The sequence below is a fragment of the Globicephala melas genome, chromosome 4 (genome assembly GCF_963455315.2).
Source record: "Globicephala melas chromosome 4, mGloMel1.2, whole genome shotgun sequence".
Lineage (NCBI taxonomy): Eukaryota > Metazoa > Chordata > Mammalia > Artiodactyla > Delphinidae > Globicephala > Globicephala melas.
Window position 1 is genome coordinate 114,509,412 of NC_083317.1, and position 72,089 is coordinate 114,581,500.

At 39.5% G+C, this 72,089-nt stretch overlaps 1 protein-coding gene and 1 pseudogene across 1 annotated transcript; both read right to left on the bottom strand.

Moving 5' to 3' along the window:
* Positions 1 to 20,113: 20,113 nt before the first annotated feature.
* Positions 20,114 to 20,724, bottom strand: LOC115846148 (rRNA-processing protein FCF1 homolog pseudogene; annotated as a pseudogene).
* Positions 20,725 to 47,659: 26,935 nt separating this feature from the next.
* SUCNR1 (succinate receptor 1) lies at positions 47,660 to 50,933 on the bottom strand. Its single transcript, XM_060297520.1, has 2 exons — positions 50,874 to 50,933; positions 47,660 to 48,613 (listed from the first exon to the last, which is right to left on the bottom strand). Exons 1-2 carry the CDS (start codon positions 50,931 to 50,933, stop codon positions 47,660 to 47,662), a joined length of 1,014 nt encoding a protein of 337 aa, XP_060153503.1.
* Between the last annotated feature and the right edge of the window lie 21,156 nt (positions 50,934 to 72,089).

A 72,089-nucleotide genomic window follows, 5' to 3' on the forward strand; every position in this document is an offset into this window, starting at 1 on the left:
AAATTTTAACTTATATTTTCCTTATTATACAAAATTAGGTTAGAAGAAACACTTAACATCAGTTAAGTACCTCAATTACTTAAATACTAATGCTGCATAACTACTGCTTACTTGGATTTATCTCCACCCCCATTTACTACTGTTAGATTTGAAGAGAACGCAACTCCTGCATGCCTTCAGCCATGTGGTAGCCCTCCTTGGTCCCTTCATTCTTCACCAAGTTCCCTGACTCTACTTCCAAAATACACTTCAAATTCTCTCACATTCCTTCATCTTTGCTGCCACTGCCCTTGTCTAAGCTTCCATCATCTTGTACCTAGACTAATGCCAAAGTCTCCCGACTAGTCTCCTTGTCCATTTAAAACTGCCTCTCCATTCAACAGTCAAAAATGGCTGTTATCCATGGTTTGTGACCACCTAGAGGGGTGGGATAGGGAGGGTGGGAGGGAGGGAGACGCAAGAGGGAAGAGATATGGGAACATATGTATATGTATAACTGATTCACTTTGTTATACAGCAGAAACTAACACACCATTGTAAAGCAATTATACTCCAATAAAGATGTTAAAAAAATGGCTGTTAATAAATGACTGGATTGATTGATTTAATCATTCATAGCTTTGAACCTACTTTGAGGCTGGTACCCTTCTAGGCACTGGGGATAAATCAGTGAACAAAACGAAGTTCCTTTTCTCATGCCACGACTTATAGGTTCTGGAATTCCTATGCTTTCTCAGGCTCCATGTTCTAGCTCAGGGCACTCATTCTGCCTGGAATGCCTTTTTCCTCACATCCCTGCTTAGTTTACTTGCACCAGTTCTTCAAGAGTCAGCAAAATGGTCACCTCTTTGAGGAAGACTTCTGTGTCCCACACCCCACCAGGCTGGGTTAGTGTACCTATTTGTACTTTCAAGGTTTTCTGTGCATTCCTGTCTCTCAGCTCATAGCTGCACTGTATTGTCATAGCTAATTACCTTGCTGCCTCCCTGCATTAGACTGTGAAATGCTCCTAAGAGCGGACTCTGTGTTTCCACTCTTGTTTATTAGATCACATCATGACCCCATGATCTAACTATGTTATTGGAAGACTGTTGAGACAAAAGACCCTGAGAATTTAATTTCAGCATCATACAGATATGAGGCAGCAAATAAAAAATCTAGTGAAGGGTCTCAAGTTTAGAAGTCCATTCTGGGCGTTTTCTTTTATACCTTCTGCACAAGTTTTAGAATCTGGTTGGTTGGGAACGCCCCTAATTAAGGTAGAGATTGCATAAACAGAAACGGGTTTGTGGAGTCTGAAAACAAACACAGTCAATATCAAACCCATTTTTAACCTTCCTGCTGGGTGATTCTCTGCAAATTATATGTGTGAGATTCACTTTTCTCATTTACATCCCGATAATATCTAGGTCATGAAATATCTAGCTGGTTTTCCTCCAGGCAAATGAAAATGTTGAAGCTAATGGTGAGATATCCATGCAATGTGAGTTTTTATTTATTTCAATCACTGGTAATTTTCTGACTGTTCTGCTTGAAGTGTGGACCTATCTTTTAAGCCTATTTATCTCCATCCCTCTTATTTTCCCAGGCACAGGAATGTGGTAGGGTGTGTTAGACAGTGGTTTACAGTCAAACATAATTGGTCGGCTCTCTCAGAGAATATGTTTTTCTGAGATCCTGTCTGTGGAAAGAACATTGAATCCACATGTGCTGTTTTCTCTTGTTGCCATTGACATCCAGAAGTCAACATCTGGTCTGTTTTTAGCCTTTTAAAAACGTTTCTTTCTTTTTGTTTTAATGTGGCTTTCCTATTTTTCTAAACTTACCCCAGATGCCAAGATTGTTTAAATTCTAACGTTTCTCCAGCGCTTTATTTTGTATGGATAATAGATCAGTGAATGATTATTATCACTTTCCTCCATGAGATGACGGATGATAATCCTTATTTATGTTCTCCCAGGCTTTTCTAAAGATGAATTGGCCGTTTAAAACAAACTGTTTTAAAGTTGAATTGTATGCTTTTCTAATTAAAGGAGTATTTTAAAAATAATTGAAAAAAACTGACTCAATACATCAGAACAAAACTATCTTCTTCTTCTTGGCTCAGGATGAACTGGCTTGATTTTGCAAAGGCCAAAGGACTCATTTTGTTAGTGCTGAATTTATTCACCTTCTTAATCTTAGTTTAGAGTATGTAATATTGGGGGGGGGGTAGAGATTGGAGAACTAAGGGCAATTCCTTTAATAGGAAGGAATAAAGACTCATACTAAGACCTGCCTTAGATTTAACAGTGATCACTCTCCAGAATAACACGGCCCTATGTTTAGAGGGAAAAAATGATGAGAGGCTCTGACCAGCCCAAATTTCAATTCTAAAAGAATAAAAATTCTCCATTTAACCTTAACCCATGTGAATTTCTTGAATCTCAGCCGAGTTTATTTTACAACTGGAAAGTACCACGACCACCCTGAAAAAACAGATGATAATTTTGCCTTAAAAATATCATTAAATAAATATTGATTCCTCAGGAGAAAAGCTCCAGCCGCAGACCTCCACACCCAATAATTAGCTAATCTACTCTAAATGCCAAAGATGAATAGAAAAAAAATCTTAAAAGAAACTAAAGCCTTTCTTCATAGTTTAACAGGTGTACGAAATACTATAACCAAGTTTCTGTTGCCTAGAGTTGGATTGCCAAATACTTCTTTGGTTTTAAATATGTAATGGATTTTTGTAATTAAAATGTTTTAATATAAACTGCTGTTTAAATAATTCTCCTAATGTTCTTATTCCCCTTTCCCTATGACTAATGCTTGAGAAATCATAGTCATTTTTGCTCAAAAATTATCTGAAGCTATTTAACTTCTTTTCCTCAAATATTAGCATAAATATTGCTGACCAATCACATTTCTTACTTATTCCCTTCCCTTAAGATCATTTACCATGAGAAGGTATAAAAGGGAATATAAGGTGGTCCATAGAGTGTTCATACTTCAAGTTGATGTTATCCTTTCAAATGTTTTAATGTAAATATGTCTATTAGTTATTCTCTGCATACATTTTCTAATTTGTCACCATATTCCAGGATTTTCTTCTAGAAAGCTGATTTGTATATGCAGGATTATGAAATTTATTATTAATACACTAATGCATGATCTTGGGCACATCATAAGAGTATGTATTGACTGCTCCAATTTGTAAATTTCACATTTGGAGAAAATAGATTCATGGTGAAATATGCTTTGATGATAAGTATGAGAGTTTTTCTCAGAAAATCAAAAGTAGAACACTGTCCAAGGATTGTTTAAAAACACATCATTTTCCAGAAGTCCTCTGGCTTCCTAATAATGAAGGACCCTGAAGTAACTTCGAGGTTGGTGGTCTAAATAAGAATTGAGTGGCAAGGACTGTCACTACAGGTTCTCACATTATTTTACCCACAGAAGTTTCCTTTTAAAGCAAACTCTACTAAGGATTTCAGAATTTGGGCAGAGATGAAATTAGAGTCCAGTCTTCCAATTCACGTTCTTTCTATAAAAATACAGTCACACGATTCTCATACCTGTGTTCTCATGTGAGTCACAGGATTCCTATTGTAAACGATGAAACATGAATAGAGATAAGATTTGAGAAAGATAAAAAGACCCCCTTCAATATTATGTCCTAACCAGGCTTCTGTTATACCTTATTACTCTGAAAGTAAATTCAGGATATTTAATACTTTCTCAAGAAATTTTAACTTTGCCTCATTTTCAGAGCTTCTTGAGAATTTTTTTCTTAAAGCTTCGTCGGGCATTAGAAATCAAAGACTGTCAGTTGATGCCAATGATGATCATTGAAAACGACAACACTGAAAATGGTGATACTGATGATGCAGAAATAAATACCGTCCTGCTCTACCAAGTGCTCTTGTATCCTCTTCACTTTACCAGCACAAATTCTCACCAACAAATCTGAATTAGCTACTCCCATTGCCTTTCCAGCATATGATTTCCTGCCTCCTATCTGGTGACAGAAATATTTTACCCCTTGAGAAATTTTTAAAATCATTTCTTTATCTGAATCAGAGCATGGGTGATGAAATTTTTTTAAAAAACAATTAACTTTAGACTTCTTTCTTGTCTGTCTGCACACACCTGCTTTCAACTTCATGATTGTTTCTTCCATTTGAGATCTGGTTTACCAGGCCACAAGACTAAGCCACCCACTCTCTTCTGATACTATCAGGTTTGAGTTAGGGACTGTCACCACAAGAAGAGACCTTAAGGTTATTTTGTTGAACTCTCTCATTCAGAAGATGATGAAACAGAACCAGAGATGCGAAGGGACCTATTCAAGGTCATGCAGCTAGGTAGTGTTAGACTTGGTTTAGATTTTGGAGGTGGGGGGAGGATTCTTTGTTATACATTCACTGGGTTATGCACCTCCTTTTTTTTATAATTGTAATTGTTTATTGTGTAGATGTTGTTGAAAATGGCCATTTTTTCCCTCTTAATTGAATAATATGCACGTGATTTGCTCTGGATATCTGTGAGGCTGATGTCTTTGGTGGTATTGGTTACCTGTCTTGTGTACGCCTTTCCTTCTTGGGTAAGGAGTGAGGTAAGGAATTACCCATTACTCTTGATGTCCACAAAAATAAGAAATGGCAGGTGCTTGCTTTTACAGCTTTTGCAGCCCCTAGGATAAAGGCATATAACCTTGACACTATCTGACACTATCAGACACTCTCAGCCAATAAATCCACCCTAAGGCAAGTGATGTGAAGATACAGGGACAAAGATTTTGTCCTGGTGCAGGCAGCAGAGACAACAGTTCCAGGGTGAGCATTGGCAATGATGTCAGTAACAATGTCCAAGACTGGCAGGGGCAACATCTGACATCCTGCAGGTATGGCCATCATGTCCAACCTGATGTTTAGCTGTGTTCCTGGTGCTCAGGCTTTCTTGGTTCCTGCTTGTTTTCTGTGCCTAACATTCCAGCTTTTCTGGAAATTTTGTGAGTATCCAATAACCTTTTTTTAAATTTATTTATTTATTTATTTATTTTTTTGTAGTACGCGGGCCTCTCACTGTTGTGACCTCTCCCGTTGCGGAGCACAGGCTCCAGATGCGCAGGCTCAGCGGCCATGGCTCACGGGCCCAGCCGCACCGCGGCATATGGGATCTTCCCGGACCAGGGCACAAACCCGTGTCCCCTGCATCGGCAGGCGGACTCTCAACCACTGCGCCTGCAGGGAAGCCCTCCAATAACCTTTTTGAGAAATTCTTTTCGGATTTAGCTCATCTGGAGTTAGTTTTGTTTACTTCCAAGAGGAATTCTGACAGTTACATGGCTTGAATAGAGAAGTTTTGCTTTCTGGATCGATCTTGCAATACCGAACGAATATGCTTGCTTTGGTATAGATTTGACTAGCAGAGAGATGTATCAAGGGCCAACTTAATTTCTCAACTGTCAATAAGTGGTGGCTGTCCATTCTAGCCTCTCCAGAATATTCAAGTGAAGTATGGTTCGCTCTCTTTTTTTCCACAGGTGGGCTCAGTTATTCCATTTTTATGTACGTTTTCCAAAGGCTTTGCTATAAAAACTGTATGCATCATGCACAGATCTAAAGAAATTTACTAAATTTGTGTTATATTCATAAAAGTCTCCCTCCTACTATTTCTCTTTCTAAGTGGTAAGAACACTGGACCAGAAATCTGGAGAATGTAGATCACAGTTCTTGTCCTTTTCCCAACTGATTTCTCACCTTTGTAAATGACTTCATCTTTCTGGGCATAAATTTCCTCTGTGTAAAATGTGGGAGAGGAAAACCTGAGGAAGGTGGGCTGTATCACTTCTTGTATTCGTTTTTGCTTCACAGACTCTGATTTTACATGAAAATGCGGGAACAGGGGAAAATTTGTCCTGTTCCTTTCTCCCCAACTCCTCCAAATAAGTATCATTATCCATCCTTCAATAAACCACAAGGAGCAATAAAAGCAGAAAAAGGGAAAAAAAAACCACCTTGTCGGGCTTCCCTGGTGGCGCAGTGGTTGAGAGTCCGCCTGCCGATGCAGGGGACACGGGTTCGTGCCCCGGTCCGGGAGGATCGCACGTGCCGCGGAGCAGCTGGGCCCGTGGGCCATGGCCGCTGAGCCTGCGCGTCTGGAGCCTGTGCTCCGCAATGGGAGAGGCCACAGCAGTGAGAGGCCCGCGTACCGCAAAAAAAAAAAAAAAAAAAAAAAAAAAACCACACCTTGTTTTCTTTTGATAGAAGCTCATGAAATATAGCAAGTCAGTTTCAATTTTCTGGAGCTCTGTATAATAATTAATCTTAATTATTGCCTAGAGTAACCAAACACGCACAATTCCAAGCTTTTAAAGAATTCCATTCATTAAAATAAGGAGCCAGGCATAGGTAGAGTGATATTTTTTATGAAGCACTTCACTTGAAATTTTCCAACATCTGGAGAGAGTTAAAAAACAATCACTATGATCATTACAGTTACACTGAAGCCAGCAATATATGAGTAATCCTTAGGCACTTTATGGGTCCTACAAAATCATCAAATAGATCTTCAAAAGTGTTTGCAGTAAGAACCACACCTCTTTTTTTCTGGGCACGGAAAAACCATGTAAAATAGACTCTCAATGAAGCCAGCATTATAAGTAACAGACACAGTTTATTTTTAGAGGCTGAATTGCTATTAGTATGTAGTTGGACACTTTTTAGTCTGACTTAAACACACAAGAAACATCTTCCTGATCATTTATAAAGTCTTGTCTCCACCCTACACAGAATATAAAATGTAAAGTTTCCAATAATAGGGACACAGTTAAATGCATTCACGGGTGCTTTCTCTTTCAACACAATTAATTTGCCCTAAGCAGTACCTAGTTGATGAGGCCTTAAATTGTCAGGAATGAATAGGTATGTTCTCTGCCCTAACTTCAACATGAGGCAATGGCAGACACTGCTCTTTCCAACTTATTTAAGTTGACTTTGGACCCTTTTCCTATATTCAGTGTCCCCTTAGTGAGAATGGTCATGAACTTCGAGCTGTCTGTCTCCTCCCTAAAAGACTGGCTTCGCTGCCACATGAGTCCTCCCCTTATTGGAAGCTGACACTGCACTAATAAAGAACTGCTGGCAAACAACTGTAATTAGGAAATTTAAACTTGGGAGTCTTAGGAAAAGGCAGATTAGTTCTGCATTACCCCTGAGCATTTTTAGAAGGCACAGAGTACTGTTTGCTTCTAATTAAAACCAGAGGAAATACTGAATGAAGGCCAGCTTTACATGTAATGAAGAAGGTGTGTATGTGGACAGGCTTTCTCCCTGCTATTGCTTCATTGAAAACCCAACTTCTCAAATTTCTTTAGCAGGGGAAAGCCACTTTCATTCAATTTTTCACACTAGGAAGGAAGATGGCCATGTCCCTAAGGAGAGGTTGTACAATGATTCAAATTCATATTAAAGTACACATGGCTGACATTAGAGTATTTTCTGAAGGCTGGTTAGGATAAGAAGAAAAGAACATTAAGACAGTAAGAGTCTTTAAAAACAAAAAGATCTTGGAAATTGGACAGGAAGCATAATTCATCCACAAAGAAACACTGGGCAAGCAGGTATTTAGGAGGAAGTTGTGAGCTAGCTTTGATGCTTACTCACTAGGCTTACTGAGAGGTTGCTAGGTGAGTTCCGTCTTAATGGGGGCTCCTTGGTCAGGTGTGGCTTGATGTCCAAAGAATACATCAAGCAAATGTTGGCAATAGAAATCTCAGTAGGACTTTTTATTTCTTGCCTATCTTCACCTCTGGTATGTGAAATCCTTGGGGTAAGGAGTATTACTGTTTTATTCACCATTAGATCTCCAACACCTGATAAGGACTCAATAAATATTTGATATAGGTAGAAAGAAGGAAAGGAAGGAGGGAAGGAAGGGAGGAAGGAAGGAAGAAAGAATGGAAGGAGCAGAGGCCCACTGAGACCACCTCATGGCAGGAAATCTGGGGCCTGTGTTTTTCGGTTGTCCAATGAGTGTGTAGCTACCTTTAAGAAGTCTTGTGTATGATGTGTGCAAATAGATTCCCAACAACCCCAAGCAAATGTGGTTATAAGACAGCTGACACAACAGCCTCTTGGCTGAGTTTGTCCCACTGTGTTCATTCTCCCCAGAGTTCCCTCTGGCTTCTGACTTACCTCCCACTACTTAGCTCCTCCCTCTTGGAGCACCTAGATGTGTCTGCATCACCCATCATGCTGCCCTTTGACTTGTATTTGACGGCTGGCCCTCAACTGAGGTCCTACTTTTTCTTGGAATTGACCACAGAGTCTGTGACTGGCTTTCTAGACACAAAGTCTGCAGAACCTGTGACTATCCAGGTGTTTTAGATTGAGTAGCAATCTAAAACCGGTCTGGCCACTGCCCAACCTTGTCAAGTCCCATGTTCGCAATGTGGTCTAAATCATAGGGGTGAGATTGAGTCTTCAGAGGAGGGAACTAAAGGGTTTACCTCTGAGGAGCCAGCAACAGCAGAGACTGAGGAAAGGGGAAGAAAGAAGAAAGAAAGGAGTTCCATGGGATCAGGGAGTACAGAAAGGGGGTGGGACTGCAAGAGCTCTATGTACTTTAAAATCTGGCCTGGGATTTGTCCTGTCTCAAATGCTGACTGTACCAGCCCATAAAACGTTTAGAGAGATGCACAACTGTGCAAACAAAGCAAATTGCAAACCAGTTTCAGTAATTTCTCAATGAAGGGATTACCTTGTAATTCTCTGTGAACCTCCTATTTTGCAAGCCCAAAGGGAAAATGGTTTGTTCTAGACACGTCTATTATTGCTTGTCCCCCCTCAGCTGGCTGGAAGGGAACCTGCCCTTGCCTTCAAGTCTCTGCTGAGCACAGACAACCATGCTCACTGGTCTCATCCATAAAATACGGTCAAAATAGCGTCTGCCTCCCAAGTTGTTATTGGGATTAAATGAATCATGTCTAGAGGGTTTAGGAGGTCGTCTGGCACATAGTAAGTATCCATTAAACGTTAGCAGTGGTATTGACTGTGATGATACGAGATGACAATGATGATTATGATGATGTTAACATATCATTGGCTGTGACTGATTGGACAAGGCATGTTATTAGTCCAAAGCTACCAATCCAGAAGCTGCACACTGCTTTATGATTTCTGTGGTTGGTTTCAAAAGATGAGCTAGACCAATCAGAGCCCTTTCTCAGAGACCAATGGAGACTGACAAAGGCCACGGGCTGAGGTGGACACAGTCTGGCAATGTGAAGATTAAGGTTGGGAGGGGAAACTAATTGAAATAAGGGTGGGTGAGTGGGGGAAGAAGAGGCATCGTAAGAAATGCACTCAGAAGCAGGGACACTTTGGGACTTCCCTGGTGGCGCAGTGGTTAAGAATCTGCCTGCCAATGCAGGGGACACGGGTTCAATCCCTTGTCCAGGCAGATCCCACGTGCCGTGGAGCAACGCAGCCCATGCGCCACAACTACTGAGCCTGTGATCTAGAGCCTGCGAGCCATAACTACTGAGCCCACGTGCCACAATTACTGAAGCTTGCGCTCCCTAAAGCCTGCATGCTGCAACTACTGAGCCCGCACGCTGCAACTACTGAAGCCCGTGCGCCTAGAGCCCATGCTCCGCAACAAGAGAAGCCATCGCAATGAGAAGCCCGTGCACTGCGATGAAAAGTAGTCCCCGCTCGCCACAACTAGAGAAAGCCCACACGCTGCAACGAAGACCCAATGCAGCCAAAAATAGAGTAAAAAATAAATAAAGAAATAAAGAAATAAAAGAAGCAGGAACACTTTGCAGGAGACTGAGAGAAAGAGAGCCAAGAGTGCTCAGTTCTCAGTCTGCTACTCTCACTACTGTTTTCTTAAATATCTCCTACATTCCAACCTTCACTCCTGGCTTTTAGTTTTAAACCCATTTGGGTTTGAGTGTTTACGAGTCCAAAGAATCCTGACTGGATTTTAAAAATACTTTTTATAGTATAATTAATCATACTACAAAAAAAAGGGGCAGATATTATCTGGCTACAAGACTTCCTTTCAACTGCAGTTTACAAATTTTAGAGCATACCAATGATTACAAACACTGATGAACAGATTCAGCTGCTTATGGGAATTAGAATTTCTATGGCTAGGCTCTTCTATGTAATTTCATCCTCGTGTCCACTATAAATTTAGAGATTGCCAGATGTCTGTGAACTCACCAACGACTGACATGGCAAAGGAAAGTGTCTGGGGTGCAAACTCCAATGCCTACGGGGGCATTAACGCATAGAATGGATGTAATACAGTAGAGAATGGTAGGAACACTGCCAACCAAAGAGGCATTCCCTCCTGTGCCTTCCAGGCCCCTCCCCAAGAAGGGACTTTCTTCTCATATCAGTCTTCCGTTAATTATGGAAATATGTTCCCAATGTAAAAGCTAAAAATCCAAAATTTTAAAATTTCAGTCTTCTGTCTGTTAAATACTGGGAACTAATTTAATATTTTTTTAAAAAAAAGAAATAGCCCAAAGAAAGGTGTCTGCAGACCAAACTTTACCTGAGGCTAACAGTTTTCACCCTCTGATACAATATATAGGATGTGAAATATACTCTGGTAAAGAGAAGGATGCTTCACAATTTACCACGTTTCCTAAATCCCTAGCCAACTATGTGGTTATACTTTAGAAAGACAAGAGAGGGAAGGCTTTGCGACTTTCTGCCAGAAGTAAATGGAAAATGTATATCAACACTTGTCTAAACATTTCAAAACAGTGTTAACATAATTATCATCAAATTATGGATCCTGGTGATTAATAACGCATACATAATAATGCAATAATGCCCTTCATATTGCAACGAAATCATGTGAAGTCCACTAGCACCCCTGCACACCTGCATGTCATTTTGCAATTGTTTTCTCCATTATATACATTTCAGCAACATTGCAGTACATGGGTAACTTTCAAACCTTTTCCCCTGTTTCTAACAGATCACTATTAAATGCTTAGCTTTAGAAGTTGTATTTAAATGTACTCTTTGACTATGATTAGAAAGTAGTTTAAGTGATATACACACATTTTTAAATTTTCCTAGAATAATGTGCTCTGGTTTTTAAGTTTTCCAGATTAACCCAATTAATTGGAATAGAATACACATTTTTGTTGAAATGCAAAGCGTATAAAAGATGATACAAGGCATGACTTTCAGATTATAATTCTGTGATAAGTCCTTGTCTGCTTCAATTGTCCTCTTACTTATTTTCAAAAGACTACGTGAAAGACTACTGACTTCTGTGAAATGTAAATCTTTTGTATTCTGTCTTTTCCTCTAAATTCCTCAAATTTAAAGCAAAGTCTTTATAATGGACAGATTAACTTCCTTCCACATCCTCTCTCTTAAAACTTGTGTGTCTGAGGCTACAGACAAAAGGTGTAAGAGATTCAGTTATTGCTATGTAAGAACTCTAGATCTAGTATGAAAAATTACTACTTCCAGTGTTAGCCCTGATAATGTAAAGAGCTTAGAAGTCATTGCTCCTGTCCTTAGAATAAGAGAAAGCTGAACAAATAAGAACAATCAGCAACTATTTTTAGACACATTAGAGAACTGAGGTTGTAGGGGAAACACCCCTGAAATCTGGAGACAAGTGGTGGTAGGTTAAACAGTAGCTGCCCAAAGAAGTTCACATCCTAAGCCCTGGAATCTGTGATATGTTACTTTACACAGCAAAGGGAAGTTAAGGTTGCAGATGGAATTATGGTTGCTAACCAACTAATAGGTAAATAGATTACAGATTGGGCCCAAAGTAATCACAAGGGGCCCGAAAAGTAGAAGAGGGAGGCAATGTGAAAAGTACTCTGCCCTGTGTTAATGGTTTGCAAGATGGAGGAATGGGTTTATCATCAAGGAATGCAGGTGGGTTGTAGAAGGTGGAAAAAATTAGGGAAAAGAGGCTCCTATGGAACATCCAGAAGAAGTATAGCCCTGTCAACTCAGTGATTTTAGCCCAGTGAGACCCATACAAATTTCTGACTTCCAGAACTATAAACTTGTGTTGTTTTAAGACATCAGGCTTGTGGTGACTTGATACAGTAGCAATAGGAAAAGAATACCGATGGATAGGTGAAGCCAGAGAGTCACAGCCGGGCAGCTCACCTGAAGCAGAAGCCACTAGGGCCATCAGCTGGTAGGAACATCAAACGCTCATTTTCACAAACTGCTGGAGGCTGAATGTGAACTAGTGAGAAAGTTCTGGGGGCCACAGGCCTCTCGAGAGGCCTCAACATTTTTACGGCGTTTATCACTGGGTTCTCCTGACGAAGATCTAAGTTCTCCTGTGGCTTGGGGTGGGGGGGAGACCAATCAACATAAAATACACCCAGGATGACGTATACATTTGATTGTTTTTTTACTTATACCTTAATGTGAACAGTTGGGGAAATGCTCATTTAAGCCAGCAGTTCATAAAGGATGGTCCTGCAATCCGCAGCGTGCCCATCACCTGGGAACCTGTTAGAAAGGCAAGTCTTTGGAAGCCACTCCACCACTACTGAACCAGAAACTCTGGGGGTGGGCCCAGATATCAGTGTTTTAACAAATCTTCCAGGAGATTCTGTTGGAGCTAACGTCTGAGGAATAGGAGGTTTCAGAAAACAGAGGGCCCAGGACAGACCCCTTGCATTAACAGGAGCTCTTCTGTTATAGGAGGGCACCTAAACATGTCCTTGTGCTTCCTTGGGGCGTGTGTGTGTGTGTGTGTGTGTGTGTGTGTGTGTGTGAGTGTGTGAGTGAGTGAGTGAAGAAGGCTGCTGAAAACCAGCAGACTTCGAAAGGCCTTTCCATGGTCAGGAATAGATGCCCTGGGAGCAGAAACTGCAAGCAACCCCTCCAAGCCTGGGTTTGCAAGGGGCTGGCAGTGTCTGAAAGAGCCAAGGAGAATGCAAGCCAGCAACACAGTGGACTGACCAGCCAGTTCTGCACAGACCCAGCACCCAGGGAGGGAGTAGGGAGCTTCCTGTGAGGTACAAGGGGAAGCAAGCAAACAGTGCTTAGATGTCGAGGTATGACCTCTCTGAACATTTGTATGAAATGAGACTGCTTGCGTGTTTAACTTGGAATATACAGTTATCCTCAAACCCTTTCCCTACCCAAACACTAACCAGTTAACTTAGAGCTCATGAAGCAATCACAGACAAATTAAAAAAAAAGACAAAACCAACTAATTTTGAAAATCTGTATAGAGTGGACATATTTCAACACAATTACATAAATCTGCTTAATCTATTTGATTATTTGGAAAAATATTTGAGCAGTAAAAGTCTTTATTCCAGATATCTTTTGACAGTCTCTAAAATATGAATGCGATGGAAGCACTCTTGAAATAGAGATGTTGCAATGATAAACTAAAACCACTTGAGGGCAGTAAAAGCACATTTCTTGCCTGTTTGTTGCAGATGATTTAATTACAACTTTAAAATTGAACACTTTACCAAAATGCCCTTTTTTGTATTTCTCCCTTGGTCTAGAGTTATCTCCCACCTCCGTAGTTCAGATTCCTAGAGCATTTCTCTCATGTAGGTGAAACAACAACAAAAAGCATTTTAAATGCACACATTTTTTTTTTGATTATCAGCTCTATTTTTGCTGCAGCTTGTAACTGATGTAATTCTGAAACATTTCTCAGTTAAGTCACTACTTCAATTTCTTCACCTCGAATAATCTGTTATGTTCATGTAAGTATATCCTAAAGTCCATCTATATATGTGGGTACCCGTGTGTGTGTGTGTGTGTGCGCGCGCGCGCATGTGTGCGTGTTTACCCAGAAAAGTTTGAGTAAATAAATTAAAAAAACATCTGAAATCATTACAGTGAACCAGCAGAATTCTTTGGGGGCACATTCATAAAGTACCTTTATTCTTTCCCATCACTGTCCTGTAAACCCACTATGTCATATGTCGGCCTCTTTTTCATGACCACCTTGCATAAATCTTGGGCAAGTCTCAGATGTTAAAAAAAAAAAGTTGTCAAGTTACTTCTGTTTCCTTCTCAAAATATCTTATTTCAGTAATTAAAATGTCCATCTTCTAAAATACTTAAAATTCTAAACTTCAGGTAAAGCTAAGCTTCCCCCTTCGTCATTTTGTCTGCTTCTGCAGTGGGGAGAAGTGGTGAGGTGATGACAAACATTCAGGCTGATTTCTCTGCCTAGTTTCTACTCATCTTCCTGCTTACTAGGCTGCCTCTTACTCCTGGAGGATCGGAAGAGGAAGAGGGAAGAGAGGTAAAGAGACGTCTTTCATTGGAATCTCTGTAATCCCCACTGATTTTCTCTGGCTGTGGCAGAAGTTTACGCTTAATTTCTGCTGAGTCAACTTTTGGGAACTTCTGTGAGCTGTGTGATTTCACTGCTGTGTCCAGGGCCAGATTCACTGGTGCGAGTCCTGGGTGGATGCTCAGGACCACAAGGTTAGAGGGGCTTCAGGCTTGGTCTAAATGCTCTGTCATCGCCATCTTGAAATTTTTAATAAATTCTGAAGAAGAGAACCCCACGTTTTCCTTTTTTACTGTGTCCCACAAGTTACAAAGCAGGTCCTGACTGAGCCCCTCCAACTCCAGCTCTGTTGAGGGCAGTGCCTCTCCTTCAGCTGTCGCTTTATAATCTCCCCTCAGCTTCCTTCTGGTCAGATGACATCTCTGGCAGAAACCCCCTTGGGCAGTATTCTGTGCATTGAGACCACAAGCCAATACCCTTACTTAGGTTCTTTTGCTCCAAAAAAGCAAGAACTTTGGGGAGTACAGCTATTGGAAAGCTCTATGCTGGTAGTGCCACAAGTCCTCTGGGGAACCAACCTCTCCCCAGAGATTTTTTTCTCAGGCAGGAGTCAGATGATTCTATTCTGTTCCTAAGCAATGATGGTCCCACTGAAGCTCTCCATGTGCTCCTTGAAGCCCCTCCTCCTCTAGATACTCTCAACAAATCAATCCTTCCTCTAGCTCCCTGACTTCTGCACCTCAGTTCTTTTATACCCTCAAGATGGGTGAGGATCTGAGGGTCAGAACTTCAGTTTTTGGTCCCTGCTATGCAGGGTCTGTGTCGGGGGTTCAGCCTCACCCTGAAAACTGCAAGTTCTTGCCCCGTACTATTTTGTTCTCAGCCTTTAGGAAACTCAGCAGAAACAGAGAAAGAGTCCCAGTACAGCGCTCAGCCACATCATTTATAACAACACAATTTTACTTAAAGGTAGGGATTTTGAAATTAAAGTATTTGAGAAACATTTTAAGTAGTCCCAATTCTATAAAGACGTTAATAACTTCATCAATAGGACAGAGAAATTCCATTCAACAAATATTTTGAGCATCTCCTTTGTGTAGCAACCAGTCTTAAGTTCTACTGATATGCAAATTAATAAGACAGCCCCACAGTCTTGGGGAGCTCACAGTCAGACAATTTTCTGAGGTAAGATGGGTGATTAAAATAAAGTTCTGTCATGGGTTTTGTGTTAGTTTCCTGAGCTTGCGGGTGAGAGCGGGGGTTGTGGAGCTTCTTTCCTGAAGCTTCCTGATTGACAGATTGCTTTTAAGAACCTCTTTAATAGAACTACCCCTCATATCTGAGTCTCTGGCTCCACCATACACACAGGATGGAATCCCAACCTATATACTTTTAGACAAGGGGTTCCATTTTACCTGTAAACCTATGTTATGCCCATTCAAAACTAAAATCCATAGCAAAGCTTTGCACAGGGCATCTTGAATTTTTTTCTATCTCATTGCTATGAGGAATCAATATTACAGCCAATAGACAAAAACCTTTTTTAGCTTCTCCTTCAGTGTGTGAGAAACAGTTCGCAAAGAGAAATGGATGGGCATCAGACTCTGATTTGTCCATTGATGGATACAGAGGGAAGCCAACAGCAGCATTCTTTGTGACACTGGATGTTTTAACTTGGAATTTTGTTCCCCCCTTTTATTTTCCCCCATCGGAGAGTTCCTAGTATGATTAATAAAATCTTATTAAATCTTTTAGGTTATGGATTCCTTCGGCAATGAAAGGGACATTTATATCTCCACCAAGGAAAAAAAATCCCAGGTTAATTGAATAAAAAAATACCCCACTTGGTTGGAAAGGAAACAGGGGATGGGGTGGATTTCAGTTTGGAATTTCCTGGACATAGCAATTATAAAGTGATTCACAGCTTGGAAAAGTTTGTCCAGATATTGTCTTTCTGGTACTAAAGCAAGAAAGCCAGTGCACACTGATTATAGAGTCTGATGGCTGGATCATTTTCTAAATAGGCTGACTTACTGGTGAGCTTTTTCTTGGGGGCAGGGAGTCACATTTTGTGTAAATATCCTTTGCCATAATGGAGCCAAATTATGCCTTCTTTCTTATCAGCTCTGGCATGTTTCTTCCCTAGAGCACTGAAGTCATGTACCAAGCTCAGCACGGAGGAGCAGTGTTTCTGAAGCAATATCAGTTGCTTCCATAGCCCGTGCACTAGGCGTTAGTACGTCGTATCATATACCACTCAATGATAATTTCTCCCATTCTCAGAATACAGTTCTCACATTTTAGGAAAGATGCCAGGAATGCTCATTTCTCACTCCACTCTCATCTGCACTTGCAAATCTTCCCAAAGGATGCATTCTTCAGTCCTTCCTTTCTACCTAGAGAGATACTAGATGTAAAGTTGTATAATCCTCGGCTGCTACTGGTAAAACCTCTGATGGAAGCACCAGATCATCAGTCATGTCTCTGCCCACCCCAACTTTGAGAGGTCCAGCCAATTCATACCCCAGCGGAGGGTGTCATTGCTCTGAGGGTAGAAACCGTCTTACAGAGCGTTTGCCTTCTCTGGCTGAACCCTGACCAGTAACAAATGATTAAGCATACTCTTGGGGCTAGCTAACTTTATAGTATTATCCCATTCACTTCAGGACAAGTAAGGACATATTGGGAAGTGAGGGCTGCTGTTACCAGTCTACTCTTGAAAAGACCCTCCAAATATATACCTTAAATTTAACCATGTAGCCTACTTCAGTGCTAGAAAGTCTAGTTTATGAACGGGGGATTAAGCTTTTAGCCATAGACTAGCAAATGCCAGCATTTTCTTTCTCCGCATATTTAATTTTTAAAAATATAATACCACTCATAAGACTTATGAGCCAGCACCCATGTATGACATGTAATGCTTACTGAAATTCATAGAACTCAAATGGAGATGTTTTGTTTAAGAGAGAGGTTCCTGGGAGTGACAGCAGCATCATGGTGATGCAAGACACTCTCTGTCTCTCCTCTTCAATCTACCACCAGTAAAACATCTGTAACTCAACAAAAAGTTCCTCTGCCCAATACACCAGGACGTTGGAGAGTTCCATACATCTGTATATGGAAAGGTGGGTGAACTGAACACACAGAAGAGGCTGAACCAGGGGAACCGCAGAGGTGGTGCCCGAAATCCTGGTCTCCCTGCTACAGCAGCTAAGCCTGAAGCCCAAGAGAACCCAGTAGCAACAAGAGAAGTAGTGCAAGTGACTCCAGCCTCCTGGCTGCAGGAGCACACACTACCACAGGGAACTGGCAGCGGCAGCAGCAGCAGCAGTGAGACCTGTGACCCCATCCTTCCAGCTATGGTGGCACCTGGAACTCTGGCTCCCCCACCTACAGTGGTGGCATCCATGACCCAACAACCCCAAACATGGGAAAGGCACCCATGACCCCAGCTCCCTGCATACCTTCCCCCTTCACCTATCATGGTGGTGCTCTCAGCCCAGGCAATCCTGAACACAGTGGAGGTGACTGCCATCCTGGTGTCCCCAGCAGCAACACCAGGGACAGCATCGAGGCATCAGCAACCCTGGAGGCACAAGCTGTGACAATGAGAGCACCAGGTGACACCTCTGACAGAAGTGTTGGAGAAGGGAAAGTTCCCATTCTCAAATAACAGCCAGGGGCAGCGCAGGTAAGAGAACCAAAAACTTGTGCTATAGCGCCACCTAGTGAAAAAGAAAAGAAAGGCCTCTAATTACCGATCTATAGGATTGTTCGACTCAAATAAAAAAAGCTTTACCTAGAGAAGAAAGGTAGTCACTACTTAAAATGCACCAGCATCAGAACAACTTATCAGACACCATGAAGAACCAGAGTAGCACTGTGCCACTAAAAGAAAATGAAAATTCTTCAGAAACCAAATTTAAAGGCATGGAATATTACGATCTAACTGAGAAAAATTCAACATAGTTGTCATGAAGCTCAATAAGCTACAAGAAAACTCAGAAAGGCAATCCAATGAGTTAATGAATAAAATTAACAAACAGAAGGAAGGCTTTACCAAAGAGACTGAAACTCTAGTAAAGAACCAAAGAGAGAGACCCTCAACATCGTGGAGGAGTAAAACTGGAGATCACTTTCCTCCCTACAGATACATCAGAAATACATCTACACGTGGAACAACTCCTACAGAACACCTACTGAACGCTGGCAGAAGACCTCAGACCTCCCAAAAGGCAAGAAACTCCCCACGTACCTGGGTAGGGCAAAAGAAAAAAGAAAAAAGAGAGACCAAAGAATAGGGACGGGGACTTCCCTGGTGGCGCGGTGTTGAGAGTCCGCCTGCCGATGCAGGGGACACGGGTTCGTGCCCCGGTCCGGGAAGATCCCACATGCCGCGGAGCGGCTGGGCCCGTGAGCCATGGCCGCTGAGCCTGCGCGTCCGGAGCCTGTGCTCCGCGACGGGAGAGGCCACAACAGTGAGGGGCTCGCGTACCGCAAAAAAAAAAAAAAAAAAAAAAAAAAAAATCGGGACGGGACCTGCACCAGTGGGAGGGAGCCGTGAAGAAGGAAATGTTTCCACACACTAGGAAGACCCTTCGCGGGCGGAGACTGCGGGCGGTGGAGAGGGGGAGCTTCAGAGCCACGGAGGAGAGCACAACAACAGGGGTGCGGAGGGCAAAGCAGAGAGATTTCCACACAGAGGATCGGTACCGACCGGCACTCACCAGCCCGAGAGGCTTGTCTGCTCACCCGCCGCCGGGGCAGGCGGGGCTGGGAGCTGAGGCTCCGGCTTCGAAGGTCGGATCCCAGGGAGAGGACTGGGGTTGGCAGTCACACATGAAAGGATGCTCAACATCACTAATGATGAGAGAAATGCAAATCAAAACTACAATGAGGTATCACCTCACACCAGTCAGAATGGCCATCATCAAAAAATCTACAAACAACAAATGCTGGAGAGGGTGTGGAAAAAAGGGAACCAACCCTCTTGCACTGTTGGTGGGAATGTAAATTGATACAGCCACTATGGAGAACAGTAGGGAGGTTCCTTAAAAAACTAAAAGTAGAACTACTATATGACCCAGCAATTCCACTACTGGGCATATACCCTGAGAAAACCATAATTCAAAAAAAGTCATGTACCACAATGTTCATTGCAGCTCTATTTACAATAGCCAGGACATGGAAGCAACCTAAGTGTCCATCAACAGAGGAATGGATAAAGAAGATATGGCACATATATACAATGGAATATTACTCAGCCATAAAAAGAAACGAAATTCAGTTATTTGTAATGAGGTGGATGGACCTAGAGTCTTTCATACAGAGTGAAGTAAGTCAGAAAAAGAAAAAGAAATGCCATATGCTAACACACATATATGGAATCTAAAAAGAAAAAAAAAAAGTTCTGAAGAACCTAGGGGCAGGACAGGATGAAGTGAGAGAGTGGCATGGACATGTATACACTACCAAATATAAAATAGATAGCTAGTGGGAAGCAGCCCCATAGCACAGGGAGATCAGCTCAGTGCTTTGTGATCACCCAGAGGGGTGGGATAGGGAGGGTGGGAGGGAGACGCAAGAGGGAGGAGATATGGGGATATATGTATATGTATAGCTGATTTACTTCATTATAAAGCAGAAACTAACACACCATTGTAAAGCTATTATACTCCAATAAAGATGTTATTTTAAAAAAGTGAAAGTAGGCAAACCCCTCTGTAAATTAAAAAATGCTATCTGCAAAAAAAAAGGAAAAAAAAAAAACGGGAGAGGCCACAGCAGTGAGAGGCCTGTGTACCGCAAAAAACAAAAACAACAACAACAACAAAAAGAATTAGAACCAAGTGGCCCCATAATCATCTGGCAGCCACTCAGTGTTGTACCTATGGCTAGAAATGTACATGATAGGAACTCCAGGGATCTTCCAGATTCTTTGTTTAAGGTCCTGGTCAACTGTGGCCACAATGTAACACTTGTGCTGAGTTACTCTCTGTACTAAGCAGTCAACCGCATAGGTTCCTTTGTGTGTGCATGGTAATCGTTCAAATCTTGGATCCTTGGCAATCCTTAGAGCCACTCAACACTTCTGTCCCAATTTCTCAATTTCAGCCATTACGCAGCCAGTTATACAAGGGATACACTTGGCATACAGCCAGTCCATCATTGACTGCACTAAGTCCAGTTTGGCTTTAATGGAAAAGTTGATAAAGTTGGTATCGACCAGATGTGGTAAGGTGGGCCCAGCTGTGTGTTATATTGGAAAAATAAGCAGGAAGGGTGTTGGGGGACCTCTCTTTCCTTGAGTGCACTGGGATCTTTCTTTTCTTTCTTTTTCGGTTTTAATCTACCCTTTTCTTTAAGCTTCTGATCTCTGAGACTAAGCATTCGCTTCATGGTTGCATACTTCCGTGTTTTCTTTTGCTTCCCCGTGTTCACGCCGCACTGTTGTTTCTCTACCTATGACACATTTTATACAAACCTCACGGTAACCACAAAACATAAATCTAGAGCAGAGACACAAAATATAAAAAAAGAGGAAACTGAGAAAAACGTCATAGAAACTGCCAGACTAAAATGGCAGACATAAACACAAGGAAAAAGAAACAATGGAGATATAAAAGAACTGGAAAACAAAAGACAAAAGAGCAGTACTAAGTCCTCATTTATCAGTAATCCCCCTAAATGTAAATGGGTTGAATTCACCAGTCAAAAGAAATAGAGTGGATGGATTAAAAACAAGACCCAACTCTATGCTATATCTAGGCGACTCATCCAGCTCTAAAGACAAACTGAAGCTCCAAGTGAAGGGGGGGAAGATGATACTCCACACAAATGACAGCCAAAAGAAAGTGGGTATAGCCACACCCATCCAACAAAATAAACTTCAATCAAAAAAGGTAACAAGAGACAAAGATGGACATTATAGAGTGATAAAGAGGACAATTCATCAAGAAGATATAACAGTTATTAATATATTTGGAGCTAATATAACAGCACCAAAATATTTAAAGCAATTATTAACAGACCCAAAGGGAGAAACTGACAGCAACACAACTACTGTTAGAACTTTTAACACCCCACTTATATCAATGGAGATTCCTCAAAAAATTAAGACTAGACGCACTAAATGATCCAGCTATTTCATTTCTGGGTATTTATAGAAACAATACAAAAACACTAATTGGAAAGATACATGCACCCCTATGTTCATTGCAACATTTTTACAATACTCAAGATATGGAAACAATCTAAGTGCCCATAAATGGATGAATGGATAAAGATGTGGCATATATACAGACAATGGAATACTACTACTCAGCCATAAAAAGATGAAATCTTGCTATTTGCAACAACATGGATGGACCTTGAGGGCATTAATATGCTAAGTAAAATAAGTCAAGTACCTGTATGATTTCACTCATACGTGGAATGTAAAAAAAGTAAACAAAATAAATGAACAAACCAAACAGAAAATACATAGATACAGAGAACAGATTAGTGGTTATCAGAGGGGAAGGGGGTGGGGGGAGGGTGAAATGGGTAAAGGGAGTCAACCATAGGGTAATGAGTGGAAAACAAACTTATAGTGATGGATATGCTGCAGTGTATATAGAAGTCAAAATATAATGTTGTATACAAGAAACATACAACGTTACAAACCAATGTTACCTTAATAAAACCAAACAGTGGTTCTCAACCCTTGCAAAATATTAAATTCACGAGGGGAGATTTTAAAAGGAGAAACAGATTACCTGAATCAGAATTGCTGAATTTTAAAAAAATCTCCCCAGGTGGTTCTCATAATCAGACATGGTTCAGAATCACTGGTCTAGAGTTTAGAATACCTGCTCCAGGTTTCCCTGGAGGTGGTAGTGTCAGCCCTTTCTCTCCCATAGCTGCCATGGGCATTAGCTTACAGATGGGAGGGAGCTTGGTGCTAACCAAACACTCACAAGTCAAATCAGTGAGAGATGCAGGATCCAGGTGGAATCCCTGACTGACAGTCTTAAACACCAGCTGAACTTCCAAAGCACTGTCACTTCTCTACATCAACTGGGAGGAGGGTAGTAGATAAGGACAAGATTTCCCCTGATGAGAAACTATGCCTGCTATATAACTAACAGAGTCATGGTCACATCAGAACTAATACTTCTTAGGAAACATTTTCTATTCAGCTTCCTTGAGATAGTATAAGGATTCAGATTTTTCCTCCCCAAGTCTTTCCAAATACAATTATACTATCTAAATATTCCAACCCCTTCAAATACCATCCCACACCAGTCACTGGTAGGTAAATCATATCTGGAGAAATCTTGATGCACTGTTTCAGACTGTAAAAAATTTCCTCTGGACAAATGAATCCTAAATTTTTCTCATCTCCTTCACCCTCATAAACAATAGCCATTCTTTAAATCTAACAGTGAGAACCACTGTCTCCACCAGAAATCCTAGGGTGTATTAACATCAAGGTATATTGGTCAGATTTTGTCCATTGGTTTAGTATATGACCATCAATATCTATTTTTAACCTTTCTAGATTTCTGAAGACTCATTTGGATTCCAAAACTCAGTTCTGTAATGGTTACAAGGTCTTTAACATGGTCTGATGGCTTTTTAACTATTTTCCTTAAATGGTAATGTGTCTTATAATAATTATGTTCTATTTTGTACCCCTTTGCATGCATTTTGTACCCCTTCTACTGCATGCATTCTAAGGAGTCACTGAAGTCAAAATTGTCTGAACTCAGGTTTCAGGCTCCTCTCATTTAGAAACACTAGCTGGGACATGTCGGAAATTACTTCTTTGGGTCTTCTGACATCTGTCAGTCTCAAAAATCATGTGGGTAGCTATGGCCATATTCTGTTATTAGAACATATTATCACAATAATAATCACTTTTTAATATTAAAAAGTTTAGACCAATCTAAGTTAAAATTTCACTAAAAATTCTAATTCAAAGCCTTTCCTGCCTTATGATTGTACACTCTTCCCTCTTCTGCTTCAGATTCCTCTAAAATCAGATTGTGGAGATATGGGGTTAAAAGAAAGCAGCAATAATCTTTTGCGTAACTCATTCTGCTTCAGTCCCTTGTCTTTGATATCCTGCATGGCCACAAGTACAAATTCTCTAGAGGACCTATAGGGAGTGTCCTCGCTGTAGAGTTGTCTGGTGTGGGTCATGTGCTTTCTAGATGATTTTTTCCAATGACTGCACAGATCCAACTTGCTCCTGGGTTCTTCTTACCTAGATGATAGCCTCTGGATTGGGGACTGGTAAATGGTTCAAACCTAATGTCCCTTGACTGATGGCAAACTTGCACGTCCTTGCCAGGCTAATAAAGGCTACACTGCTGTCGCTTCTTTCAATATCTTTGCCAACATGGACTAATTTAGCAAGCTTTTCATCTTTTGGGTAAGAAACAGCTTAGGTCATTACACTCACATATGCATTTGAACTTCCAGGGACACGTGCCTGGTCTCCTAAGAACTCTCTTACTGCACTCTGTCCTGTAGACTGACATTCTCCTCTTTTGCTGATCACATAATAAAAAATTCTGTCATGCGATTCTTGTCCTTATTCGGTCTTTACTCCAAGAACTTCCTTTGAGAAAGCAATTGATTGGGTCAGATATTAAATCCCAGTTCTATCTGCTGTGGCCAAGGATATGGGGTTATGGGGGCCTTGCCTGTTTAGAAGTTTCTCTGGGAGCAGACTCTCTAATCACAGGGCTTCAGCAGATTTATTAAGGGTGAGTGGGGTACAGAGGAAAGAAATAACTTCATGTCCACTACTTCTCCAAAGTATAATTCTCTAAGGTATAAATATCAAGGATAGGAGAGAAGAACTCAGAAATCGCGATACCTAGAAGAGAGTAGATCTTTAATAATTATACTTTGGTTTTTGTAAATGCCTTACTGGCCTCACTCACTCTCATCTGACAAGATGAGTAAAATTAGTGGAAGCACCCTGATTAGAGTTTTTAAAGAGACAGGAAAGAAAATGGAAAAATGGAAGTTTCTTACAGTAGTTAACATTTGCATAGCCAGTGACAAAACTTGGCCTGCTACTAAGTGAAAGATTTTATTTCAGATTTTAAAGATCAGTGTGAAACAGACAAGTAAACCATGATATTTTGTGGCAGTTTTCATGTTGTCTTATAATTACAACTCGAGTCTCAAAGCTACAGTAAATAGATACATATCATCTCCACAATTTAAAGATCAACACTAGATTTACTCCTGCCTAACTCAGTGAAAGCTGGCAAAACGAGTCTTCTCCCAGTCTTTATAGATAAAGCACTAGACTGGTTTCTCATCGAGTCTGAATGCTCTTCCTCTGGGGTCCATGAAATAACTCTACACCCTTTCAATAAGTTTCTCAATTTTGCCTAAGATACTGTATATGAATTTCTGTTACTTGCAATCAAATGACCCCAGACTAAAATATGAAGTACTGTGGTCTTAAGTAGCTCGTCAGACAACCACACCATTTTCCTTTTCTAGTCAATACCTAACGGAAGTAACTAGGGAACACCTGGGGTAACGAGACCAACCTCTGCAAGTTATGGAAGGGCTTCTTAAGGTCAAAATGTGTGTGTGGGGGACTTCCCTGGTGGCGCAGTGGTTGGGGGTCCGCCTGCCGGTGCGGGGGGCTTGAGTTCGTGCCTGGGTCCGGGAGGATCCCACGTGCCGCGGAGCGGCTGGGCCCGTGAGCCGTGGCCACTGGGCCTGCGCGTCCGGAGCCTGTGCTCCGCAACGGGAGGGGCCGCGGCGGTGGGAGGCCCGTGTACCGCAAAAGATAATAATAATAATTAAAATGTGAGGAAAACAGAAGGTTCAGGTGATAACTCAGTCATCCTGACAGCAAATAAAAACTGTCAACTCAGCTACATAGGGGAGCAGGCACACTTGAAAGACGTGGGTAATATGAGGGGCATGTCTCACATTTGTTCCTGGCAAAGCCCATTAACAATTCCCAGGAGATAATAATAGAATATGGGTAATAAAATAAAGTCTAACCTTTTTTTTTCCTTTTCCTTTGTGCCTCCTTTGGTTTCACTTGCTCATAGGGTGCTGCGCAGAGGCCTCGCCCCCCGGGACTTCATGCCAGAGTTCCTAGTGCGAAAGGGCTGCTCCTGACACTTCAGCTCCTCAGGCCGTCAACCCGCAGGCAGAAGCGCTGCACAGGACACTCAACTTAAGAGAGTGGCAGCGCCCCGTGTGCAGAGACGCTGCGCCCGGCACTGCAATCTGGAGCGTGAGCTGCGCAGGCGCGCACCCGCCTGGCGCGAGCCCCACCCCTTCCGCCTGCTGACGAGATTCCCGTGAAGCAGACCCGCGCACAGCTGGGCCGGGAGAGCGTGGACTCTGCAGCTCCGGCTCGCGCCTCTCCCTTCTTTGATCAAAGAATAAAAGCTTTCCTTTGCTTCTGAGCTGAATTTACCTTCGTTCTATTGACGCAGAAGGACCCTTGTTGGGGACGACTCGGAAGGGTTGGTAACAATTCCTATCATGTATTATTGCTATTATATACCTTATAGCCCCTATGTCATTTTACACGTATTATCTTCCTTATGAGACTATGAAGCTCTGAGGACCTAAGTTCCTAATTCATCTTCATATTTTCCCATCAACCAGCATGGGGTCTGTTATTTAGTATATAGTATGTGCTTAATAGGTATTTGTCAAGAGTGAAAATTATGGGGAACTGGGATTAGTCTCATTGGAACTAATGGATAGATATCCCTATCTCAGGGATAGCTTATTTGATGAAAACAAAGGGAATATACCTTAAAAGAAGAGACACTCTGAGATGTTACCTTATAGGTAGAGTAGTGGTTCTCAAGCAGGACTGGTTTGTCCCCCAGGGGATGTTTGGTGATGCCTGGAGACATTTTTGTTTGTTACAACTGGGAGTAAGGTATGCTACTAATATCTCGTGGTCAGAGGCCACGGATGCTGTTAAACATCCTACAATGCCTAGAACGGCTCCATTCTCCACCCTCCACAATAAGGAATTACCTGCACCAACATGTCAATAGTACCAAAGTTGAAAAATACTAAACTAGAGTTTCCTCTGATCAAAGGGTTTTTCTTGATGACTGGAGCAGAAACAACACCTTTGGGCTTCAGTTACTAATACCAACATCTGGTGCCAGAGGTACTTTTTGCCCCACTATAGCAATTCTCCCCTTATTTCTTTTGATAATAGAACATCTTGAGTTTTAGCTGGACCCTTGACTACCAACTAGAGACTACAGCTCTCATCCTGTCTTGTAGGCAAGCTTGAGGATGGGAGTAAATTCTTGCCAATGAAAAGGAGTGGACATGATGTGTGCTTTGTGTCCTCAAAAAGGAAGATTTTTGCACTCTTTGTTCTTTCCTTCCTGTAAATTATAACATGAATGTAGAGGGTATGAATGATATTTGTCCATGTGGATACAGATAAAATTACAGGAAAGGAATTCCTTGATGGTCCAGTGGTTAGGACTTGGCGCTATCAGTGACATGGCCCATGGCCCGGGTTCAATCCCTGGTTGGGGAACTAAGATCCCACAAGCCCTGCTTGTGTGGCCAAACAAACAAAAAAAACCTTACATGGAATGCAGAGTGATGGGATAAAAGAAACCTGGTCTCACGGAGCAAAGTCACCTACCTAATTTGTCCTGCCTGTTTCTTGCTGGCCAGTCACATAAGAAGAAAGCAAACTACTTTTTGCTTCAAACAGCGTTGTGTGAACCCTTTGTAATAGCAACTGAGTTTTTGTCCTACCTAATACAAACCAGATGCAGTTTTTAGTGTCTGGATGATGGCTGGGAGTGAGTAGCACTATAGGAGATAGACAGCCACACGCACAGGTTTAGAATGCTGTAGACAGGACCGGTTAAAACTGATTAACACATGATGTTGGCAGACAGAAGGAAATAGACTACATCTCAAAAGAGACCATATTATTTGCATGCAGTGGTCTTTATAGCAGTCAGCTAACTCATGGATCATACAAACTGTGAAATGTGGTAGGAGTTGAGGTTACTGTGATTTTTAAGTTGAAGGATTTAGAATGTGCATTGATTTTTTTCTCCCCTGCATTGATATTGCTTTTAATTTCTTTGTTTATAAGCTTTAGAGGTGTTACTAGGATATACAGCCATCTAGTAGAAAAAAACTTCCCAGTTTCCTGGAACAATGTTCTATAAGAAGGAGATGGACATTTAACTCTTATTGTAAACATTAGTGATCTTAGGAATAATGCAAATGTCCTATTTAGTAATTTGAGGAAAAGGTGGGGAGTAGATAGAACTAAAGATTAAAACTGACACTTTTTAGCTACCAATTGCCTGATACCCTGCTTTAGTCCTCTTGTTGTGGGATATGGTTTAGGGAAGATGATCATTGTTTTTTTCCTCCTACATGTTCTGGTTGCTGCTCTGATTTCTACCTGTCAAATGAGCAGCTTTCACCCTCTCAGGGGAGGATATATGTAGCTGAGAAGGGGAAAGAGATATGTTAAAACTCCTCTGAGCCAGGCATTTTGAAATCCAAGCCTTTTAGGAGCCAAGCTCTTTGAGATCACAAAGGATTTCTGAGCTACAAAAGGCTAAGCCTCTGGAGAATGTTAAACATGGAGTCTTGAGGATAAAGTTGGGGGTGAGGGAGGGGAGCTTGCTAAGATAAGAGTATTTTCCCAGAGGAAAGGAGATGAAGTTTAACAAGTGAGTGGGAAGAGTGTTATCTGAGGGGAAGGAGCTAGAGTTTGGAATCCGAGGGTGCCTGAGACAGCATGTTGTGCCCTACTCTCGGCCTAACCAAGCTCTGGACGGCGTAAATGCAGACCACAGAGAGATTTGGTAGGAATCTTGGATCAGAGGAGGAGAGTTTTCCATGAAGGCTGAGGGAGTGCAAGCCTCGAAGGTAAGTCCTGTTAGTGTACCTGTTCCCAACCAAAGTCATCATCGTCTTGCAATAGAAGTGTAGAAGGGTCTGGGTCTGGGTCAAGGTCTGGGCCCGGGTCTGGGCCTGGGCCTGGGCCTGGGTCTGGGTCTGGGTCCAGGCCTGGGCCTGGGTCTGGGTCTGGGTCCGGGACTGGGTTTGGGTCTGGGCCTGAGCCTGGGTCTGGGCCTGCCTCAGGGTCTGGGCCTCGGTCTGGGTCTGGGCCTGGGACTGGATCCGGGTCTGGGCCTGGGTCAGCGTCTTGGCCTGGGTCTTGGTCTGGGTCCGGGTGTGGGCCTGGGTCTGGTCCTGGGTCTGGGTCCGGGTCTGGGTCAGGGTCCGGGCTTGGGTCTGGGTCTGGGCCTGCGCCTGGGTCTGGGTCTGGGCCTGGGTCAGGGTCTGGGCCTGGGACTGGGTCTGGGTCTGGGCCTGGGTCAGGGTCTGGGTCCGGGTCTGGGCCTGGGTCTGGGTCTGGGACTGGGTCTGGGTCTGGGACTGGGTCTGGATCTGGGCCTGGGCCTGAGTCTGGGTCTTGGTCTGGGTCCGGGTGTGGGCCTGGGTCTGGTCCTGGGTCTGGATCCGGGTCTGGGTCAGGGTCCGGGCTTGGGTCTGGGTCTGGGCCTGCGCCTGGGTCTGGGCCTGGGTCAGGGTCTGGGCCTGGGACTGGGTCTGGGTCTGGGCCTGGGTCAGGGTCTGGGTCCGGGTCTGGGCCTGGGTCAGGGTCCGGGCCTGGGTCTGGTTCCGAGCCTGGGTCTGGGTATGAGTTTGGGTCTGGGTCTAGGTCCCTAAGCCTGTGTCTGGAACTGGTTCTTAGGCTGGACTTGGTGCTGATAGAGGCTGGAACTGGGACTAGGAGCAGTGATGGGGCTGGAACAAGGCCTAACCCTGGGTCTGGGTGTGGGAATGTGCCTTGTTCTGCACTAGATCTGGGCATAGATTTAAGTTGGAGATGGGTCTGGGCCTTGGGCTGGGCTGGCGCTGAAGATAAGTTTCTGTCTATAAGAGGAAGTCAGGGCTGCTGCAGAGCTGCAGAGGCTTTGCTCTTAATTAAGTTAGTAGATATCAGGAGTCGTATCTAGACGTGCTCTGATAAGGTCACTAAACTGTCAGTGGCCAAGAATTTCCTACCAGCAAAGCCATTAACCCCTTTCTCACTCAGACTTCCCTTTAAATCCAGAAATCCTGGTATCTGATTTCAAATAAAAGTTCATCAAGAGCAGAACAAAAGTGAAAATATAGCTTTAGTTATGGCAGAGTCTTAACAATTAGTTTGCAGTTAGAAGACATTTACATTTTTCAGCTCTTTTAAATCTTAAACAATTTTCATTTATTCATATTTTATGTTTTAAAGTAATTATTTATATTTTAATCAAACATGTTACCTTTGGTTGTTATTTATATTGGTTTTGGAATTATTATTACAAGTATTACTGTAACTTTCATTTCTAAACTTCTGTGGATCTATGATTTCATAAAAATGGATTATGGATTATAGTTATCCATGTTGGAGATGGTACAGCACGCCCTGAGAATAACTCTTTCAATTCCAGCTCTGCCTTTATCTTGACTTTGAACGTGTCGATTACTCTTAGAACCTCACTTTTGACATAACAACCTTGCCTCGTGGGATCGTGAGCAGTCCATCAGCTAGTAAAAACAACATACAGAATAGACAAGCTATACTCCGTAATACCCACTCCCTTCATAGGTGTCACCCTCCGCCTGGCCTCACTGTCAGAATCCTTCTCCTGAGGAACACAAGCTACTTTGGGCAACTCAGTCCTTTGAGTCCTGCAAAAGGGGTTGTGAATAACCTAGATTGTAAAATTCCCACACTAAGTTGCTAAAGTGTAAGTTACTATCCCACTTTGGACTGTTGGCTTCTTCTGTTTTGATCTTAGTAAGAGAAAACAACCATTATGAGTTTCCACGATGTCTGGCACTTAGAACTCATTTACTCACTTCATTTTCACAATGACCTGCAAAGGTGTGTTATTATCCCTATTTAATTTGAGGAATATGAGCCTGAGAAAGACTTAATCACTTGCCCCTAGCTATGTAAGTATACCTGACTGAGTCAGAATTTGAAATAAATACCTTCTGACCCTGCATAGGAAGCCCCAGACCTATTCCTGCTCTCTCGTTGCTGAGGCACTTACAGAGGTGACAGTGCTCCCTGACTCATAGTCAAGTGCCTGCCTTTGGTTTCTGACCTTTCCTAGATTCCTCTGACCCTCAGCTTTTCTTCAATATTGTGACTTAGCTGCTTCTGTCTTGAATCTGAGCCCCATGTCTATGATTCACTGTTAGGTATCCTCTTGGTGGGGTGCCTAAAGGTAGAGTTTTTAATGTATGTAAAAAATTGATTTGGTTTGGACTTATGTAATGATGTAGAAGTTAAGACATATGATATAAAAACTAAGAAAAAGAAATACAGCAACTCTTGATTTTCACAAGAGGGTGTGTGTGTGTGTGTGTGTGTGTGTGTGTGTGTGTGTTATTTAAGATAAATTACAAATTCTGGGGCAATTTTTTATCCCCATCTAGTATAATACACTGCTGCCTACACCAGTCTGTTTGTTTTTAAAGAATGCAAATTAATTTTAATATTGGAGTAAGGCATTTTAAAGGAAGGAAAATCTGTTGTTAAAACATCACATAATTCAGATTGCATTTGTATTCCACTTTGAATAGAATTGCCTGTGGCCTTACTTCATCTAGGAACACAGATGGCAGAAATATGTTTATATAGTCACATTTTTTATATTCCTTATAAATTTCATTCATAATCTTTGGCACTGTCAACTGACACAGTTTTATTCACTGAGATTCTGAGATATGTGTAGAACTACCTGTTTAATTGCTCTGAATACAGGTCCAGGAAACTCAGGGTCATGAGGAAATCATTAGTCACGACCTTGAAGAGTTAATGGAGCAAAGGAAATCAGGAAGAAAGATTTTGTCAACAACTGATTATTACTCAACATCAGTTTTTGGTAAAAGACAAAAATATTAAAAGCTAAAACAGAAAGCCTTATCAGGGCTATTCCTTATTAATGTGCTTAGCAGGGCTGACACAGGGGTGATGGTTTTGTTGGCCACCAGTCTCTGTAAGGACTCATCAGTACCTGGGTCTCTGGAATTACCCTAGGAAAGAAATGAGAACTCTATTTTCTTTTACTGTTTTTCATGAATTGCAACATCAGGATAGTGGACCTTTAAATTTACTTGACTAACAATTGGCTATTAAAAACAGATTGCTAAAGGTTGATGAAAAGGAAAAATGAGTAGAGAGATTTAACAAATATCGTCTTAAGATAGCAGTGAAAAGGAATTCTGTACTCAGAGCCAGATTTATATATAATAAATTGTCTAAATGCTAACCTGCTATAAATTCTATGGTTTTAGGAAAATATAATAAGAAATTAACTCATGCCTAAAATCTCACACCATCTTTGTTTTCCTTTCAGGTTAGAGTTTTGAACTCTAATTAATGTGAATAACTCTCCCTGAGAGGTAATGAATGTCACCCAGTAATTGGTACAAAGTTGCTTAAAAGAGAACCAGAGGAGGGTGGTGTGAGTGATCCCATGAGGCAGAGTCACTGCTCAAGCTCATACGTGCTGATTTTCTTGGGGGTTGCCAGTTCATTACACCAGCATGAATGAACATCTGAAGCAGGTTTTCCTAGGAGAGAGAAAACAAAGTATAGTTGGACCACACCAAAAGAAAATAATGACATGGGGCAGGTAGACCACAGCTGCCCAAAATTATATGGAGAGCACAGTATTTAAGGTTAGGGGTTTTGGAATTATGCATGCCTGGGCTCAAATCCTTCATCCGCCAACCATTTGTGGAGACAAGATACATAACTATGCTGTGAAATAGACTTCTCAGCTGTATCTGCTAGGGTTTTGGATAAGATTAAAGAAGAAAATGAGTATCATGAGCATAGTATAGGATTTAGCTCCATAAACAGAAAATATTTGGCTCTTGGTAGCTAATATTAATTCTTTTATTATCATCATCACCTCCAGTGCATGGCAGGAGTATGGATTCTGGAGTCAGACTATTAAGGTTCAAATCCTTTCTTCATCAGTTACTAACTCAGTAACCCTTGGCAGGATATTTACCCTTGATGTGCCTTAGTGTCCTCATCTGTATAATGAAAATAATAATACCTATCTTATGAGTTTGTTAAGAGGAATCAATGACTTAATACATGTGGACAATTGAACCACTAGATCCTGTAAATAGTAAGCACTCTGTTAGTCTATAGTCCATCTGTATAATTTTAAATGGTGTAGAGGAACCCTGAATAGGAGATCAGTGGCGATTTGAACATAAAATAGGATACTTTTCAGCTTTTTAGGAGAGTGGTTTTTTTTTTTGTATGACTGTCCAAACTAACCTCAGGGGCCTGAAGGTTAGGATTAATTTTTTTTTCTAGGACTCTTGTTATGCTTGGAGCAGTACCTCTAGTCATAGAATCTCCAAGTAGGAGGAAACCCAGTGGTTTTTCTGGCCGATGTAAGACATGCACACTCTATATAGTACCTCCGACAACACGGGGCATAGCCAGTGAAGGTGAACATATTACTTTTCAAGGCAGCCAATTTTCAGACAGTCATAGGAAAGAAAGTTGGTTCTTTTCTGGAACTGAATCTCAATTGCCTTCTAACCACTGGACAAGTCCAGCCCTAGAAAGTATCGCAGACTAAATATAGTTTCTCTTCCTTGTGAAAATTATTCAAATATTTGTGAATAGCATCCATGTCTATTCCTCTCCCCCGTGTTAGGCTGAGTTTCCCTTTTCTTGAAGCTAAGTTCCTTCCACTGTTGCTTGTATAAGAACAGCATGGGATCCTTTGGAGTCATATTGGGTGGACATCAAATTTCCATGTGCTTAACCTGGGAAGTTTATTAGATCCCTCTTTAATGCCTCATAGAGATGGAAGTGGTAATACCTAACTTAAAAATTGCATTAGGGATTAAATGTGTGAGTGTATGCATAATACTAGACACAACATAGGTGCTCAATGATAACAATAACTACATTGATAATTATTGTTTTACATAGAATGTTTCTCCTGCTATTCTTGGCCTTCTTTGATGAAAGTGTTCAATGTGTCAACATGTGAAGAAAGAAAAATAATTACTTTCGTTTTTCGTACTGTTCCTAGGTGTGGTTTAATCTTAGATTTTAAGACTAAAATGTCATAGAGACATTTGAAATCACTTCTAATTAATACATTTTGTGAAAGTTGCAGAGTGCTTATTATGTGTCATTCACTGTGTTAAGTGCATTAGGTGCGTCGTGCACTGTCTCCATTACAATAATTCTACGGGGCAAAAGGCATTTATTTATTTATTTATTTATTTATTTATTGGCTGCATTGAGTCTTCGTTGCTGCACGCGGGCTTTCTTTAGCTGTGGTGATCAGGGTCTACTCTTCATTGCCGTGAGCGGGCTTCTCATTGCGGTGGCTTCTCTTGTTGCAGAGCACAGGCTCTAGGCACGGGGGCTTTGATGCTCCGTAGCATGTGGGATCTTCCCGGGCCAGGGATCAAACCCCTGTCCCCTGCATTGTCAGGTGGATTCTTAACCACTGCGTCATCAGGGAAGTGCCCAAAAGACCATTATTTTCCTCATTTTGTAGAAAAGCAAACTGAGATTTAGTGATACTAAGAAACTTGTGCAAATTCACATAGCTGTTAAGTAGCAAAACTATTATTATCCAAGTCTCTCTGATATAACATATAGCACAAGTGGTCCACAGTCAGGTGTGGGGTTGCTGGCACAATTCATGGTCCTATGAATTTTTTTTTTTAATTAATCAACTGAAGCTGTCTTCTAGGATAAAGTCCTACTCTGATGGGAAACTTCTGGACATCGAATCCAAATTGAGGACAGTGTCAATGGGAATAAAGGAAAGAGAAGATTCCTTATAAAAGGAATGGGTGCAGACTTCCGGGAAGATGGCGGAAGAGTAAGACGCGGAGATCACGTTCCTCCCCACAGATACACCAGAAATACATCTACGCATGGAACAACTCCTACAGAGCATCTACTGAACGCTGGCAGAAGACCTCAGACCTCCCAAAAGGCAAGAAACCCCCCACGTACCTGGGTAGGGCAAAAGAAAAAACTAAACAGAGACAAAAGGATAGGGACGGGTCCTGCACCAGCGGGAGAGAGCTGTGAAGGAGGAAAAGTGTCCACACACTAGGAAGCCCCTTCGCGGGTGGAGGCTTCGGGAGGCGGAGTGGGGGAGCTTGGGAGCCGCGGAGGAGAGCACAGCAACAGGGGTGCGGAGGACAAAGCGGACAGATTCCAGCGCAGAGGATCGGGCCGACCGGAACTCGCCAGCCGAGAGGCTTGTCTGCTCGCCCGCCGGGGCGGGCGGGACTGGGAGCTGAGGCTCCGGCTTTTGTCGGAGCGCCGGGAGAGGACTGAGGTTGGCGGCGTGAACACAGCCTGCAGGGCGTTAGTGCGCCGCGGCTGGCCGGGAGAGAGTCCGGGGAGAAGTCTGGATCTGCCGAAGAGGCAAGAGACTTTTACGTCCCTCTTTGTTTCCTGGTGCACGAGGAGAGGGGATTAAGAACGCTGCTTGAGAGAGCTCCAGGGACGGGCGCGAGCCGCGGCTAAAAGTGCGGAGCCCAGAGACAGACATGAGACGCTAGGGCCGCTGCTGCCGCCACCGGGAGGCCTGTGTGCGAACACAGGTCACTAGCCACACGCCCTTCCGGGGAGCCCGTGCAGCCCGCCACTGCCAGGGTCCCGGGATCCAGGGACAACTTCCCCGGGAGAACGCACAGGCGCGCCTCAGGCTGCAACTTCTCGCCGGCCTCTGCCGCCGCAGGCCCGCCCCACACTCCGTGCCCCTCCCTACCCCCGGGCCTGAGTGAGCCAGAGCCTCCGAATCAGCGGCTCCTTTAACCCCGTCCTGTCTGAGCAAAGAACAGACGCCTTCCGGCGACCTAGACCTACACGCACAGGCGGGGCTAAATCCAAAGCTGAGCCCCTGGGAGCTGTGAGAACAAAGAAGAGAAAGGGAAATCTCTCCCAGCAGCCTCAGAAGCAGCGGATTAAAGCTCCACAATCAACTTGATGTACCCTGCATCTGTGGAATACCTGAATAGACAACCAATCATCCCAAATTAAGGAGCCCTGTGGATGAAAGGCTCTTGGGGCTGCAGCCAGGAGTCAGTGCTGTGCCTCTGAGGTGGGAGAGCCAACTTCAGGACACTGATCCACAAGAGACCTCCCAGCTGCACATAATATCAAACAGCAAAAATTTCCGAGAGATCTCCATCTCAACGCCAGCACCCAGCTTCACTCAACGACCAGCAACCTACAGTGCTGGACATCCTATGCCAAACAACTAGCAAGACAGGAACACAACCCCACCCATTAGCAGAGAGGCGGCCCAAAATCATAATAAGTCTACAGACACCCCAAAACACACCACCAGACGTGGACCTGCCCACCAGAAAGACAAGATCTAGCCTCATCCACCAGAACACAGGCACTAGTACCCTCCACCAGGAAGCCTACACAACCCACTGAACCAACCTTAGCCACTGGGGACAGACACAAAAAACAACAGGAACTACGAACCTTCAGCCTGCAAAAAAGGAGACCCCAAACACAGTAGGATAAGCAAAATGAAAAGACAGAAAAACACACCGCAGATGAAGGAGCAAGATAAAAACCCATCAGACCTAACAAATGAAGAGGAAATAGGCAGTCTACCTGAAAAAGAATTCAAAATAATGATAGTAAGGTTGATCCGAAATCTTGGAGATAGAATGGACAATAGAATGGACAAAATGCAAGAATCAGTTAACAAGGACCTAGAAGAACTAAAGATGAAACAAGCAACGATGAACAACACAATAAATGAAATTAAAAGTACTCTAGATGGGATCAATAGCAGAATAACTGAGGCAGAAGAACGGATAAGTGACCTGGAAGATAAAATAGTGGAAATAACTACTGCAGAGCAGAATAAAGAAAAAAGAATGAAAAGAACTGAGGACAGTCTCAGAGACCTCTGGGACAACATTAAACGTACCAACATTCGAATTATAGGGGTTCCAGAAGAAGAAGAGAAAAAGAAAGGGACTGAGAAAATATTTGAAGAGATTATAGTTGAAAACTTCCCTAATATGGGAAAGGAAATAGTTAGTCAAGTCCAGGAAGCACAGAGAGTCCCATACAGGATAAATCCAAGGAGAAATACGCCAAGACACATATTAATCAAACTGTCAAAAATTAAATACAAAGAAAACATATTAAAAGCAGCAAGGGAAAAACAACAAATAACACACAAGGGAATCCCCATAAGGTTAACAGCTGATCTTTCAGCAGAAACTCTGCAAGCCAGAAGGGAGTGGCAGGACATATTGAAAGTGTTGAAGGAGAAAAACCTGCAACCAAGATTACTCTACCCAGCAAGGATCTCATTCAGATTTGATGGAGAAATTAAAACCTTTAGAGACAAGCAAAAGCTGAGAGAGTTCAGCACCACCAAACCAGCTCTACACCAACTGCTAAAGGAACTTCTCTAGGCAAGAAACACAAAAGAAGGAAAAGACCTACAATAACAAACCCCAAACAATTAAGAAAATGGGAATGGGAACACACATATCGATAATTACCTTAAATGTAAATGGACTAAATGCTCCCACCAAAAGACACAGATTGGCTGAATGGATACAAAAACAAGACCCATATATTTGCTGTCTGCAAGAGACCCGTATGCTAACACATATATATGGAATTTAAGAAAAAAAAAAATGTCATGAAAAACCTAGGGGTGAAACAGGAATAAAGACACAGACTTACTAGAGAATGGACTTGAGGCTATGGGGAGGGGGAAGGGTAAACGGTGACAAAGCAATAAAGAGGCATGGACATGTATACACTACCAAACGTAAGGTAGATAGCTAGTGGGAAGCAGCCGCATAGCACAGGGAGATCAGCTCGGTGCTGTGTGACCGCCTGGAGGGGTGGGATAGGGAGGGTGGGAGGGAGGGTGACGCAAGCGGGAAGAGATATGGGAACATATGTATATATATAACTGATTCATTTTGTTGTGAAGCTGAAACTAACATACCATTGTAAAGCAATTATGCTCCAATAAAGATGTTTTAAAAAAAAAAAAAAAAAAAAAAAAAGGAATGGGTGGGTCAGAGGGCAAAGCCAGGAGATCTCAGGAAGTATATGACAATTTTAAAATTTACTTTACAAAAAACAGGGAAGAACAGGCTCTAGAGCTGGGGTGCTGGAAGAGCTGGAGAGTCCAAAATGGCTCCATTCACATAGTTGCTTGCCATTTGCAGGGGCCTTAGCTGAGACTCTCAGCAGAGGTCTTGACCTTCTCCAGATGGGTCTATCATCAAGACTTCTTGAACCTCCTCAAGCCTTATGGCTGAGTTACAAGAAGAAAACAGAAGATAGAAGCTGTCAGTTCTCTTAAGTCTGGGGCTCAGAATTTCCAGGAAATCACCTTTGCTGGTCAAAGCATCACAAGACCAACCCAGATTCAGGGTGTGGGGAAATAAATTCCACCTCTCAAGAGGAGAGTACCACATTTGTCAAGTAAGAAAAGAACTGATGGAGGCCATCTTTGGAGACTATTTACCATATATGCTTATACTAAAATGCAAAGAATGAACCTAAAAGTGTATCCAGTTTTTGATATAACTATGCTGAGAGAAACTATTCCAAAACTGACATTAAAATGTAGTAATAGATTATACATCTTTAGTAGGTATATTTTAAGGACAAAAATAACAACAAAGTAAAATGTATATCTTAAAATGATTTTAGAAATCATACTATTTGTGGTAGTGTTGATATTGACAATCTGGGACTTGTGTATAAGCTGGAAAAAAAGAAAATTATATGATATTTAAGTTTATCATGTTATTAAGAATCAGGATTCGTGGCATGGGAGAAAGAAGACAGTATAAACTCATGAAGTATTTTATCTTAAACATTTTTTTAATATTTTACCTTAAAAATATTGTCCACTGAAAATTTCTGAAAAAATAAGCAACCTAGAAGAAATACACAATTAGTACTCAGTTGAAATATTATGTCTCACTAAAAATAATGAGAGTTCCTTGGGAAAATGGCTGATTCTAGTGGTACGAAATGTGCAAGATGGGCATACCAAATAGCAAGGAAACTATCAAAGACATTAAAAAAATCATACCAGGACTTCCCTGGTGGTCCAGTGGTTAGAACTTCACCTTCAAATGCAGGGGGTGCGGGTTCGATCCCTGGTTGAGGAGCTAAGATCCCACATGCCTCATGGCCAAAAAATTAAAAAAGAAGCAATGTGGTAAAAAATTCAATAAAGACTTCCCAAAAATGGTCCACATCAAAAATAAAAAATCTTAAAAAAAAAAAAAATCATACCAAAAGTACTCAGGAGCCCACTTGAGGAATTTCTCAGTGGTCAAATAAGGGACAATTTGGCCATAAACAAGGATATAACTATAATAAATTTAAACATATCACATAGTTTAAATCTATGAGTTCCTAATAATAGCTTAAAAAAAGCTTATAGCTCAATATTGGAGGATGCTAGGAAACCAGCTTATTATTTTTAAAACTGGTAAATAAAGGAAAAGAACAAGCATTTATCCTTTCTCTTCTATATGTATTTGGCTACTCCTGGGTAACCATATAGTAGATGTGTAATGTGCCTCTTTATAGAAGTGTTGTAGTTAATAAGTAAAGAAAGAATATTAGACTTAGATATCACCATATTTCAATTCTCCAAACAATTAGTGAATGTATTCATTCATGATCAGTGGCCTCTATCATCACAGTATAGAGAGAACCAGACCTCTTGATGAAAGAACAAAACAGCATTTATGAAGTAGTCTTGCAAAAGCATCCAAGTAAAAATGAGCAGCAAACTGATTAAGGCTCCAGATTCAAAATCCAATTTATAAGAAACTCAGTAATCAGAGGAACACGTTAAATGGCAGTCACAGGTTGTAGTCGGCAAGATGCAGAGCACAGGAAAATCTACAGAATGAGTAACCTAATTTATTCAACAAATAAATTATAATAAAATAAAAGATACAGAGAAATGCCTACAGATTTTAGAGACATTAATCAATTACAATGTGTAATTTTAATTTTAAAAGTAAAAAAGAACTTGTTTTACACACATATACTATATTATATATATATACATACGTGTGTATATATATGTGTGTATACATACACATATACACATTATACACTTATTGTGTATATGTATACATTATACACTTTATGATATATATCACATTTTTTGACAGAATTGGAAATTTTAAAACTGGATATTTGATATTCAATGATAGTAAAAAAAATACTGTTAAATAATTTTAGATGCAATAATTACATCTAAATCTCAAATTTCAACACATATTTCTTTCTCTTTCCCCAATATTTGTGCATTGTCTGGACAGTTCTGCCTCAGGCTATGGACTTGTGTTCAAATGTGTCCCATGAGTTTCTCAGTCTCCCTAGATCTCATGTTTTTTTAGAGACAGATGACAGGAGCACAGAGGTCAGACTTAATCACACAGCACTATGCAGTCTTTGCTGGTGTCATGAGCACTAACATTTCAAGCTATTTTCATGGCCAAGTTCAACATCTACAGGTGAGGACACCAACTCTGTCCACAGAGGTGGAACTGTAAAGCCACATGGTAAAGGTCATAAATGGGTAATTCTATAATAAAGTAGGAGTGAAAACATGAGATCAGTAACCCATTCTACGATATACTTATAACTTTTAAAAATAAGTTTTTATCTTTTAGAGATAAATATTAACATTTATGGATTAAATGATATGATGCCTGGCATTTACTTCAATATGATAAAGGTGAGGGTACTTATAAAACAGGGTCTTCCGTAAGTTGATAAATATTGTAGCTACGTGACAGGAACATTGGGAGTTCATTTTACTATTGTTTTTGTTCCAACATAAAGAGTTAAAAATTTCAGAATAATTAAAAAAACAAATACTCGATGTCTTTTGTCATTATTTGTAGACAATAGAATCATGAACAAATATTTGCTAAGCATACTTAGGTATATAAATAGTTTTAAGTACCATCTTAGGGAAGTAGGATTTCTTAAAAATGAAGTAATTCTGAATTGTGAAAGGCCAGATTACAAACCAAGTATGTTTATTCTTTCTGAAAAACTTTTGACTAATACATGCTAAAAATATAAATGACTGATGTTTCCCAAGAAAACCATTTCAATTCTATAAACAGGATATATCTACAATCACCTATTTAGTGATTATTCAGTGATTCAGCAAAATGAATGATCATTTGTCTTTTCAACATATCACAGTTACTGGATGCAATAAAAAATAAAGTTCTAATCCCCTTTTCTTACCCATACTCTACATAACCAAATTACTGCCAAATTTACAAACTTTTATTCTGTTTCCAAGGTTGTCCTAACACTTCACACTTTTGCTTAATGATATGATGTTATTGAGGTTATTTAGCTCTTCATTTTATTTATCTAGATTTCAAGATATTTATAACTTAAAATATATTTGAAGGTTACATAAGCCCTTTAGGTATCCTTTTATCAGCTTCATCTTCATTACTCTACAAAATCTCACTATACCTTCCAATCATGTGAAAAAACAGATTAAAAAAGACTTTTTTTTTTGTTTTTTTTTTTTTGTTGTTGTTTTTTGCGGTACGCGGGCCTCTCACTGTTGTGGCCTCTCCCGTCACGGAGCACAGGCTCTGGACGCGCAGGCTCAGCGGCCATGGCTCACGGGCCCAGCCGCTCCGCGGCATGTGGGATCTTCCCGGACCGGGGCACGAACCCGTGTCCCCTGCATCAGCAGGCAAACTCTTAACCACTGCGCCACCAGGGAAGCCCCGAAAACAGATTTTTAAGCGCTTTTCCTAATTACTAGGCAAACATTTAGAACTGAATAGTGCTTTTCTTAATTAATAGGCAAACATTTAGAACTGATATTTCTTCCCAACTCATTGAATCTGTATCATAAGTCCTTAAACAACAATAAAAGCAATCATAAAATAGTGCAATGTTCTAACAAATTAAAATATTTACTCAGAAGTATTTTGTGCAGTAGAAATTATTTAAGTAATGCTGATTTGAAAATAAATTAGATTTTTGACTCTTACTTGATTCCATATGTGATTTGAGTATGAAAAGTTTATACTATTGATAACTGAACACAGGTTTGGTGATATTTACAAACTGTAACTGACTAAACAGGAATGTACTGGAACCGAATTTGAAAACAACAGTCAGGGCACTCCACAACTCCTTTTCAAATCACCTAGCAGGGATTGGGAAGAAAAGATTTCAAACAGATGCCTATGATTCATTCTCTCCTGTTCTGGTAAGTGGAGAGTCACCTAGGAAAGAAAAAGGCTAGCGACGACCTGGTCTAATTTTGTAAACATGGTGATTGGGCCTCCTGGAAAATAGACTAATGCTATTCATAAGAGAGTGCTTATCTATGGAATATTTTTTAGCAGAATTCCCATGGTTTAGGATTGACATATTGATGAATAAAGCTAGAATCTGGCTTTATGAAGCATGGCTTCCTGTGAAATGTAACATATGCTATAACTATCTAGGACACACAACATGTATGTATGGCAATCTAAAGTGCCTTGCAAACTTTCTCAGATACCTCATCCAATACTTTGGGTCAGAGGGCTTTTCCACTGGGAGAAGGAAGGACCTGGGGAGGTGCTCTCAATGTTCCAGAGCATTCCCTGCTTTGCTTATGCCCCTTGCCTGCCCACAACCTTGAAAATATTAGTAAACCGTGGTACTGGGTATGGTCTTTTATTCATTTCTTTTATTTAATTGATTTATTTGTGTCAGACTGATTTAACAATATTTTAAAACATTTAAACGCTGTCTAAATTAAATCATGGGGTTTCCCAATAACTGTTTTGAACTATGTGACTCAGAAATAGAGTAATGGGTACTAAAGCTCTGGGTAGTTAGTTACAAGACCAAAACAAAATTCCTCCTTTTTGTAAGTAATTATAAACAATAATTAGTAAAAAGATTAGAAACTATTTCTAAGCAATATAAATTTTACTGATAATTGCACCTAGACTGATAAATCAAAAAATGATGTGTGCTGCATACTGAATATTTTATCTGTGATCTCTATAAAGGAAACCATAGTTACAAAATGAGGTTGCTTTCTATAATTGATACTGGGGTAGATATTTCTATACTGTTGTATTAACATTTTGAGGCTGCACACTGGAGGTTCTCTGAGAATGAACAGACATTCAAAGCGATTCTTTTACCTCAGAAGGGGCACGAAATTTTTCACAAATTAAAAAATACATATTTTGAGAGATTTGCAGGTAATGTTGATCTCAATCCTCTTTTTATGTATCTTGAGAAACATTGCTATAAACAGATAAATTGTGACACTCTATCTCATTGATTTAATTATTTGATGCCATAAGTAATATGATACCAATATTTCTAAAATATGTCTCTTTATTGACAGGGTATTTATAAAATCTTGAAATAAGATTTGAAGATAAAATCAAATTTCCCTGTAGAGGTGGCACAGGAATCAATTTAAGCTCAGAGATAAGACATAAATCAATGAAATTTTCTGGAGGGAAAGAGTGAAAAAGAAGAGGGAGCTGAGAAGACCAATATTGAAGAAAGAGGAGGCTGGGGTAAGAGTGACAGAGCTGGTAGAGCAGTGAAAGAAAGAGAGCAGGAAAAAGTATGTCAAATTAATAATTTAACTGTTTAGTAAATTTTATTTTCTGTCTTTGTTTAAGCCTCCCTAAAATAACCCTTTTAGGAAAAGTCCTAGTTGGAGAACTCTTGAATAGTTCCATGTACACTGCATTGCAAGCTGAACAGCTTTGCATACGTGTATGGTTTCTCTACTTCCAGAAAGACACTACTGACCGTCTCATCTAAATATGCACACTTAGACAAGAATTGATCCCTCATGGGGTTTGCCTGCAAATGTCTACCTTCCAGGCATATGCCTTTATGCCTCACCCCTTCTGTTGCCCTCCCCACACCCACCCCCCTCCACATGGCAGCCCTCAGCAGGATTGGTGTCACCCCCAAATCATTCCCCAACCTACTGTGACAGAATGATTCCATGCACTTTTAGCACTTTGGGCACATCTCTATTTTTGCCCTGTACTTACTTCTGTCTGTTTATGTGTCTGTTTTCCTTATAAGACCAGGACCTAATTGAAGGCAAGAAATATTTGTTATTCATAGCTTAACCAACGACAAAATTTCTGGCAAACACTGGAAATATTTGTTGAATAAGTATTTTTTTATACAAGTGGCAAGCTGCCACATGATTCTACCTGTTTACATAATACATAATATGATTTTTATTTTTATTTTAAATGTGTTTAGCATCCAAGGCACATTTCAGTTTAAGTCTCATCAGTCTCCTGGTATAGACAAAGTTTAATGAGAAAATGTCTCATAGGAACTAAGTGATTGCATGATTGATGTCATGAGTTTACTTTCCTGTTACATGTATTAAATATGTATATATTTATCTCTCTATATAGAAAATTTGTATGTATATGCCAAGACTTTCTCCAGGTCCACCAATTTGGGAGTGCAAATAGAATCATAAAATAATAATGCTTTTTCTTGATTGTACTCTACCTACTCAGTATGTCTAAAATCCTGCCCAGGTATGTATTTTTGTAAGGTCCCTGGAATATGTCTCATTTATACCCATGCTCATGTTTCCTTCTCCTCTTCTGTTGCAGATCCTTTTTCATGGCATCCTGCTTGGATTGCTGAACCCAAGAGATCTGACTAACCACTGTGCTCTTGATGAGTACTTCCACTTAGATCTGGCATCTGGGAACAACCACTGTCACCAATGGATATTATATCACTCAAGTTTCAAAATAGCATGATATTCCAAGGTTAAGTGTGTGAAGATCTTTCTTTTTAAACAGCTTGTGGCATGGGTGCAGGTCCTTGTCAGGCAACGCAGGGTTGTTAAAATCCAGAAAGAAACCTGTTGTGTCTATCTGGCATGAGAAAGCAAAGGACAAGTTCAGGATGAACTCAGCATCTGGAAAGTAAGTGGGGGAAGATCCTACAGACGAGTTTATATACATCTTGTGTATAAACTCTGCTCAAGTCTCTAGCTGACCTCTGAATTATGGATGTGCTGGGTAGATTCTAAACAGCTTAGTTTCTAAGCTGGCTAAAATAGCTGAACTGAGATTGCAGAGTTTAGAGTTTGAGTTCAGCCATGAAACAAAATATCAGTACTTTTCAATGAAACGTAACAGAATCCAGAGTCTCCACAAGGTTTTATTCACAGTGCTCAGAGTATAGTTAAATTTATTAGATGGGAAGAAACAGGAAATTGTCACCCATACTTAAAGAACTTAAAGAGAAAAGGCAATCAATGGAGACCAACTTCAGCATGACCCAGATTTGGAACTAGCAGGCACAGATCTTAAGCATTCATTAAAACTATGCTAAAAACTATAGAGGAAAATATAAGGGACAAGGCAATGGCGGCTGGCACATGTATTTGTGTATAGACACTCTATCCTTCATATAAAATAGCATTCATTATAAAAGTAGTGATGACAGAAAATAGCTTGATATGCACCCTCAAAAGGAGCATTGAATTCTAATTTGTTCTATAAGATATTCATTCATAATGAAGAATCGTTTAAAATGTACCTTGTTGGGTGCTATGAAGACAACAAAAATTAAATTTAAAAGTTACATATGGTTTTTCCATTAGCAGACCTAAGAGTTGACTTGAATCTGAACAACTATAATATAAGGCCCAAAATAATGTGTTTTATAAAAACAGTACTCAAAAGTAGTCTGAAGCCCTAGAGGTAGGCAGATTTATTTCCAGATTTTGGGAGGAGAAGATCTAAAAGTAAGGCTTTAAGATGACATGACAGATAAGATGGATCTTAATAAAGGCTTAGATTTTTTTTTATATGTGGGCATGAAAAAACAAGGGTGAGCATCCAGGTGTACCCAGTAAAGAAAGTTCTAAATATAATGAAATGAAGTAGCTATCTTTGGCTGGAGGGTATAATTTGTGACAAAAGCAACGAGAGAGAATGTGCAAAGAATAGGTGGGTCCAGACTGAAAAATGCTGGACCGAGTAGTTTAGACATGATTCCGAAGATACTAGGGAGCCAATAAAAGACAAGATACAAAAATCCAACAGTATTTCCTTTGAAAACCACAAATGCAAAAGGATTTCCATTATTTATTGTTTGTGATTGTAATCACCTAGTACAAAAGGCAAATGGAGTGGCTCTTATAATTTCAGTGCAGGTCTCTTTAGTCTGTTAAGGATTAAGTTACCACATGACAGATTTGAGCAAAACAAAAGATAAATGTGCTATAAAATTACTTAACATTTTGGTTAAAAGATATATGTAAGAGCTTATAGTTTCACAAAATATTTCACTGTACTATTAAAAAGAGTCTACCCCTGCCACTTCTTGGCATAGGTGTGAGGCAAATTGAATTTCATCTTTCCAAATGAAAACCAATGCATAAAATACAAATTGCAATTAAATTATATGTTGCTAAGCTTATCTGCTAATATTTTCAGGTAAGCAAATATTTCTTTCCTAAGACACTTTCTGCAGCCTTTTCTGATGAAAAAATTCAGAAGATTAACTATCAGGCAGTTGTAAAATTACATTGACATTTAAAAAATATTAATAATAAAGACAAAGCATGAAAAAATATTTTAAAGCCTAATGTTAGGTAGGAAAACAAATCCTTTGTGGGTAATGTGTTTTTACAGTATTTCAATGAGAATATTTTGGGTTTTTAGAATGTCAGAATATAATATTACCAGAGTATCTCAAAACAGGAAGGACAATGGAATTTTATGTCTTTGCTCTCATAATGCTTATTTTATCCTTCACATTACAGCTAATGGCCTCAAGGAAAAGAGCATACACATGTAGCCATGAACACATTTTATTACATGCAATAAGTGAGTTATTATGTGATACTTTTTGACTTCAGATAGCTAATGCAGCACTCATTTTTTTCCCCTAAATTTGTTTTGTGGCATGGAATGGTGTCTAAGTAGCCCTCCTGAGATAATCTATATTGATATATACATAAATGTTCCATATATTCTGCAAGTTCATATAGTGCATTTTGTTTAGAACATTCCCTCCAATGGTCTTAGGTAATGTTCTATGGAAATGTCTCATTGAAGATGTGAGTCACTTTCTCAAGATAAAGTTGTCCTTGTAAATGATCCCATTGCTTAACAAAAAAAAAAAAAAAGTGTGTGTGGGGAGGTGGAAAAACCGTGATTTTTTTTTCCTTCTGAAAGGGAAAATAACCCAACAAATTTTGGTCTTACCATTTCATTTCCTCTTACTTGCTGGTTTTATGTTATTAATATATTTTAAAGTTTACTACTTAATCAAGATCAGGAAGGCTAATGAACTTAATATATTTCCATGCACTGACAATCAAATTGTGATCATAAAATGCCAGATGGCACACTCATTATAAAAACAGTGTGCTCACTTTTGTTTTGTTTTGTTTTGTCTTGCTTTGGGTTTCCTGGTAGGTGCTTTGTTCTATGACTTTGGAATTTTTGCAGTTATCCTTGGTATCTCTCTCTAGCATTCGCATAAAATCATTTATACCCAAGTCTCCTGAGATCCAAGCTCAAATATGTCTCTCTCTTTATTAAACCGTCTCATATTGCTCTCTTTATTAAACCAGCTCTTTTTATTTTATAGGATTCTTTTCACTAAAAACCATACAATAAAAAAGGGCTTAAAATTACAACTTGACCCCAATTCATGATCAATATAAAGAAATATAGGCATCCTTGAACTCGTTGTATTGCTTTCTACTCATGTTGTTACTGTTTACTCTAAATATGCTCAAGGGCACTTCTAGCAACAATATTTAATAGCATATGACCAATCTTCTATTACTTGGTTCTCACGCAAAGTTATAAGATTGTATGAATAACATACAGAATGGTGCCAACAAAATTGTCTTTTTTACAATCTGACCAGTGATTAAACACAGGCAACTTGCTGCTTCATCCAGCTTCTGTTCCTTGTACACTGATTGAGAAGGTCTTATAACACCTAGAATTTTGGACTTACGTGCTCAAGCATTAGACGGTGCTAGTCCGACTCCTTTCAATGCTTAGGTCAAGAAACCAATAAATACTTCCCATCCTCTCCTTTTCACACACCCTGGGTCCAACATGCCTTTAAAACAGGGTCAAATCTGTGACCCTCTCTGATTTACGTCTGTGAGTTATCAAACGCTAACTGGCCTATAGCTGCTTGTGTAAAACAATCTGTTACACAAGCACCTCAGTTTTCCCTGAATGAAAATGTTAGTCCGTGAGCTCATCTTCTGAAGGATGTAAGGAACTTGAAGAGGTATCTCAGTTTATCCATCAGCATCTCCCTGAAATGATCTCCCATAAAGAAATAGAAGACAGGGTTGATGACACTGTTCAGAAAGGCCAACGGCCGAGTCACAATGTACAAGGAGTTGATGGTGGCCTTAGTGCATGGGGTCTGCTTCCAGATCCCCCAGCGTGAAGCAATCCTCACGTTTCGCATGATGTGATAGGGAGTAAAAAGCACGGAGAAGATCACAACTGCCATGATGACTAAGGTGAGAGGCTTCTCAAGGGGCAAAGCAGTAGAGAGCTGCCTGCTCCTATGCTTCAGGAAGACACCAATCTTGAAATAAAAGAAGCACATCACAAAAAGAGGAATGAGGAACCCCAAGAAGGTTAGACATATGCTGTAAATGAAGACGTTACTGGGGTCTCCAGAACTTGCATAATCAGTACAGTTGGTGTGTTTGGAAGCTACAACAGGATTTATAAGAGAAAGTATGGGCAGGAGCTCTAAGGTTACTAAACCCCAAATGGCCGAAGAGATTAAAACAGCAAACTTTTTCTTTTGTAGGAAGTGTTCCCGGAACGGATACTTCATGAGCATGTATCGATCAATGCTGATAAAAGTGAGGAAAAGAATGCTGGTGTAGAGGTTAGCATGAAGTACATATCGGTTGCTTATGCAGAGCACATCCCCATATGTCCATTTTCCCTGGGCATATTGTCTCATCAGCATGGGGAGGGTACACAAAAAAGCCAAGTCACAGATAGAGAGATTAAAGAGATAGATGTTACTGCTGTTCCAGTTCTTCAGGCAGAAGAGGTAGCCGAAAACAACAGCAGTATTCCCAAGGATTCCTACAATAAACTCAAACCCGTAAAAAATGGAAAGGTAGTACTTTTCCAGAGCAGCCTCCACTGCCTGCCAGTTTTCACAAGTTGCATTCCATGCCTAAAGAAGAGAGAGAGAAAATATAAGGATGAATCACTAGACTACGACTGAAGATAAAACTGCAGAACTTCAGCAGCATCAACATCATCATCAAATAACACTTAAAAGTTGAACTGCAGAGAGTTGGTTACATTAGTAAGGAGTGCATATGTATACAAACATAATCATGTACATATATATCACTAATATATTATTTCAACAAATATTTATTGAGTTCCTTTGAACTATGTGCTAGACATGGGATGACAGCCATGAGTAAAACAAAGCTCCTCATCTCAAATAATTTATACTCTCGGGAAAAATCAGGAAATAATCAAATAAGTGCATATCAGGTAATGATAAAGAGTATCAAACATAAAGAAAAGCACATGCAAAGGCCCAGACGTGGAAACATGCATAGAGGACTTGACAAACACAAGGAGGCCAAGAGAAAGTGCAGTGAAGTAAGTGAAGAGTCGAATTCAATGTGTCTTCAGGATTGACTGTGGTCCCTAGCATATCACAGTTGTTCAACAAATCCTCTGAGTTAAATTTAATTGAACCATAACCTAGAAGAGGAAACAGGGATTCTTATAACTCTAGTCTTGCAATATTAATAGCTTTGATTATGTTTTCATATTGACAAAGGATTATGCTTGTTTTAAGTTTATAAAACACAACGCCAGTTTTTAAAAATTTTTTGCAATAAGACAACATATTTATTGACATGTTATATGCCCAGCACATCACAAATATTATCTCTAATTTTCAGAAGAATCCATTTATCTCAATCCCACTTCCATCCTACTAGACATGAGAACAACCTGGGTTGAAGAATTAAATTACTAATCACAGGTCACCAAATGCCAGAGCCAGAATTTGACCTTCAGCCTATTGCACCACACGCAGTGATCTTTCACTACATACTTCAGCATGCTTGTTATGGGATGGATTGTGCTCCCCACAAATTCCTATGGTGAGGCCCCAAAGCCCAGTACCTCAGAATTTAACCATATTTGGAGCTGGACCTTAAAAGAAGTAATTAAGGTTACATGAGATCATATATATTTGTGTCCATATATGATGAGAAAGAGACGGCAGGGATGCATGCACATAGAGGAAAGGCCATGTGAGCACATAGTCAGAAGACAGCCATCTGCAAGCCAAAGAAAGAGGCCTCAAGAGAAACCAAACCTGCCGACACCTTGATCTCGGATTTCTAGCCTCTAGAACTGTGAGAAAATAAGTTTCTGTTGTTTAAGCCACCCAGTCCAAAACATTTTGTTATGGCAGACCTAGCAAAAAATATAGTGCTCAAAATAGTATTCTTAACATTTAATAGAATCTGTACAACTCCAGTGTTAAAACATGATTTTAAAAATTTAAAATATGAAGCTGAAAATATTAGTAATAATAATACCAGTGGCCACTATTTACTGAAAGCTTATAGTGTACTAGGCACTGTGCTCACCACTTTCCAAGGATTATCTCATTTAATACAGTGACATAAAGGACTGGGGATTGTTATTACTTTCAGTTTATACACAAAATCACTGAGTCTTGAAAGGTCATACATTTAGTAATAGACCACAATCATAGCCCCTTCTGAATAGGGGCCATGAAAATAAGCAATCTGATTCATTCAAACTTCAAAAGTCTTGCTCACCTGCCACTTTCTCTCTTTAAAGAGGCAAGATTATTTGTGGTCGGATAGACTATTTAAAGAATTGAATTTCTTAAAAATGTACTGGATTGCCATTTTGAAATATTAAATCCTACTTATTTCTAGTAAGAAAAAAGCAAGGTTGAAAATAAAATTTTCTAAAAATTTCCTATCAAATAGGCCTCGGAGTGTTAGTTGCAATCAAATGATGCTCTTAGTATAGTATTTTGGTAAATAGAGCAAAATAAGAACAAATGCATCTGAACTGCCTCTTCTGGGACGCATGCAAACATTGAGCAGAATTTTCTGTAATGAAGGCATCTGGAGAACTTTTATTGATTTTTGTCAAATTCAAATGTTTTATTTCAGTTGAAGATCCCTGCTACTTTTTTTTTTTTTTTTTTTTTGGCTGTGCCACGAGGCTTCCGGAATCTTAGTTCCTCAACCAGGGATTGATCCGAGCTCCCCTGAGGTGAAAGCACCGAGTCCTAACCACTGGACTGCTAGGGAGTTCCCAAGATCGCTGCTACTTTGAGAGTGTTTTCTTTACAAAAATAATTCATGGAATTGTAGATATGATAAATGCAATATTTTGATAAGTTATTTTTAATCACTTACTTTAAAACATCCTAAATTCCTCTGACATTCCTCTAAATTCCTCTCCTCAAGGCTTTCCATGGCAACCTGCCACAAAGTCCAACACTAGAAGAAGCTAGATCGGAACTTCCTCAGGCAGCAGACACATTGAACGATGCTGAAGAACCAAGCAAATTGGTTTCACTCTGTGTTTGAGGTTATGTGATTCTACTGCTCTCTCACATTGCCCGCGACTTATTACATTTTTAATTGTCATACCTTTCCAATTTTTTTAAACCTCTGTCCTACTCATCATGGATGAGTTTTGCCTACAAATCCCTGAGACAGAGCCCATCCACTGGGTGTCCACTCTTTGGTTCCTTCCTCCGTTACTGTCCTCTCCTCCTTCCTTCCTGTGACAACAGAGAATATCTATTCCTCTGGGCTTACTCCAGATCCAACTCATTCCCAAATTCTCAAGATTCGTACACGTTATCTGTCTTGTCTCTTTACTGTCTCTTCAGCTTCTCCACCTCAACTGCATCCTTTTGATCAGTATTTAGACACTCTCATCTTGTCAGTCTTAAAAACAAGACATAGGAGACCTTCAAGATGGTGGAAGAGTAAGACGTAGTGATCACCTTCCTCCCCATAAATACATCAGAAATACGTCTACACGTGGAACACCTCCTACAGAACACCTACTGAATGCTGGCAGAAGACCTCAGACCTCCCAAAAGGCAAGAAACTCCCCACGTACCTGGGTAGGGCAAAAGAAAAAAAGAATAAACAGAGACAAAAGAATAAGGACGGGACCTGCACCAGTGGGAGGGAGCTGTGAAGGAGGAAAGGTTTCCACGCACTAGAAGGCCCTTCGCTGGTGGAGACTGCGGGTGGCGGAGGGGGGAAGCTTCGGAGCTGTGGAAGAGAGCGCAGCAACAGTGGTGCAGAGGGCAAAGCGGAGAGATTCCCACACAGAGGATCGGTGCCGACCGGCACTCACCAGCCCGAGAAGCTTGTCTGCTCACCCGCCAGGGCGTGCGGGGCTGGGAGCTGATGCTCGGGCTTCGGAGGTCGGATCCCAGGGATAGGACTGGGGTTGGCTGCATGAACACAGCTTGAAGGGGGCCAGTGCACCACGGCTAGCTGGGAGGGAGTCCGGGAAAAGGTCTGGAGCTGCCGAAGAGGCAAGAGACCATTGTTTTGGGGTGCGCGAGGAGAGGGCATTCAGAGCACCGCCTAAACAAGTTCCAGAGAAAGGTACGAGCGGCGGCTATCAGCGCAGACCCCAGAGACGGGCATGAGATGCTAAGGCTTCTGCTGCCACCACCAAGAAGCCTGTGTGCGAGCACAGGTCACTATCCACACCTCCCCTCCGGGGAGCCTGTGCAGCCCACCACTGCCAGGGTCCCGGGATCCAGGGACAACTTCCGCAGGAGAACGCACGGTGAGCCTCAGGCTGCTGCAACGTCATGCAGGCCTCTGCCGCTGCAGGCCCGCCCCGCATCCGTGCCCTTCCCTCTGGGACAACATTAAATGCACCAACATTTGAATTATAGGGGTCCCAGAAGAAGAGGAGAAAAAGAAAGGGACTGAGAAAATATTTGAAGAGATTATAGTTGAAAACTTCCCTAGTATGGCAAAGGAAATAAGTCCAGGAAGCACAGAGAGTCTCATACAGGATAAATCCAAGGAGAAATACTCCAAGACACATATTAATCAAACTGTCAAAAATTACAAAGAAAACATATTAAAAGCAGCAAGGGAAAAACAACAAATAACACACAAGGGAATCCCCATAAGGTTAACAGCTGATCTTTCAGCAGAAACTCTGTAAGCCAGAAGGGAGTGGCAGGACATATTTAAAGTAATGAGAGGGAAAAATATACAACCAAAATTACTCTACCCAGCAAGGATCTCATTCAGATTTGATGGAGAAATTAAAATCTTTACAGACAAACAAAAGCTAAGAGAATTCAGCATCACCAAACCAGCTTCACAACAAATGCTAAAGGAACTTCTCTAGGCAGGAAACACAAGAGAAGGAAAAGACCTACAATAACAAACCCAAAACAATTAAGAAAATGGTAATTGGAACATACACATTGATAATTACCTAAATGTAAATGGATTAAGCTCTACAACCAAAAGACATAGACTAGCTGAATGGATACAAAACCTAGACCCATATATATGCTGTCTACAAGAGACCCACTTCAGACCTAGGGACACATACAGACTGAAAGTGAAGGGCTTTTAAAAGATATTCCATGCAAATGGACATCAAAAGAAAGCTGGAGTAGCAATTCTCATATCAGGCTAAATAGACTTTAAAATAAAGACTATTACAAGAGACAGAGAAGGACACTACATAATGATCAAGGAATCAATCCAAGAAGATATAACAATGGTAAATATTTAGGCACTCAATAGGAGCACCTCAATACATAAGGCAAATGCTAACAGCCGTAAAAGGGGAAATCGACAGTAACACAATCATAGTAGGGGACTTTAACACCCCACATTCACCAATGGACAGATCATCCAAAGTGAACATAAATATGGAAACACAAGCTTTAAATGATATATTAAACAAGGTGGAGTTAATTGATAGTTATAGGACATTCCATCCAAAACAACAGAATACACTTTCTTCTCAGGTGTTCATGGACCATTTTCCAGGATAGATCATATCTTGGGTCACAAATCAAGCCTTGGTAAATTTAAGAAAATTGAAATCGTATCAAGTATCTTTTCCGACCACAACACCATGAGACGAGATTTCAATTACAGGAAAAAATCTGTAAAACATACAAACACATGGAGGCTAAACAATACACTACTTAATAACCAAGACATCACTGGAGAAATCAAAAAATACCTAGAAAAAAATGACAGTGAAAACAAGACAACCTAAAACCTACAGGATGCAGCAAAAGCAGTTCTAAGAGAGAAGTTTATGGCAGTACAATCCCACCTCAAGAAACAAGAAACATCTCAAATAAACAACCTAAATTTACACCTAAAGCAATTAGAGAAAGAAGAACAAAAAACCCCTAAGTTAGCAGAAGGAAAGAAATCATAAAGATCACATCAGAAATAAATGAAAAAGAAATGAAGGAAAAAATAGCAGTGATTAATAAATCTAAAAGCTGGTTTTTTGAGAAGATAAACAAAATTGATAAACCATTAGCCAGACTCATCAAGAAAAAAAGGGAGAAGACTCAAATCAATAAAATTAGAAATGAAAAGAAGTAACAACTGACACTGCAGAAATACAAAGGATCATGAGAGATTACTACAAGCAACTATATGCCAATACAATCGACAACCTGGAAGAAATGGACAAATTCTTAGAAAAGCACAACCATCTGAGACTGAAGCAGAAAGAAATAGAAAATATAAACAGACCAATCACAAGCACTGAAATTGCGACTGTGACTAAAAATCTTCCAACAAAAAAAAAGCTCAGGACCAGATGGCTTCACAGGCAAATTCTATTAAACATTTAGAGAAGAGCTAACACCTATCCTTCTCAAACTCTTCCAAAATATAGTAGAGGGAGGAACACTCCCAAACTCATTCTACGAGACCACCATCACCCTGATACCAAAACCAGACAAAGATGTCACAAAGAAAGAAAGCTACAGACCAATATCACTGATGAATATAGATGCAAAAATCCTCAATAAAATACTAGCAAACAGAATCCAGCAGCACATTAAAAGGATCATACACCATGATCAAGTGGGGTATATCCCAAGAATGTAAGGATTCTTCAATATAGGCAAATCAATCAATGTGATACACCATATTAATAAATTGAAGGAGAAAAACCATATGATAATCTCAATAGATGCAGAAAAATCTTTTGACAAAATTCAACACCATTTATGATAAAAACCCTCCAGAAAGTAGGCATAGAGGAAATTTACCTCAACATAATAAAGGGCATATGTGACAAACCCCCAGCCAACATCATTCTCAATGGGAAATACTGATACCATTTCCACTGAGATCAGGAACAAGACAAGGTTGCAGGACAGGAATAAAGACGCAGACGTAGAGAATGGACTTGAGGACACAGAGAGGAGAAAGGGTAAGCTGGGACGAAGGGATAGAGTTGCACGGAATTCTATATACTACCAAATGTAAAACAGGTAGCTAGTGGGAAGCAGCTGCATAGCACAGGGAGATCAGCTCAGTGCTTTATGACCACCTGGGGTGGGATAGGGAGGGTGGGAGGGAGACGCAAGAGGGAGGAGATATGGGGATATATGTATATGTATAGCTGATTCTCGTTGTTATAAAGCAGAAACTAACACACTATTGTAAAGCAATTATACTCCAATAAAGAGCTTAATAAATAAATAAATATATAAATAAATAAAAAGATCATAAAAAGTGAAGCCAATTGTTTAGACTTGCTGAGACAGGCAACAGGGAACCACTAGGTGGTGATGAAAGTGGTATTTTAAGATTAGTCTGAGAGCAGAATGGAATAGTGGGGAGAGACCTCAGTCAGAGGCCATGTGGTGGCCGAATTTCTAGAAATGAGCTAGCAAGCCATGAAAAGATGTGGAGGAACCTTAAATGCATATTACCAAGTGAAAGAAGCCAATCTGTAAAGGTTACATTCTGTGATTCCAACTCTTTGACATTCTGGAAAACGTAAAACTATAAGGATAATAAAAAGATCAGGGGTTACCAGGGGTTTAGGGGGAGGGAGGGAAGGATGATTAGGTGGAGCACAAAGGATTTTTAGGGCAGTGAAGCTATTTTGTATGATGCTGGAATGGTGGATACTTGTCATTATGCATCATCCAAACCCAGAGAATGTACGACACAAAAAATGATCTCTAATGTATATCTCTAATGGATCAGTATTGAACTCCTTCTTTATCTAGGCTCTGCCTGGATGATCTCATCCACTTTCTCTCTTTAATGACCATCCACATATCAACCTCTCAATGTCTATCCCAGCACAGACCTGTTTTATAAGCTCTACTGGTTTATACTTATTACCACGGATTGATCTCTCAGAAGTACCTCTACCTCCAGAAATCCTATATAAGCTCTCCAACTTCCTTCTCAGTCTTGCTGTACCTCCACCTAACTCAGTGAATGGCCACACCATTTACCCAGGTGGTCACCTCAGATATCCAAGCAACATCCTTGAAGTCATCTGTTGCTCACCTCCAATAACAACTAAACTATCCATGTCTCATTGACTATAATGTCTGGATATTTCTCCAATTCACCACTATTGCTCCATCTCCTTCATCACCATTCTAATCCAGGCTACTATCATCTTGGGCTATACCATATCCTTCCATGGTCTCCTCACATCTTCTCTGGCCCTCTTTTAATCTACCTTCAACATGATAGCTAAACAATCTTAAAAAAAACTACAATCAAAATTCCAATCATATTACTCTACTCAACCAAAACGTTTCAATAATTTTTTACTGTCTAAGGAATAAAGTCCAAAATTTTTAATGAGACTTCAAGGCCTGCATGGTCTGGCTCCTGGACTCCACTTCAGCCTCACCTGGTATTATTCTCCTCCTTTCTCATCTTTCTTCCTGCTCTTTGAATGCACAGACAACTTTCCTAATGTTCAGTTCATTGAATTTTTCTCTGACATATTCCCCCTATGATCCTTGCTCCATCACATACTCTGTCTTACATCTACAATTCTTTCAGACCTCAGTGTCAGTGTGGGTTTCCCAAGATAGGATCTCTGACTCCCTAGTCTAATTAGCACCCCCTCACCGCCACATTGTATACTTACCTTGCTCTTAGCATTACTCACAACTTTATCTTACTCACAGTTTACCTTTTACACCTGGTACAGTGACTACCAGGTAAGTAGATGGTCTGTAAATGCTTGCTCAGTGGAAAGAGGAATATAAACACTTGACTGTTTACAAAACATCTTTATAAATGTTTCCTCCAAGGTCAGATAAGTAGTAAATCCACCAAATTAAGCTCCTTGCTCTATTTCCCTATAAAAGATGATGCTGCATATAGTATGACAAATATTCAAAACTGGCAACTGGAGTAGTGATAGCTGTGATTTAGACATATTGTTGTAGAAGGTAAAATTTGATATATATATCTTCTAAGATCAATTTTTTAAATTAAAATTAACCAAAAAATTAGAAATTTACATCTGAAATTCATAAACCTTAGAAAGCTTAGGACATGTACCAAAGTATTAATACTTTTATCCCTAGTGATGAGATTCCAGATAATTTTTATTGTGTCCTTTCTCCTTTTGGTTTATCTGGACTTCCTATTTTTTTCTGCAGATCAGCATGTATAATATTAAAAATTCTTAGGAATACAGCTGAAGGCCAATGGTCTTTTAAAAAATAATAATAGGCTTTAGTTTCTAGCTCACTGGTAATTTTTCAATATTATTTTTTACTCTATTCCCAGCAACTTCCCATTCCACAATTTCTGGAAGTTCTCCCTTCCTTGCCTTCTATGACATGGCAATCTCCTTGTCCTCCTTCCTCTCTCGGTAGACTCTTTTATGGTCTAATCCTTCTTTGCCCAAGTTGTAAATATTGGAGTTTCTCAAGGCTCAGTTCTAGGCAACTCTATTTTGGGAATACTCAAAACTCTGATGCACACACTCAAATGAATATTAAGACAATAGGAAGTCTCATTATGACAAGAAACTTACTTGTTTTATTTTCGTACTTCCTCCTTTTCTAGTCATAATTCTTATCTTTCTGCCTAGTCAGTTCTTAAATGTACTGACTTATGTCAGTAACTTATGTGTAGCCTAAAGCTTTGTCTGCCATAGAAGAAAAATACATCCATGAAGACTTGTATAACTAGAAGCCAGATTACCAATAGCTACCACTCGGGCAGGTAGGGGCCATGTTGATGCCACAGAGAATTCTTCTGCTTTTGAGCCATCCACTGGGATTGAGAGATTAAGGGAGGTAGCAGGGATAAAGAACACCACAACTAGAATAAGGGAAGTGAATGACTAACCATTGTCCTGCTTCGAGTGGTTGCTTCATTCATTTTTTAAAGAATAACTTTTAAAAACACCTGTTATTATGTAACACTCACTCAGAAAAAGCAGATAGGCAAAAAAAAAAAAAAAAAAAAAAAAATCAAAAATTTCTATAACCAACCATTCTTAATATTTGGATACCCTCCTACACTTTGATATATACTTGAATTTATCTTTACAAAAATGATATTATACTCTTTATGATGTTTTATAATCTGCTTTTTTGATACATTTATTTCATTCTTAAAATAATTTTTCTAAGTCCAATATTAGTAATTTGTGGTTTTATAAAGGTAAGGTTGTCTAATATTTGCAAACCAATTTAACCTCACCAGGACCCACGGTTTTTAGATTTCAAATTGGATGATATTTGTAGCTGCATGTGTTTTTAGTGTGGCCATCACAATTCTACAAATTGATGAAGTAAGCTAGTCCTTTAACCAAAATTCCTGTTGAAGAGGAACTTCTCTCATGAAAAATTAATATTTCTCTCCTGCTTTGTAGTGGTTATATTTTTAATTTTTAGGAAATAGAAATCATAATAAATAGGTTATAGCTGATTTGGATTAATTATTTTTAACAGTTTTTTTCCTTTAGATATTGGCAATTAAAGTGAATTCTTTAATTATATTTATAAAAATATATCCAAACCTGTTAGAGGTATTAAACTATAAATAATATTCAACTTACTTACATAAGCAGATCAGTAGTTCTCATTTTTAATTTAGGAATAATGTTTCTTTCACTTTAATTGTATTCAGCCTTTTAAAAATGAACATTTTTAAAACTTAACTTTAAAAATATGTTTGATAGTCTGTTAGCTTTTAAACTGCTTTTTCTTATAATCATCACAATTAAACAAAGAACATTTATAAAATTTTAATTCTTAACTACAAGTTTATATAGCAATGAGTAATTTATAAACAAATTAATTTTTCATTGATAAACTGAATGAAAATATTTACACTAAAAATATACAATCATTTAATATTGATGACTTCATTTTTAATATATTTTTATATATTCCAAAAATTACACCAGAAATCAAGATATTAAAAAGTGATAGTATGGTATCAACTTGTGTGTTAATGAAGTTCTTTAAAAGTACTTCACCAATTATTAAAAGTTCTGAAAGGTGTAATAGCAATAGTTTCTGCAATTTTCTTTTTTTCCTTGGTGAACTATATATATTCTTGAATAATGTAATTTTTACAAACATAAATGCTAAATTTCATTTCTGGAATGTCTTAAAATTTCCTCTAACACATTATTTTCTGAACATGCAAATATTATAGACTAGATTCTTTCATCTGATTTAGAAACTTTAAATTACATTCTATAAGTAGTTATATATATTTAAGTAAATCCAATTACTCTTTTTGTTGAAATATCAGTTACCAAGACATTAGTAAATAAAATAAATTTAATAAAATTAATTTAATAAAATTTATAAAATAAATTATAAAGTAAATTTAGTACTTAATAAAATAAATTTAGTATTTGGTAATAAAATAAATTTAGTATTAAATTTAATACAATAAATTTAATATTTATTAATAAAATAAAATTAATAAAATAAATTATTTTATTAAAATAATAATAAAATAAATTTAGTATTTGGCAATTAAAACAAGACAAAATTTGGTAAAAAATAAATGAGGAAACAACTATGACTTCCTTTCTTTTGCTGTTCTACATGTACTTACAAATGACAGTTCAGACAGTTCATTTAAACATTACTTAAAACCTTAATTGTTCACAGGACACTTTTAAAAGAAACCCTTAACTATTGGGAGGTCTAGCATTACTTTATATACCTGACAACATGAGTTGCATCAGAGCTTACCATTGTGTCAGAAGGCCCTGATCCCTTGACAGAAATTCTTTACCAGCCACTTGACACAGCTTCTGACCCAGTGCTGTGCTGCTGGCCGTAGTTAGTGCAGACTGATTTGCATATCATGCAGCCAAGATTAATAATTCAAAAGTCCAGGAGAAATTTCTTCAGTCAAGCCTCCAAGTCAGATGTTCATGTAAGCGAATTTGCTGAGAAGTTTAGACACAAAAAAATGACTCATTTCATGGGAAACACATTTCACATATAGGTTTTAAAAAGACTGCTGTTGAAATTATTCCATTCACTAGCAAAACAACAGAGAAACACTCATTATTTCCATGTTCATTTGCATATTTAAATAATAAGAAAAGGTAAAGCACTGTTTGTGTTGGGTTTACAATTGCTTCTCTTTTTTCTTCATTTTTCAAATTCGCAAATTTTGGCAAATTCTGTATTGGGCATATAATAGCTAAACAGCTGTTTTCAACAAATTTGAGGGAACTATAAAACTGAAATTTTGGAGGCAAAGCTGAATATATGCTGTCAGTGTACTATCAAAAGGGATACTAGAGCTTAAGGTATTTCCCATTTTATTTTCAGTGATTAAAAACAAGAGACATATAAAAAATACATCAGGTAGCTAGGGATTAGGGAGAGAGGTGGCAGTTAAGTAAGATAACCTCAATAGAAGACAATTTATGCATCCCAATCAATGCTCTGCATAACACCTGGAAACACATAACCACCACTTCAAACAGGAAACACACCTGGCTTTTTCTGAGGATTATATTAGATTTATACTCAAGTAAACACTCAGTCTGCTTGATTTGAAGCATTGGGATGATGCTGAAAAAGTTCCTAATTGTGCAGGCAGTAGTAATTTAATATGAATGCCATAAAAGTTGAATGTTCAATTGGCAGTGACAGACAGAAGCCCCAAAAGAAATTATTGCAGCCAGTCCTCCTAGCCAAGTATTTCCCTTTCTCTGATATACAAGAACTCAAAACTCAGAAACCTAAAAAATATATTTTATAAGTATACACACATATGTATTTATTTACCTATATTACATACTTAAAAGTATATATATACATGAAATACAAGTATACTCATAAATGCATATTTATATGAAATAATGTCTCTATAATTTGTTGAATTCTTGTGATGTGCCAGGTATTGCACTAAGCACCTTTATGTATTGAATACTTATAAAGATCCTCCGAGGTTGTTTATTATTTCTAAAATTTTCTCACTTTACAGATTAAAAAACACTGAGGCTCAGAGAGGTTAATTAACTTTCTCGAGATCACAGAATCAGTAAGGAGAGGGACCTGAGCTAAACCTATGTATTTTGATTCAAACCTGCTCTAATTCTTGATTGCCTCCAATACAGAATGACAATACTTTTGATGTACACCACAGATTGAATCAAAGATCAAAGATTAATGACAGGGGGCTTCCCTGGTGGCGCAGTGGTTGAGAGTCCGCCTGCCGATGCAGGGGACACGGGTTCGTGCCCTGGTCCGGGAAGATCCCACGTGCCGCGGAGCGGCTGGGCCCGTGAGCCGTGGCCACTGAGCCTGCGCGTCCGTAGCCTGTGCTCCGCAATGGGAGAGGCCACAACTGTGAGAGGCCCACATACTGCAAAAAAAAAAAAAAAAAAAATTAATGACAACTGGGACTTCCCTGGTGGCACAGTGGTTCAGAATCCACCTGCCAATGCAGGGGACACAGGTTCGGGCCCTGGTCCTGGAAGATCCCACATGCCCGTGGAGCAATTAAGCCCGTGCACCACAACTACTGAGCCTGAGCTCTAGAGCCCTTGAGCCACAACTACTGAGCCCGCGTGCCACAACTACTGAAGCCTGAGCACCTAGAGCCCATGCTCTGCAACAAGAGAAGCCACCACAATGAGAAGCTTGCGCACCACAACAAAGGGTAGCCCCTGCTCGCCACAACTAGAAAAAGCCCGCACACAGAAACGAAGTCCCAATGGAGCCAAAAATAAATAAATAAATTTATTTTAAAAAAAATTAATGACAACTATTTTTCAGAAATGCAACTCTTTTCTACCTTTAGAAGGAAGACTAAAAACTATTCTTTGTCTACAACTTTAAAAGTGCAAAAAGCAAAGCATTTGAATGACCAGTGCCAGTCTTACTAATTTTAAACAAATTAACATGGACCCCCAACCAAATGACCAAGATAAATGGATATAGTTTACAGGTTTCTGCCACCATTCTGATGGGAGGCAAGGGTGATTCCCTCTTTGTGGGATAGTGGGAGTTCCCCAGAACTTCCTCTTTCTTCCCCCCACATCCTGACCACTATCTCACTCTGAACTGCTAAGATGAAATCTGGTCTCTGCTTCTCCTTTCTCACAGCAGATCTGGTAGCCTTGCTTCCCTCCCAAGTCTTACTTCACCAATGGTCCCATTGCTTCAGGGAGCTCTCATTGCAAAAACTAGAGTAATTCTGAGACAGACTCAATAAGAGGTCTCCAGTGCTTCTGTTCCATTACAAGGCCTTATTGGAGCCTACAATAGGATAGATGTGCTGGGCCAAGGCCAGGTACGGGGTTATGGGCCCTGCTTAGGCCCATGTCATGGGTGTACTACCTTTTAGTCACACAGGGTCTCATGCTCCACAGGACAACATACTTGATTTAATGCTCTACTGTCACATTCTAATTGGAATTCTTAATAACTTTTTAAAATAGGGTCCTCTAATTTTATTTTGCACTGGACTCTGCAAATTATGTAGCAGTCTTGCCTGTGAGAGTACAAACCTCCTAGGAAATATTTCTATTCAGCACTCAAAATTTCAATGGGGACAGTGTTTTGGGGTTTTCTTTTCTTTTTTTTTTTTTTTGGTTTTGGTCTTATTTTGTTTTGTTTTAGAAACAATGTGACATGTTGAAATTTACTGGTTGAGGAGAAATGAAAGTTTGAAAGCAGTAAGTTTGCAGTATAATTTACTAAGAGGTAATACAGTGTACTGGTTAAGAGCACCAGCTCTGGAGACAAACTTCTTCCTTTCAGACCTTGGCTTCACCACTTACTAGCTCTCAGTTTTCTTATCTGCAAATCAGGGACTATAAGAGTGCCAGTCTCATGGAGTTGTTATGTAGATAGTAGAAGCACATAGTTTATACATATGTAGTATGGGGTATATACTAAGTGCTAAATAAATTCTGGCTATTACAGATGTTTGTAATAAATGAGAAGACTTCCTCAGAATGATCATGTCAATCCAATGCCATCAATGTTAGAATATTTGCTGCCCAGGAATATCCATTCCAAATGACCTTATAAAAGGAAGCTTGGTGAAAAAAGGTTAGTGAATTCTCATGTGGTTTTGCCTTTTACTCACTGTGCGCTCTGTGAAAATATAACAAAACTTGGTTTCCTTGTTTGGAAAAGGGAGATAATAATTCCTACCCCATAAAACTCATAATGTCCATAATATCAAATGAGATAATATATGAAAATGCAATGAGCTATGAATGCAAGAGCATATAAATATAATATAAACCAGGGGCACCAATCAGGAAATTCAATAAGAAAAAGAAAACAGTAGGACAATCAAAATATTAATTAAATCCAATGTTAATAACTTTCACTAAGGTTTTTTGAGCACTCACTCTGTAACAACACTGTGCTTATTAATTCCTTTAATATACAAAAGAATTTAATGCAGGGGGGATTGGATCAAGATGGCAGAGTAGAAGGATGTGTGCTCACTCCCTCTTGAGAGAGCACCAGAATCACAACTAACTGATGAACAATCATCAACAGGAAGACACTGGAACTCACCAAAAACGATACCCCACAACCAAAGACAAAGGAGAAGCCGCAATGAGACGGTAGGAGGGGTGCAATCACAATAAAATCAAATCCCATAACGGCTGGGTGGGTGACTCATAAACTGGATAACAATTAAACCACAGAAGTCCACCCACTGCAGTGAAGGTTCTGAGCCCCACGTCAGGCTTCCCAAGCTGGGGGTCCAGCAATGGGAAGAGGAATTCCTAGAGAATAGGACTTTGAAGTCTAGCAGGATTAGATTGCAGGACTTCGACAGGACTGGGGGAAAGAGAGACTCCACTCTTGGAGGGCACACACAAAGTAGTGTCCACCTCAGGACCCAGGGGAAGGAGCAGTGACCCCATAGGAGAATGAACCAGACTTACCTGCTAGTGTTGGAGGGTCTCCTGCAGAGGCAGGGGTGGCTGTGGCTCACCATGGGGACAAGGACACTGGTAGCAGAAGTTCTGGGAAGTACTCCTTGGTGTGAGACCTCCCAGAGTGTGTCATTAACCCCACCAAAGAGCCAGGTAGGCTCCAGTGCTGGGTTGTCTCAGGCCAAACAACCAACAGGGAGGGAACCCAGCCCCACGCAGCAGCAGACAAGCAGATTAGACTTTTACTGATCTCTGCCCACCAGAGCAAAACTCAGTTCAACCCACCTGCAGTCCCTCCCATCAGGAAGCTTGCACAAACCTCTTATATAGACCCATCCTCCAGAGGGCAGAGAATAGAGGCAAAAAGAACTACAGTCCTGCAGCCTGTGGAAGGAAAACCACATTCACAGAAAGATAGACAAAATGAAAATGCAGAAGACTTTGTACCAGATGAAGGAACAAGATAAAACCCCAGAAAAACAACAAAATGAAGTGGAGATAGGCAACCTCCCAGAAAAAGAATTAAGAATAATGATACTGAAGATAATCCAGGACCTCAGAAAAAGAATGGAGGCAAAGATCCAGAAGATGCAAGAAACGTTTAACAAAGACCTAGAAGAATTAAAGAAAAAACACTTAGAAGATTTAAACAACAAACAAACAGAGATGAACAATACAATAACTGAAATGAAAAATACACCAGAAGGAATCAGTAGCAGAATAACTGAGTCAGAAGAATGGATAAGAGACCTGGAAGACAGAATGGTGGAATTCAATGCCATGGAACAGAATAAAGAAAAAGAATGAAAAGAAATGAAGATAGCTTAAGAGACCTCTGGGACAACATTAAATGCAAGAAAGTTCTCATTATAGGGGTTCCAGAAGGAAAAGAGAGAGAAAAATGACCCGAGAAAATATTTGAAGAGATTATAGTCGAAAACGTCCCTAACATGGGAAAGGAAATAGCCACCCAAGTCCAGGAAGAGCAGAGAGCCCTAGGCAGGATAAACCTAAGGAGAAACATGCCAAGACACACAGTAATCAAACTGACAAAAAAAGACAAAGAAAAATTATTGAAAGCAACAAGGGAAAAATGACAAATAACATACAAGGGAATTCCCATAAAGTTAACAGCTGATTTCTCAGCAGAAACTCTACAAGCCAGAAGAGAGTGGCACAATATATTTAGAGTGATGAAAGGGAAGAACCTACAACCAAAATTACACTACCCTGCAAGGATCTCATTCAGATTCAATGGAGAAATCAAAAACTTTACAGAGAAGCAAAAGCTAAGAGAATTCAGCATCACCAAACCAGCTCTACAACAAATGCTAAAGGAACTTCTCTAAGTGGGAAACACAAGAGAAGAAAAGGACCTACAAAAACAAACCCATAACAATTAAGAAAATGGTAATAGGAACCTACATATCAATAATGACCTTCAACGTGAATGGATTAAATGCTCCAACCAAAAGGCACAGGCTTGTTGAATGGATACAAAAACAAGACCCATATATATGCTGTCTACAAGAGACCCAATTCAGACCTAGGGAGACATACAGACTGAAAGTGAGGGGATGCAAAAAGATATTCCATGCAAATGGAAATCAAAAGAAAGCTGGAGTAGCAATACTCATATCACATAAAATATACTTTTAAATAAAGACTGTTACAAGAGACAAGGAAGGACACTACATAATGAACAAGGGATCAGTCCAAGAAGAAGATATAACAATTATAAATATATATGCACCCAACATAGGAGCACCTCAATACATAAGGCAAATGCTCACAGCTATAAAAGAGGAAATCAACAATAACACAATAATAGTGGGGGAAATTAACGTCTCACTTAAAACCAATGGACAGATCATCCAGACAGAGAATTAATAAGGAAACACAAGCTTTAAATGACACAATAGATCAGATACATTTAATTGATATTTATTGGACATTCCATCCAAAAACAGCAGATTAAACTTTCTCCTCAAGTGTGCATGGAACATTCTCCAGGATAGATTATATCTTGGGTCACAAATCAAGCCTTGGTAAATTTAAGAAAATTAAAATCATAGTAAGCATCTTTTCCAAGCACAACGCTATGAGATTAGAAATCAATTACAGGGGAAATAATGTAAAAAACACAAACACATGGAGTCTAAACAATACGTTACTAAATAACCAAGAGATAACTGAAGAAATCAAAGGGGAAATAAAAAAATACCTAGAGACATATGGCAATGAAAACAAGATGACCCAAAACCTATGGGATGCAGGAAAAGCAGTTCTAAGAGGGAAGTTTATAGCAATACAATCCTACCTCAAGAAACAAGAAACATCTCAAATAAGCAACCTAAATTTACACCTAAAGCAATTAGAGAAAGAAGAAAAGAGCAAAAAAACCCAACAACAACAACAAAAAAAACCAAAGTGCGCAGAAGGAAAGAAATCCTAAAGATCAGATCAGAAATAAATGAAAAAGAAATGAAGGAAACAATAGCAATGATTAATAAAACTAAAAGCTGTTTCTTTGAGAAGATAAACAAAATTGATAAACCTTTAGTCAGACTCATCAAGAAAAAGAGGGAGAGGACTCAAATCAATAGAATTAGAAATGAAAAAGGAGAAGTTACAATGGACACTGCAGAAATACAAAGCATCCTAAGAGACTACTACAAGCAACTCTATGCCAATAAAATGGACAACCTGGAAGAAATGCACAAATTCTTAGAAAGGCATAACCTTCCAAGACTGAACCAGGAAGAAATAGAAAATATGAACAGACCAATCACAAGCACTGAAATTGAAACTGTGATTAAAAATCTTCTGACAACCAAAAGTCCAGGACCAAATGGCTTCACAGGTGAATTCTAGGAAACATTTAGGGAAGAGCCAACACACATCCTTCTCAAACTCTTCCAAGAAATTGCAGAGGAAGGAACACACCCAAACTCATTCTATGAGGCTACAATCACCCTGATAGCAAACCAGACAAAGATACTACAAAAAAAGAAAATTACAGACCAATATACTGATGAATATAGATACAAAAATCCTCAACAAAATACTAGCAAACCAAATCCAACAACACATTGAAAGGATCATACACCATGATCAAGTGAGATTTATCCCAGGGATGCAAGGATTCTTCAGTATATGCAAATCAGTCAATGTGATACACCATATTAACAAATTGAAGTATAAAAACAGTATAGATGCAGAAATAGATGCAGAAAAAGCTTTTGTCAAAATTCAACTCCCATTTATGAGAAAAACTCTCCAGAAAGTGGGCATAGAGGAAACCTACCTCAACATAATAAAGGTTATATACAGCAAACCAATAGCAAAGATCATTCTCAATGGTGAAAAACTGAAAGCATTTCCTCTAAGATCAGGAAAAAGACAAGGATGTACACTCTCACCAATATTATTCAACATAGTTTTGGAAGTCCTAGCCACGGCAATCAGAGAAGAAAAAGGAATAAAGGGAATACAAATTGGAAAAGAAGAAGTAAAACTGTCACTGTTTACAGATGATATGATATTATACATAGAGAATCCTAAAGATGCCACCAGAAAACTACTAGAGCTAATCAATGAATTTGGTAAAGTTGCAGGATACAAAATTAATGCACAGAAATCTCTTGTATTCCTATACACTAACAATGAAAGATCAGAAAGAGAATTTAAGGAAACAATCCCATGCACCATTGTAACAAAAAGAATAAAATACCTAGGGATAAACCTACTTAAGGAGGTAAAAGACCTTTATGCGCAAAACTATAAGACAGTGATGAAAGAAATCAGAGGTGACACAAACAGATGGAGAGATATACAATGTTCTTGGATTGGAAGAATCAATATTATGAAAATGACTATACTACCCAAAGCAATCTACAGATTCAGTGCAATCCCTATCAAATCACCAGTGGCATTTTTTAGAGAACTAGAACCAAAAATCTTAAAATTTGTATGGAGACAAAAAAGACCCCAAATAGCCAAAGCAGTCTTGAGGGAAAAAAATGGAGATGGAGGAATCAGACTCCCTGACTTCATACTATACTACAAAGCTACAGTAATCAAGACAATATGGTACTGGCACAAAAACAGAAATATAGATCAATGGAACAGCATAGAAAGCCCAGAGATAAACCCACGCACATATGGTCACCTTATTTTTGATAAAGGAGGCAAGAATATACAATGGAGAAAAGACAGCCTCTTCAATAAGTGGTGCTGGGAAAACTGGACAGCTACATGTAAAAGAATGAAATTAGAACACTCCCTAACACCATACACAAAAATAAACTCAAAATGGATTAGAGCCTTAAATGTAAGACCAGGCACTATAAAACTCTTAGAGGAAAACATAGGAAGGACACTCTTTGACATAAATCACAGCAAGATCTTTTTTGATCCACCTCCTAGAGTAATGGAAATAAAAGCAAAAATAAACAGATAGGACCTAATGAAACTTAAAAGCTTTTGCAAAGCAAAGGAAACTACAAACAAGACAACAAGACAACCCTCAGAATGGCAGAAAATATTTGCAAACCAACCAACGGACAAAGGATTTATCTCCAAAATATATAAACAGCTCATGCAGCTCAATATTAAAAAAAAACAGCCCAATCAGAGAATGGGCAGAAGACGTAAACAGACATTTCTCCAAAGAAGACATACAGATGCCCAAGATGCACATGTAAAGCTGCTCAACATCACTAATTATTAGTGAAATGCAAATCAAAACTACAATGCGGTATCACCTCACACCAATTAGAATGGGCATCATCAGAAAATCTACAAACAAATGCTGGAGAGGGTGTGGAGAAAAGGGAATCCTCTTGCACTGTTGGTGGGAATGTAAATTGATACAGCCACTATGGAGAACAGTGTGGAGGTTCCTTAAAAAACCAAAAATAGAATTACCATATGACCCAGCAACCCCACTACTGGGTATATACCCAGAGAAAACCATAATTCAAAAAGACACATGCACCCCAATGTTCATTGCAGCACTATTTACAATAGCCAGGACATGGAAGCAACCTAAATGCCCATCGACAGATGAATGGATAAAGAAGATGTGGTACATATATACAATGGAATATTACTCAGCCATAAAAAGGAATGAAATTGGGTCATTTGTAGAGACGTGGATGCATCTAGAGACTGTCATACAGGGTCAAGTACGTCAGAAAGAGAAAAACAAATATCGTTTATTAACACATATATGTGGAACCCAGAAAAATGGTACAGATGAACTGGTTTGCAAGGCAGAAATAGAGACACCGATAGAGAACTAACGTATGGACATCAAGGGGGGAAAGTGATAGGGGTGGTGGTGGTGTGATGAATTGGGTGATTGGGATTGACATATATACACTAATATATATAAAATAGATAACTAATAAAAACCTGCTGTATAAAAAATAAATAAAATAAATTTCAAAACTTCAAAGAAAAACAAGAATTTAATGCAGTGCATATGATTATATTCCTAATTTTCTGATGAAGAGACTGAGGCCAAATAAAGGTTAAATAATTGTCCACAGTCACACAGCTAGTAAATGACTGGACTATAATTTGAAGGCTTGTCTGATTCCTGAACCCAAGCCTTTGACTCTTATTCTGTCCCTCTCATGGTAAAGGAGAAAATATCAGGTCAAAACATAAAGTGACTGACATTGGGTAATTTTTACTTTATATATGGCAATTTCATGTGTTTTAACCTAATAAAAATAAGTTTAAAACTAACACTAAGTTTAATTACTAATTTTCAGATTTATTGGTTATCAAATTTAAGTTTTTAAATCTGACAACTAAAGAGAATAGGACATTTTACATAAGAAATCAGACAACTAGACACATTTAAAATAAATAAGGTGGGGCTTCCGTGGTGGCGCAGTGGTTGAGGGTCCGCCTGCCGATGCAGGGGACGCGAGTTCGTGCCCCGGTCCGGGAGGGTCCCACATGCCGCGGAGCGGCTGGGCCCGCGAGCCATGGCCGCTGGGCCTGCGCGTCTGGAGCCTGTGCTCTGCAGCGGGAGAGGCCACAGCGGTGAGAGGCCCGTGTACCGCAAAAAAACAAAAAAAGAAACAAACAAACAAAACAAAAAAAAATAAATAAGGTGTTGGGCTTCCGTGGTGGCGCAGTGGTTAAGAATCCGCCTGCCAATGCAGGGGACATGGGTTTGAGCCCTGGTCTGGGAAAATCCCGCATGCCGTGCAGTAACTAAGCCCATGCGCCACAACTACTGGGGCTGAGCTCTGGAGCCCACGTGCCGCAACTGCTGAGCCCGCGTACCTAGAGCCCGTGCTGCTCAACAAGAGAAGCCACCGCAATGAGAAGCCCGTGCACCGCAACGAAAAGTAGCCCCCACTCGTTGTCCACGGGCAGCAAATAAGATCCAGTGCAGCCAAAAATATAAATAAATAAATAAATAAATGTATTAATAAAAATTAAAAAAAATAAGTAAGGTGTTTATGGGACGATTCTACTAGCAATAGCCCTAGTCATGTTTATAAGACATTTCTTTTAACAGTGTGAACAAATCTGAGTGGAAAACAAGCTTGTCTAAGGGTCACACTGATCATCAAGAAATCACAAGCAGGGAAAGAGGACAATTAATTCAATTCAATTTTTCTACCAAACCTTTATAGGTAATAATAATAACATTACAACCTCAAAGGGGTTGAAATGAATCAAGAAGATTATTGAGGAAGATATTATTTTGGTGTTGCTGTGCTAGATGGATTTACCAAAGGCTATTTCTCTGTTCATACAATGGGGATTTTTGTTGTTGTTGTTGTTCTGTTTTAATTTTTATTGGAGTATAGTTGATTTACAATGTTGTGTCAGTTTCAGGTGTACAACAGTCAAAGAATGGGTTTGGATAGGAAAAGAGAAATTAAGAGAACAGAAAAACAGAAAACATAATAGAGGGTATATGTAGATTGTCTCTAAACTCTTCCAGATTCTAAAATTCAAACAAACCTTCTATTGACCAAATTTATTTTACTATGGAAAGTAGTCCATCCAGGATGGGCATTCCAGCTGAGGCAAAGCAATTTGTTTCTACTTAATATAAAAATCCTTGTCATGTAAGAGTCACATGAATAATGTGATTTTGTACAACATTGCTGCTTCTTTGTTTCTTATCCCACTGAATAAAATGTGTTATGTTTATTTCTGAGCATAACTCAAAAGAATTGTTTTCTGCTGAATTAAATATGTTACTTGTTAAAATATCTGTCTATAGCTGAAAAGATTCTAAGTGTTTTGAACTAGTAATAGTCTAGAAACACAAGAAACTCACTTTTTATTTTTCAGTTTATACTCAAATTCCAACAGTTAATTTTTTTTTTTGATATATGGTAAGCATTAATCATCAGTGTCTCCCTACAGAAATAATGTTGTCTTGTTTTCCTGATATGAAATTCAAACATTTATGTAAAATTCTGGAGACAATTTTCATTCTTAACTATCACTGACCAAGGCACAGCCTTTTTGATTAAAAAAGGAGAGCTTGCCTGAAATATTGAAATAATTTATTCATCTAATTGGCTATACAACTACTCAGTCTTTTCCAGTCACATTTATTGTATTTTGTACAAATTTGCTTGATTCGTGGAAAATTTTGCATTATTTATGAAAACAAAACAAAACAAAAAACAGCTAGTTCATTGTTTTGATGTACCTATAAGCACTTTGAATTGGATGCTAATTAACCACTCCCCATCTTGCACCTCTTGCTTGTTCTAATACATTATTTACCCTTGGAATATAGAACAAGAAATCAGTATGGTTGAATCTCACTGAGCATTTTGTAATTGAATTGAGAGATTTTTAAAATTCCCTGGAGTATGAGAAGTATGTTCATTAAGAGAGCTAAGTGCTCTGATTGTGTTATGAATTAAATTTTTAAAATTACCTGTCTCCACTAATAAAACATTTAGTGATATGATTCTCTTGTACTAGTTTCTTTGTCTCTACGACATACTCACTGATGCAATTATTAATTTTAAAGTGTGTTTTATGCTGGCTTATTACACTGCAAAACTAATAAAATTTGACTTCACTATTAGGTCAATATTTGTAACATAGTAAATGAAAAACTTTCAGATTATAGCAATTTTGACAATTACAATTAAATAATGTAAAAGGTTAAGAAACCTTTTACATTACAAATATTGCCTTTT

Bases quoted from the DNA above. Each gene is read 5' to 3' on its own strand.
- SUCNR1 (XM_060297520.1), bottom strand. From the start codon at position 50,933: ATGGAAAGCCTTGAGGAGAGGAATTTAGAGGAATGTCAGAGGAATTTA. The intron at 48,614-50,873 runs GTAAGTGATTAA...TCTCTTCTTTAG, and splicing joins GGAATTTAGGATGTTTTAAA to GCATGGAATGCAACTTGTGA.